Here is a 72,089-nt window from a genome sequence, read left to right as displayed (position 1 = left end):
TTTTTTTTTATTCCTGTATTGAACTTGAACACACTGTGAAGCTTTGAGAACAGTTGCTAGCTATCCATGTTGTTATCTGTGACTATCTCCACCATGTTCTTCCACTATGTGATCATCAGTTGTCCCGTCTTTGTGAGAGTCTGATTATGGGTCATTATGTTCTTTTACCTACAGAGAGTCGTTGATCCGAACAGCCTTCCAATGCCTGCAGTTGGTGGTGACGGACTTCCTTCCCACCATGCCTTGCACGTGCCTCCAGATCGTAGTGGATGTAGCTGGCAGCTTCGGTCTCCAGAACCAGGAGCTCAACATTAGCCTGACCTCCATAGGGCTCCTGGTAAGAGATTATTGACCGAAAGAGACGGTAATTTTGCCATTTAGCAGACGCTTTTAATCCAAAGCGACTTACAATTACGAATTACAGGGACATTCCCCCTGGAGTAACTGAGGGCTAAGTGCCTTACTCAAGGGCACACTAGTAGTGGTGTGGTTTCCATTCAAAGGGTTTTGGATTCCTTGTTTTGTGGGGAACACTAGGATATTTGGTTTTTAATTATATTCCCCCAGGAACCGTGTGTTTTTCTGCCGCCCTGCCACACAGCGTATCAGCAGAAAACCGCTGATGGTTTCCTGATCCGTGTGTATCCGCATGTCTCTTTCGGACGCACGGTCTGATCCGGGGTTCCCTCGGGTCCTTGAAATCCTTGAAAGTTTGTGAATTGGAGAAAAATAAATCAAGGTCTTGAAAGTAGACATGGGTCATTGAAAGTGCTTGAATTCCCCTCTCTCTCTCTCTCTCTTTAATTGTTGTCTGTGAGCGGATAGTTCCTATTATATAAATTCTCATCTAGATCTGTCTCAAACTATGCCGTGTTGGGTCCTTCAATTTGAGGGAATTGTGTCTTGAAAGTCCTTGAAATGTGCTTGAATTTGATGTTTCAGAAGGTGTGGGAACCCTGTCTGATCGTTTCCATTCAAAAGGTTTTGGTTTTAATTGGTTTTTAATTCTATTCCCCTGGGAACCGTGTGTTTTTTCACAGCGCTGCCACACAGTGAATCCGCAGAAAACCGCTGATGATTTCCCGACCCTTGAAACAGCCCGTTGAGAAAAGGACTGAAACAGAGGCATGCTAGAATGCCTTTAGAGTAATGCCTTTCCATTAATGCTTTTAGATTCAAATCTGTGGCATTTTCAGTAAAAAAAAAAAAAAAAAACTTAAACGAGCTGTTTTGAGGACCCCAGAGACCAAAATAAACTTGTGGAAAAAGAACATAATCGGTTTCCTTTAAGTTCAATGCTTACTGGTTGTTTAGCAGCCGACAGCGTCTCTTATGTTTGTTAGATGGAGGGGTACTTGGGTACTTGGTCAATGGCGTATTGAAATCAGATCCCCTGCTAACGTTGTGTAGAGGACCAGACTATTCCCATGCACAATGAGCTGTAATTCCAGGAACACTTTTGAAACTGCTGTATACTCAGGGACGACAGTCATCTTCTTTTCACAATTCCACATTCCTCATAGGGTGCAAATACCATATCAAACACTTGAAAATCAGTGTTTAGACTACATGGCCCCTTTAACACTACAACAGCTGTGCCTTTTTTACCTACTAGCAGAGCTGCCTTAGGGGTCAAATAGACCCCCTTTTTAGAATGGAAATCTGCTATTTACACACAGAGATCACTAGAGGGCGCTTCTTTTTTTAATCCTGCCTCCTACACAGAAAAACTGCAAAACAGCTTTATACTGTCTTATCCTGAAGTGATTTTGAAAATGTAAGGATACTGGGTGGTAGAATGCGGTAGAATTCTGAAATGTTATCGAGTGCAAAGATAGATTTTTTTTTTTTACTTACAGGGGTCACCGTGTACAGACCCTCACGGCTCTTCTAGTGTTAATAGAAATGTGGGGGGCGCTTAGGTGGCGTAGCGGGTTAAGCGTCGACCATGTAACCGCAGGGTCCCCGGTTTGAATCCGGCCGGGGACATATCCTGCATGTCATCCCTCCTCTCTCTCTCACCCATCCTTCCTGTCTAATTCTCCACTTTATCTATCAATAAAAATGAAAAATATGAGTGGGACTGCCCCACTCAGAAAAAATAACTTAAAAAAAGAAAAGAAATGTGGAACTGAAATAGAGAGAGACTATCAACCATCAACCTCTTTTTCCACCCCCTTTTCTTTTCTCCACAGTGGAACATCTCTGACTACTTCTTCCAGAGGGGCGAGGCCATCACCCAGGAGCTGGAGAGGGAGGAGGCGGCCCTGCAGAAGCAGGCCCAGGAGAAGGGGGAGCCCCTCAACAGGCCCTTCCACCCGGCCCCGCCTTTCGACTGCCTGTGGTTGTGCCTGTACGCCAAGCTGGGCGAGCTGTGTGTCGACCCGCGGCCCGCAGTCCGCAAGAGTGCTGGCCAGACCATGTTCTCCACCATCGCCGCCCACGGCACCCTCCTGCAGCAGCCCACCTGGCACATCGTGGTCTGGAAGGTAAGGGTGCCCACTCTGACTGGAGGGCTGGAGGGTAGTGTGTCCCACTCTGACTGGAGGGCTGGAGGGTAGTGTGTCCCACTCTGCCAGGAGGGCTGGAGGGTAGTGTGTCCCACTCTGACTGGAGGGCTGGAGGGTAGTGTGTCCCACTCTGCTAGCCTGTAGGGAGGGTAGTGTGTCCAGTCTGCCATGCTGATTGGAGGGTAGTGTGTCCCACTCTGCTAGCCTGTCTGGAGGGTAGTGTGTCCACTCCGCCAGGAGGGCTGGAGGGTAGTGTGTCCCACTCTGCCTGGGGGGTAGCCCACTCTGCCATGCTGGTTGGACGGTAGCCCACTCTGCCATGCTGGTTGGACGGTAGCCCACTCTGCCATGCTGGTTGGAGGGTAGCCCACTCTGCCATGCTGGTTGGAGGGTAGCCCACTCTGCCATGCTGGTTGGAGGGTAGCCCACTCTGCCATGCTGGTTGGAGGGTAGCCCACTCTGCCATGCTGGTTGGAGGGTAGCCCACTCTGCCATGCTGGTTGGAGGGTAGCCCACTCTGCCATGCTGGTTGGAGGTTAGCCCACTCTGCCATGCTGGTTGGAGGGTAGCCCACTCTGCCATGCTGGTTGGAGGGTAGTCCACTCTGCCATGCTGGTTGGAGGGTAGCCCACTCTGCCATGCTGGTTGGAGGGTAGTCCACATTGCCATGCTGGTTGGACGGTAGCCCCCTCTGCCATGCTGGTTGGAGGGTAGTCCACTCTGCCATGCTGACCGGTGGGTAGTGTGTCCAGTCTGCCATGCTGATTGGAGGGTAGTGTGTCCCACTCTGACTGGAGGGCTCAGTATTAGTCAAGGTTATGTTAGGTTGGCACTCAATATTTCCCAATAGGCATTCATTCGATCTTTGTTGACACGATGGTTATTGAGTGAAGGTTTCTGAACCTATGATGTCTACTGAAATAATAATGTCATATCAGTTGCTTCCTTTCTATAAAAAGACACAACGATCACATACATCATTCATGTCGTCCTCTTACCCTTCTTTTTCGTTTTGGTATGTAAGAGGTAGATAAGGTCCATTTTACTATAACTCTATTCTACTGTACTACCATCTCTCTTTTTACACCAGGTGCTGTTCCACCTCCTGGACTGTGTGAGGAAGTCCTCCACCACGGCAGACAAGGAGAAGATCGAGTCTGGGGGCGGGAACATCCTCATCCACCACTCACGGGACACGGCCGAGAAGCAGTGGGCGGAGACCTGGGTGCTGACTCTGGCCGGAGTGGCGCGCATCTTCAACACCAGGAGATACCCTCTGCAGCAGCTAGGTGGGTCTGAGAGAGAGAGACACAGAGAGAGAGAGAGAGAGAGAGAGACACAGAGTCAGAGACACAGAGAGAGACAGACACAGAGAGAGACAGACACAGAGAGAGACAGACACAGAGAGAGGCAGACACAGAGAGAGGCAGACAGAGAGAGACAGACACAGAGAGAGGCAGACACAGAGAGAGGCAGACAGAGAGAGACAGACACAGAGAGAGGCAGACACAGAGAGAGGCAGACAGAGAGAGACATACACAGAGAGAGCGAGAGAGAGAGACACAGAGAGAGACAGACACAGAGAGACACAGAGAGAGACCAAGAGAGAGAGAGAGATTTATTCCTGTAAACACCACTATGACTGTGTCTTATACTTATACCGTCTTAAACTGCTACTGTAGGTAGATATCTGATATCTCTCTCAGAGGATTCATATCCAGAAACTAACAGTTAAGACATCTCCAAAAAGCTAAAAAAATCCAAACCTGTACTTTGACGCATAAGACCTGATTCTTTTGTCCACCCTATGTGGTCCTCTCTCCCACAGGGGACTTCTTCAAGGCCTGGGAGCTGCTGCTGGACCACATCCAGTCGGCCGCCCTCAGCAAGAACAACGAGGTCTCCCTGGCCGCCCTCAAGAGCTTCCAGGAGATCCTCCAGATCGTCACGCCCGTCAAGGACCTCCTGGAGAAACCCGCCGACGCCCTGGCCATGGCCGCCATGGGCATGCCCCCCCCCGTGCTCATCGACCCCCTCAGCGCCTCCGGGCCCGGCAGACCCCTGATCCGTTCGGACTCGCTGGTGGAGCGCCTGACCCGCTACAACGGCGCCAGCGAGCCGCAGGCCCCGGCCCCGGGCGAGGAGTCGTCGGCCCTGGAGGACTCGGCTCTGTGGTGGTCGGCGTGGAACACGTGGTACCGCACGGGCACGGACAGCACGCGGCCCCCCCCTAGCGGCGGAGGGACCGAGAAACTGTCCTTCATCCCTAGCCAGCCCTTCCTGACGGCTCTGGTCCAGATCTTCCCCGCCCTGTACCAGCACATCAAGGCCGGGTTCAGCATGGAGGACCTGAAGAAGCTGGGGGTGATCCTCCACGGGGCGGTGTCGGTGCCCATCAGCAGCGACGCCTCTCCCTTCATCCTCCCCTCCTACACCGAGGCCGTCCTCACCAGCCTGCAGGAGGCCGTGCTCACCTCCCTGGACGTCCTGCAGAAGGTGGGTCTCGGGGGACAGGGGACGTTAACTAGTCACTAGTCTAGTCACTGCTCTGTGCACGACATAGAAATTGATTTCCAAGAACAGACATAATATCCTCTCCGACCACGACTATTTGCCTGGTACACTTAGGTGCCTGGTACACTTAGGTGCCTGGTACACTTAGGAGCTATTATTTCTATGGTGTTGTCCAAAATATGATTACAGGCATCTCAGATACTTGACAGAAAATGTCTATTATATCGTAATACTCAACGATACTCAACTAGGCTTTAACACTGCAGGCACTTTTCGAGTGTAGGCGCTCTCCAGTTGTTTGCCTTTTTCCCCCCTGTTTATTTTTTTGAGGCTTTCGATAGTTCCTGCTCCTCCTGGACTTATGTGCTTTTGTTTTGCTATTGAGGTCGATGAAACAACGTCTCATTGTGCTCTATTGTGCAACAGCCCCCTATTAGACGAGGCCCCCTGGTGGATGTGAGTTGCGTGAGTAAGTGTCTCCTCCTGTCTCTCCCGCTGCAGGCCATCTGTGTGGGCCCGGAGAACCTGCAGGTCATGTACCCCGCCATCTTTGAACAGCTGCTGCTCTTTGTCGAGTTCTCCTGTAAACCCCCCCAGTACGGCAAAATGGAGACCAAACACGTGGCCAACGCTAAATACAACCAGGTAAGAGTCTGTTTGTTTGTTTTCGATTTGATATTGCGTGTGTGTGTAGTGTGTGTAGTGTGTGTACACAGTCTGTCTCGACTTTCCTTCTTTGTCTCAGCGGTATTTTTCATCAATGGAATGTCAGTGAGATGTCTCCTATAGCCGCTGTCTTTCTCTCTAGAACTTTCTGAACATGATACTTTTATCCTCTCTGATGTTCAAGAAGTGCTCCTTCCTCCCTCTCCTCGTCCTCATGTGGCCCCTATACGTCCTAGTCACATGACAGATAGGCTCTTCTCTTTTCTTTTCAACCCCATCAGTAGCCCCCAACCACCCCCCCCCCCTCTCTCTCTTTCTCATCCATGCCAGCTTCTCTTCTTCTCCAGCTGGTAGAGTGTGTCATTGCTCCTTTTCTTCTGCAGGTCTGACCACGGTCATTTTTACAGAATGCAATGTCCAATGAAGTACATTTTTCGATTCACTTTTGAACTCCCCTTACACCCTTTTGAATGTAATTTCAGTCTACCGCATTCACTTATATCATTTTGTATTATATTTCTTATATTATTATTATATTTCTTATTATATTTCTCTCCAAGTATTATATTTCTCTCCAAGTACATTTTCGAAACAATGTTTTCCAAAACACACTCACCTGAAAGGCTGTCAAAATGGCTTTTTAACTACTATGAGTGTTTTTAATTCGATATTGGCTAAGGCAGCTATCAACACTATAATTAATCTATCAGATATGAAGTAATGGTTATTGTCAGACAATTAGCCAGCGGCAACGTTGATATTTAACCCTGGCACTAGCAAACACAAGTCAATCAACGTTGATATATAACCCTGGCACTAGCAAACACAAGTTAATTCGAGTCTTCTCTGGTCTTCTTCTGTCTCTTTGTATTATTCACTGGATCACCTTTAGATCCAACTGTTTGCACCGGTGAGTTCCACCACCACCACTACTTCCTCCAGTCCCCTTTAGTGTACTCAGCTGTACCTCTACAGCACATGAGGCATTTCACAGCATGGTAGGCTCTCATGTCTCATCGCCATCTCCCACTCACTCCATGTCTCCCCCCTCCCCGCCCCCGCCTGCCACTAATCAGTGGTTATGCCTCTCTGTGCACTGTACCTGTGAGTTCCCATCCTATCTTCCGTTGTGTTTTTCGGTGTCGTCCATCTTCACGTGTTTTTTTTGTTTTTTTGTTTATCTGTGCTTGATGGCGCTTTGGTCTCCTTTTTTAGTATTGATTGTGTCATTTTTTCCAGCTTTAGTTAATGAACATCTCTCGCTCTGTGGCTCTCTCTGGTCTCGCAGGCAGAATGGGTTGCCTTAAACTATGTCCCCTTCGCTGAGCGCTCCCTGGAGGTGCTGGTGGACCTGTACCACAAAACGGCCTGCCACAAAGCTGTCATCGGTGAGAAGGTCCTGCAGAACATTATAAAGGTACTGTCTCCACAGTGAGAAACATCATCATCTTACCATATGTACACGTGTTAACATAACACCAGTCCAGGACTGTCCGAAGCTCATTGGAGTCCAGAGTACCCCACCGGTACACACCATTTATTTTGTAACAATCGAAACCTCAAAAACACACCATTAAACATTTCCCTCCCGTCCCACGGTCGAGTGTTTCTCTATTGTTTCCTGTGAGTCAATGACATAACCAGTTGTTTCTCAACAAACCCAGCTGTGTAACGTATGTAATCATTGAAAAGACATTATCCTGTTGTCATTTAAAAGCAATCCCATAATCCTGAGAAGAAATACTCTGCCAAAGAGGCATTAGGGAGCTTCCCTATGGATCGGTCTAAACATGCCCCCCCACCCTTCTCTCTCTCCAGAGAAAGGTCATAGTCATAAAGTCTCAACCTTAGGGAGGCCAGCTGTGGTTGTGCTTTGGACAGAGTAGTTTGTCACAAAGACTGTTTCTGTTCCCCTGCTTTTTTGTTTTTTTTCTTCCCTAGCTTTGAGAAGAAAAAGCTTTGACCATCAGTGGTACCAGTTGTTTATTCAACATGTTGCCTTTGATGGATGTTACACCTGTAGGTATTTGGACCGTTACTTAGTCACATTGATTAAAAGACCGTCACAAGTACTTTTTCCTCAGGGCAGCCAGCCAGTCTGTCAATGTCATTGTTTTTCCAACGGGTTTTGTGGCCCGGAGAGGGCCCAGGTGGAGCTAGCCTCCATGAAATGGTGTGCTGCTGTGTTTCAAAAAGAGAAGTTGTTTCTTTCTTACTTTTGAAAACCCATCAGAAAAAAAACGAGAGAAAAAAACCTAGAGGTAAAAAGAGAGCGTGTTCGGCGGTACCTTAAAGACTCCACCGTGTTCCAATCCCCTTGCCTCCCTGTCTCCCTCTCTCTCTTTCTCTCTCTCTCTGCCTCTCTCTGTCTCTCTGCCTCTCTCTGTCTCTCTGCCTCTCTCTGTCTCTCTCTCTCTGTCTCTCTCTCTCTGCCTCTCTCTGTCTCTCTCTCTCTGTCTCTCTCTCTCTCTCTCTCTCTCTGTCTCTCTCTCTCTGCCCCTCTGTCTCTCTCTCTCTCTCTCTCTCTCTCTCTCTCTCTGCCTCTCTCTGTCTCTCTGTCTCTCTCTCTCTCTCTCTCTCTCTCTCTCTCTCTCTCTCTCTCTCTCTCTCTCTCTACGTAGACTATGAGGATGCCTCTGGGTCTGAAGTACGCCTGTCCGTCAGAAAGCACCTGGAAGCTGGCGGTGTCGTCTCTGCTGAAGGTGCTGTCCATAGGGCTGCCAGTGGCCCGCCAGCACGCCGCCTCCGGGAGGTTTGACACCATGTGGCCAGAGCTGGCCCACGCCTTCGAAGACTTCCTGTTTACCAAAAGGTACGTTGTGGATCTCAGCATTACCTCTTGTTCACCCAGGCCTTTGGCCTCTACTCTAGTTTTGTCGCTGTCGCTGTATTTTGTTTTTCTTTCTTTTTTTTTCCTGTTCAGTCTGTCTGACTTTCTGTCTGTAGAACCTGTAAAACGTCCTTGGGTTTGAGAAAGGCGCTATCTAAAACCAAGTTATTATTCATATCTCATTTCCTGTTTCGACAGCACACCTCCAGACAATGTGTCTATCCAGGAATTCCAGAAGAATGAAGCCATTGACGTCGAGGTAAAGAAGCTTGTTTGACCTCACCTTAACCAGTCTCTGGATTGTCCCTCTTGTGCCAGCCAGTCACAGATGTTTGTGTCCGTGTGGTATAGGTGGTCCAGCTGATCAGCACAGAGATCTTGCCCTTCGCCAACTTCATCCCCAAAGACTTTGTTGGTCAGATCATGACCATGCTCAATAAAGGATCAATTCACTCACAGTCCTCGTCCTTCACAGGTAAGGACGGACGATCGTGTCATAACCTCCCCCTCTTAACTTCCACGACCTTGTTGAACATAGTTTATTTGCGAGCTTTCCATCATAGAAGAAGGTCTATGACCGAAAGCTCGCAATAAACTAAAAAAATGTCCCATAGTGTTTGAGTGTGCGGATGCTATTATTTTGCACTCTAGTATCCCTGCTGCTCTAAAACCAAACGGGATTCCCTCCGTAGAGGCTGAGATCGACGTGCGGATGCGAGAGGAGTTCTCCAAGGTGTGCTTCGAGACGCTGCTGCAGTTCTCCTTCAGCAACAAGGTCTCCACGCCCCAGGAGGGCTACATCTCCCGCATGGCGCTCTCCGTGCTGCTCAAGAGGTCCCAGGACGTGCTCCGGCGCTACGTGGAGGACGAGAGGCTGAGTGGACGCTGCCCCCTGCCCAGGTAAGACCACCACCCCTATTAAAACTAGAACAGCCCTGTGACTTTTTTACCGAGCCGCCTCAGGGGTCAAGCGACCCTCAATGACCCCCTTCACAACGCTCAAGCTGCTATTTACACACAACGACCACTAGTTGGCCGCTTGTAAATTAGCCTTCTTCCTACACAGAAAAACGGCAAAATAGCGTTGTATTAGCTTATCCTGATGTGATTTTGAAAATGTAAGGATACTGGGTGGTAGAACTCACAGATCTAGGAAAAGTCATGAAAGGAGGGTCCTGAAATTTGATCGAGTGCAAAGATATAAAGATGTTCTCAACTCACTTAACTCGCTTGGGAATCGACGTCATGCCGCTGCATTGTGGGATACGGCTGCCATGTTCTTTGCTCTCCAAACCGTTTACATTATAGCGCCTCCAACTGTTTACATGTTCAATGTAACGTCATGCTTCGAGATGATGATAACGGAATGATATACCAAATAACATAAAATAACGAAACGATGTACCGAAGAATATGGCGGCAGTGGGCGGACATAGCAATTCGACATCGTGTTCCCGAGAACAATTCCTGACAAGACTGTCCAGAACCTGTGGTGTCATCATCCCTCCGCTGTGTCCTACATACCATAGTGACACCACAATCCTCTTACTGGGTTTGGCAAAGCTCGGTTTAAAGCTTTTAACTCATGTTGGCAGCAAAAGTTTTGTATACTAAGAAGAATGCAAATTAGATTTCTATTTACACACTGCCAAAGCCTAGGATGTACACAGGTAGGTAGGTACTTAGGCCTGAGCACTTGAATCAGTTGATTCACATTCCTCTGGTTTTCTCTCTTCCACTCTCCCCCCCCCCCCCCCCCTTTCTTTGTCTCCCTTTTTTCTTATGAGTTAGCTTCTCAGGTTCCTTGTAGTTGCATAATGTGGTGTGGTGTATGTCCCAGACGTAGTGTAACAGCCTTTTCACTGTCTTCCGTAGTGGACAGAGGATGCAGCTGCATAATATTGCTGTTTTCCAATCTGCGTTAATTTCTGTTGTTTCTTCATCCCTTTTTGCTAGCAAATGATTGATATAAGCCTCCTGGTGCAGGTTGATATAGGCCTCCTGGTGCAGGTTGATATAGGCCTCCTGGTGCAGGTTGATATAGGCCTCCTGGTGCAGGTTGATATAGGCCTCCTGGTGTAGGTTGATATATGCCTCCTGCTGCAGGTTGATATAGGCCTCCTGCTGCAGGTTGATATAGGCCTCCTGCTGCAGGTTGATATATGCCTCCTGCTGCAGGTTGATATAGGCCTCCTGGTGCAGGTTGATATAGGCCTCCTGGTGCAGGTTGATATAGGCCTCCTGGTGCAGGTTGATATAGGCCTCCTGGTGCAGGTTGATATAGGCCTCCTGGTGCAGGTTGATATAGGCCTCCTGGTGCAGGTTGATATAGGCCTCCTGGTGCAGGTTGATATAGGCCTCCTGGTGCAGGTTGATATAGGCCTCCTGCTGCAGGTTGATATAGGCCTCCTGCTGCAGGTTGATATAGGCCTCCTGCTGCAGGTTGATATAGGCCTCCTGGTGCAGGTTGATATAGGCCTCCTGGTGCAGGTTGATATAGGCCTCCTGGTGCAGGTTAGGTGTTGTGAGTTATTCATATGATTTGTAGAAGTAAAGAGTGACACATTCTTTTGAGAAGTCAAGATGAATTTTGGTGCTCAGCGTGTGGCTCCTCTCCTTTTTTGTTCTAAATATAAGTCAGAGTTGCACTAAATGAATATGAAAGGATAACTAATGGACCCTTTATTTCCTTTTCAGGCAACAAGTGACCGAAATCATCTTTGTCTTAAAAGCTATTAGCACTTTGATGGACTCACTCAAAAAGACCCAGCCAGAGAATGGTGAGTTTAGACAGTGTCAAAGACTATAGAAGTCTGAAAGATAAAATATAACTCCATTACTATGATACTTATCTATTAATTTTTGATTAATGTGCCATAGTACAATGGGGAATGTTACACAAATTGAATTTATTTTTAGGAGAGATATTATGTACCGTGTTAGGTCAATTACAATACATTATTATTATTTTTTTTAATTTTAACTAAAATATTGTGTTGCCCTTGAATTTGTTTATATCATCATTTATTCAGACAAAAGTAATTTATATTTGCCTCTGGCATTCTTTTAAGAAAGACAATTTCTTTAATTGCTTTCTCTAACAATTATACTGTCTCTTACCTACCATCTTTTCTTATCCTCTCCTCTCTTACTCCTCTCCTCTTCTCTATTTTACTCTCTCCTCTCCTCTCCTCTTCTCTCTTTTACTCTCTCCTCCTCTTCTCTCTTTTACTCTCTCCTCTCCTCTTCTCTCTTTTACTCTCTCCTCTCCTCTTCTCTCTTTTACTCTCTCCTCTCCTGTTCTCACTTTTACTCTCTCCTCTCCTCTTCTCACTTTTACTCTCTCCTCTCCTGTTCTCACTTTCTACTCTCCTCTCCTTTTCTCACTTTTACTCTCTCCTCTTCTGTTCTCACTTTTCTCTCGTCTCACATTCCCCTGTCTCTTCTCCCCTCCGTCCGTCCGTCCCGCGGTGTGGTGTGGTCTACAGTGGATGGGAACACGTGGGCCCAGGTGATCGCCCTCTACCCCACCCTGGTGGAGTGCATCACATGCTCCTCCCCCGAGGTCAGCTCTGCGCTGAAGGAAGCCCTGGGGCCCTTCAAAGACTTTATGCAGCCTCCTGTCTCCAGAGTCCAGAATGGAGAGTCCTGACCAGCCCTGACCCCTTTTTATAATGAAGGAATACTAATAATGAATGTGTCCTGACCAAAACACACGCTTTCATGAGTGGACGGACTCTGATTTCTCCTTGTGAGCCCATCTAACACAGTAACTCGTGGGAACTGAGTGAGAGGCGACCAGCTCTGACCACCACAATGACGATTCTGACCTACATACACATCAATGTATGCTTCTAACACAAGTTGATACCCTTCCATTCTCATTCTGACTGGCTGGACTTGTGTATTAACTGCTACAGTAAAAAAAATTGCAGTGTTTTCTTTGGGTTTTGTTTGTATTTTTTTTTCCTGAGAGGAGAGTTGATGTACAGTGTGTGGTGGTGATAGTGTTGATGATGTAATTAAGAATAATAATGAAAAAAGTTATTGGGCTTTATTGATCTTTAAAAAAAAAAAAGAGGAAAAAATATTAGATTACCTTTTGTGACATTTTCAACAGCAAGGATTTAATGCAAACTCTTACTGTAACATTCCATGTCATCTTTAGCAAGCTTGCAAGGGGATGTACTTGTCTGTATAAAATAAATGGGACAGTTCTACAAACGACTATCTAATTGCTGTGTGTGCCTCAGTGATGTCTCGACACCTACTGTCTTGATTATTGTTTTATCATTCCATATCATAAGCGTCTGAGTGTCTAGAAAAGCGCTATATACAGTATATCTCAAAAGTGAGTACACCCTTTAGATTGTTGCAAATATTCTGTTATATCCTTTCAGGGGATAACATTATCCTACTGAAACTTTGATATAACTTAAAGTAGTCAGTGTGCTGCTTGAATAACAGTATAGATGTATTGTCCTTTGAAAATTACTCAGTACACAGCTGTTAATGTCCAAACAGCTGGCAACAAAAGTGAGTACACCCCATAGTGAACATGTCCTAATTGTGCCCAATGATGTTGTTTTCCCGCCCTGGTGTCATGTGACTCGTTAGTGTTACAAGGATTCAGGTGTAAATGATAAGCAGTGCTGTTAAATTTGGTGTTTTGGTCACAATTCTCTCTGAATGCTGGACAACATGGCACCTAATGGCAAGGAACTCTCTGAGCGGCTGAAAAAAAGGATTATTGCGCTTCACAAAGATGGCCTTGGCTATAAGAAGATTGTCAACACCCTGAAAATGAGTTGCAGCACAGTGGCTAAGATCATACAGCGGTTTTCCAGGACAGGTTCCACTCGGAACAGGCCTCGCCAGGGTCCACCAAAGAAGTTGAGTCCACGAGGTTGGTTTCCAAAAATAGACGTGTGAGTGCTTCCAGCATTGCTGCAGAGGTTGCAGAAGTGGGATGTCAGCCTGTCAGTGCACAGACCATACGCCGCACACTGCATCAAATCGGTTTGTATGGCCGTCGCCCCAGACAGAAGCCTCTTCTGAAACCGATGCATAAGAAAGCCCGCAAACAGTTTGCTGAAGACAATGAATCCAAGAACATGAGTTACTGGAACCATGTCCTGTGGTCTGATGAGACCAAAATAAACCTGTTTGGGTCAGATGGTGTCCGGCGTGTGTGGCGGCACCCTGGTGGGGAGTACCAAGACAAATGTGTTTTGCCTACAGTCAAGCATGGTGGTGGCAGCATCATGGTCTGGGGCTGCATGAGTGCTGCCGGCACTGGGGAGCTGCATTTCATTGAGGGACACATGAATTCCAATATATACTGTGACATCCTGCAGCAGAGCATGATCCCCTCTCTTCGGAAACTGGGCCGTAGGGCAGTTTTCCAACATGATAATGACCCTAAACACACCTCCAAGATGACAACGGCCTTGCTGAAGAAGCTGAAGGTTAAGGTGATGGACTGGCCAAGTATGTCTCCAGACCTAAACCCAATTGAGCACATGTGGGGCATCCTCAAGAGGAAGGTGGAGGAGTGCAAGGTGTCCAACATCCGTGGGCTCTGTGATGTCGTCTGGTGAATTCCATGCCCAGGAGGGTTAAAGCAGTGCTAGATAACAATGGTGGTCACACAAAATATTGACACTTTGGGCACAATTTAGACATGTTCACTATGGGGTGTACTCACTTTTGTTGCCAGCTGTTTAGACATTAACAGCTGTGTACTGAGTAATTTTCAAAGGACAATACATCTATACTGTTATTCAAGCAGCACACTGACTACTTTAAGTTATATCAAAGTTTCAGTAGGATAATGTTATCCCCTGAAAGGATATAACAGAATATTTGCAAAAATCTAAAGGGTGTACTCACTTTTGAGATATATTGTCTAATGTATTATTATTATTATTATTATCATTATCATTTGCATATGTGCGCTACAACTGTATTGCTACTCTGATGCATAAGAAATAGTTTTGTCTGCACTGAATGTTATTCTGATTGAATGAACTAGAAATATTTTGTTCAGACAGAGCAATGCATTTGACTGTGTTTGATCCAGAACACTAACAACAACAACAACCTCTAACCAGTTACATTTGCTAGTCACTTTGTGTGTTACGTTGTTGTAACGAACCGGAGCTTTGCTACGTTCGGGTCATATGAGGGAAAGGACCGCGGGTTGTCTGGTGCACCGAAGGAAGGGGAGGAGGAGGGGGGGACCGGGGGTGGTCTGCCAGGGCAGGGGAGGAGGAGACCGGGGGACCGGGGGTGGTCTGCCAGGGCAGGGGAGGAGGAGACCGGGGGACCGGGGGTGGTCTGGGAGGAGGAGACCGGGGGACCGGGGGTGGTCTGCCAGGGCGGGGTTTCCCCTCATACTCCAACTCCGCTGCTCAGGAGAAGACCGCCTGCTCCAGACATCGGGATGAAACCTGTCCGGACGCGTGGAATGCAGGTATCATACCGGAATAATAGGAGGCTAGATGTTGTATTAGCTATCATTTCAAGCATTTTGTTGGTTTATTATACTATTAGACATCTGGTGCTATCGTATGTGACCATGTACTGGCTGAGGTAGTAGTTTGTGCTGTTGGTTGGGTTGTGACATTGCCCGCTATGGAGATGACTGCGCAAGCTACTGCCTTGCTAGTGCTGGTGATCCACTTCAAACCGAGGATTCTCCACTTAATTCGCTTTCTAAGGTAAAAACAAATGATTGTCGTTAGTGTTAAAGTCAGCTATAGTGTTTCAGATTATCTTTCGAAATGTGCCTGCGCTGCTACATTGTTTCATTTGACCATACTGTACATTTCTTCTAACAGTTACAGAGCTGGTAGCAGTGTCATGATGTTTTCAATCAAATAAAATAGAATACTGAAGGAAAAACAAGATTGTGTACAATTGTGAGAATGTGACATGAAATCTCTGACTGACCTTTACAGATTTGTGTTTAAAATTATTCTTTGCATTCTTTTTTTATATTAGACTATTAGACTTCAGTTGGATGTTGTCTTACTGCAACTACTATGCATTTTCTTGCTAAAAAATAAATAAAATGAATTTATAAAAACGAATCTCATTCCAATTCGATACGTTTCAGATGCATAACCAGGTTGATTGTACACCAGGGAGGGAAGCGTGAAGCAAAGTCATTAATTTGTATAGATATTTGATTTCACCCTGAGGCAGTAGTGTTGCCTCTCCAATCTGAAAGCATGTAGGTCATAGTACTGTTGCTATGAAGAGAGCTGTGACGTGGCTCCTACTGCCCACTGAGGTACATCTGCCCTCATATAGGCTGAGTTTATGGCACACCATGACGTCCTTTGTTGATGTTTTGCATACCTGCATACCATCAGACACTGAAGAGATTACATTGCTGCAAATGACACCTTGATGTAAGTAAACCAGGTGGGGGGGGGTTCTAATTCACAGAAGGGCAAGTTGAAAGAAAATGTGTACAGTGAGTTTTGTTCCATATGGCACCACTGCCTGGGCCTCGTCATCTTATGACTGTTAATTCACCTCACTACAGTGTTTTCTATAGAGTCTATTTCATACACCAACCACATGACCTACACAGTTTTTTTTTTTAGCCTACTGAGTTTTGACTGTGGTTCACTGATATGGGTCATGCATTGTGAGTTACCCTTTTAAACCCTGCTGCTGCTGCTGCTGCTGTTGGCCAACCGCAGCTGCTTGTGTGGAGCAGTGAATCAGTATGGCAGGGGTCTCGTGACGGGGTGGGGACTAGAATGGGTAATGTATTTCAATAGCAAATGCAGTGGCAGCCGGGTCTACGAAACTGCAGGCTGCAGTCATGAGTTCAGAGCCGCGTCAGCCCAGAGACAGACTGGAAGATTGGATAAGACCGCACATGACCTTCCAACGCTGACGTGCAATATTTATGAGTTCACCATTTATCATACGTTATGATGTGGGCAGATTTATGCTCACATCTTGGGGCACAATTTTGCACACCAGCACCTTTAGTAACAGGGCTTAAAGTGTAGTAGAGTGTGTTGGGGAAAATAGTATTCTGCATGGTGTGAACACAGACTTCCTTTACTACCTTAGGATCAGGGACAAATACATGTTCTCCCTACAGAGAGAGAGAGAGACTATACTGAAACAGTACGCTACGTCCTTTAGTCCATTCCCGAAACTATCTCTGTTTTACATGCACTCATTGAGCTACACTATGACAAGCAACACTTCACTCTTCACTACTGCCCCCGGTGTTATGGGTTAAGTGACGAACGCCAACCCATAATGAAAGGACACTTTCTCTCTCTCACGTCCCGAGTGTCCCACTGACGTTCCAGTGGGACGGGGGGAGCAGGACGGGGGGGAGCGGGACGAGGCAGCGTGGGTAGTAGGAGTTATGGAGGACAGCAGCTCTTGGCCTGCCCAGCCCCAGTCATCCATCTTGTGTCCACGTTCCCCATCCCGAGCTGGGCTGGAGATAAATCAGCTTCAGGCCGTAGAAGCCCAAAGGCAGTAAATTAGAGCCCCCTGTGGAAAAATCTGCCTGCTCAGATGATTATCACAGCTGCACTGTGGAGCCGGCCGCACCTACCTTCCAACAGGCTGGACGACCTGGTGTGTAAACTACACATTCCCCAAATGCCTTGACTGTTCATTGCCTAACAGTGAAACACTAGTATTTTTGGCTCAGAGAGAGGTAGCATTTACATACAGTGTGTGAGAGGAGGGGAGGGAGCTGGTTTCTCCAGCTGTTATGCCTCTCGTGCATCATGGTCACGTGTAAGCATTGTTCTGGAGTTCTCCAGTATCGTGGACCTAATGATATCCATTGAAATGTGAAACCTGCGATTGTTTTTTCAATAACGTTTTTTAACAACTACTCATAGTCGATGGCCGAAACGCAAAACCGATCTGCAAAATTCACTTTTTTTCTTGCAGACAGACCTATCATGTGCAGCCTTCCTTGTTGTTGTTATTTAAAGTGAAAACCGCAAATCAGAAAATGTGCAGATAGGAGGTTTTGCATTTCGGCCATCGACCTGTGAACCAGGTTCCCTCGTTTCTCTAGCAGCTAGCATGGGGACTCACAATTATCTGCCCAGTTACTACTGGTGGTCCTACTGTGGCTCAGTTGCTAGAGCGTGGCGCTAACGACACTTAGGTTGTGGGTTCGATTCTCGCTGGGACCATATATACTGCAAAATGTCGGAAAAGCGTCAGCTAAATGGCATATATTATACTGGTGTAATGCCTTAGTGTGCTCCACCCCCCTAAGCTAGCTGCTATCTTGGTTCTATCCTCTGGTGGCAGGGGGGGAGCGGAGCATGTGACGACCTTGGAAAAACAAGCCACCCACAGGAGTGACTGTGTCATCTCTGTCATCCAATCTGGACCACACGCGCGTGTGGAGAGTAGGAGTGGAGTGCCAGATCAACGCTGTCCTGACGGGATGGGAATGGGTGGCGTTAGGTTCTAGGGAGCAGATGGCTCTCAAGACTCCTGCAGAGGGCCTGGGAGTGTGAGACTCCCACCACAGCACTTTGAGATCCAATGTGAGGTGTACTCTCAACTCTAATGCCAGGTGTACACTTTGTGTGTGTGTGTGTGTGTGTGTGTGTGTGTGTGTGTGTTTTAATCGTCACTCAAGAGAAGAGTGATACGGCCAGATAAGACCTCTCATCGGTAGATCAGAATAATGTCCGTTGGCCCTTCATGAACCCTCACTCACAGCTCTTTGGTGGGACAGTGTGTCTGGTACTTACATGCTTATGTACCTCCTTACACCACATCCTAATTGCCCGCAAGCGCGCACGAACGTCAAGTTATCTCCCACTATAATCGGTTTGTGTGTCCTAATTAGCCGCGTCTGTGAAAAAAGGCTGTGCGCGCGTCTAGCCTGTCAAATGCATTAACGGACATTGTCTCTATTTCAGAGGCGCGCCGGCACCGTACAGTTCCATGGACGGTGGTGTTGTGCTGTACCATCAGACGGATCATATCAGGACAGCCTCTGCGTCTCGCAGCAATTTGGCGCACGGATCCATTTTAATCAAGTGATTAATCAAGAGTGATTTTCAATAGTGTTTGGCAACAAGATCTCAGACATTCACAGGCCTATAATGCTATGTCTGATAAAACAAAATGTAGAGAGCAATATTCTAGATTTACTAGAATACTTAAGTTGTAGTACTGAATACTGGGCGGGAAAACGAAAATGTTTAGACGTTTTCCTGCCCAATATTCAGTAGCCTACTGATTGAGAGGAAGGGTTATTGTGTTGTAAAATTGTTATGGTTGACGATTGTTATGGTTGACGCTGTACACATATTCTAAATCCTTCTCTCACACACAGATCCAGCAGGATATTAAACTTTCAGTTCAGCATGGCTGTTTTACTAATTAAGCCTAGGTTAGGTGTAGCCTACCTTTTTCTCATTGCCACACACAGTCTGATCAACAGCAAAACTTCTTAATATTGATTACAACTTGGCATGTTCACTTGGAATACAGAGTGGAATCTTTGGAATCGGTGGAATCCCTCTGAATGGAAAATTAGACGTCATCCCTAATCCCACTGCACTCTGGTAAAGCGTAAGCATGGCTCCTATTTGTAGATTCTGAAACACAGAGCGGTTATACATTCATTAGGCGGCATAATATAAACCCCTCGGTGGTGTATACACATTGAAATAAGGGTGTGTAAAGCCCAATTAGGACGAGGTTGGATTTCAGCACCGAATGCTATATCTAGCCAGCAACTCCACATGCATTTATTATACTGCGTATGCCTGAAGTAGACTAAGGAGGGGTTTGGGGGGGGTTATGTCTGACTCTGTTTCAACATGACAAACAGTCTGATGGGGCACATACTCAGTTATTTCAATCACACATTCAAAGATCAATGTGTAGCTCAGTCTAACACTGCTCTGACTGGGACTCGTCTAGTCACAGTGACTGGTGGTATTACTACATGGTGTGTGATTGGTGCTATAACTACATGGTGTGACTGGTGGTATTACTACATGGTGTGTGATTGGTGCTATAACTACATGGTGTGTGACTGGTGGTATTACTACATGGTGTGTGACTGGTGGTATTACTACATGGTGTGTGACTGGTGGTATTACTACATGGTGTGTGACTGGTGGTATTACTACATGGTGTGACTGGTGGTATTACTACATGGTGTGTGACTGGTGGTATTACTACATGGTGTGTGACTGGTGGTATTACTACATGGTGTATGACGGCAAAGTGTTCGTACCCCGGGTGTGTGACTGATGGTATTACTACATGGTGTGACTGGTGGTTTTACTACATGGTGTGTGACTGGTGGTATTACTACATGGTGTGACTGGTGGTATTACTACATGGTGTGTGACTGGTGGTATTACTACATGGTGTGTGATTGGTGCTATAACTACATGGTGTGACTGGTGGTATTACTACATGGTGTGTGATTGGTGCTATAACTACATGGTGTGTGACTGGTGGTATTACTACATGGTGTGACTGGTGGTATTACTACATGGTGTGACTGATGGTATTATGAATGAATGAATGAATGAATGAATAGTAAAGACCATTCATTCATTACTACATGGTGTGACTGATGGTATTACTACATGGTGTGATTGGTGCTATAACTACATGGTGTGACTGGTGGTATTACTACATGGGGTGTGACTGGTGGTATTACTACATGGTGTGACTGGTGGTATTACTACATGGTGTGACTGGTGGTATTACTACATGGTGTGACTGGTGGTATTACTACATGGTGTGACTGGTGGTATTACTACATGGTGTGACTGGTGGTATTACTACATGGTGTGTGACTGGTGGTATTACTACATGGTGTATGACTGGTGGTATTACTACATGGTGTGACTGGTGGTATTACTACATGGTGTGACTGGTGGTATTACTACATGGTGTGTGACTGGTGGTATTACTACATGGTGTGTGACTGGTGGTATTACTACATGGTGTGAGCACTGAAGTTCATCGACACCCCAGGTTGACACTGCTAAGCTAGGGCCCCTGTGTTGAGAGTGGTGTGGTGAGTGCTGGCATCAGAGCAGCAGACCTCCTACAGACAGGGCAAGCTTCCAGCTGTCTGGTTCCCTGCTACCCCCAGGGGGCCCTTCACAGCCCTCACAGGAGCACAGCTCTATGCAGGAATCAATCACCGCCTCTTATGGCGTTTTCCATCTGGCTATAGTCAAAGTCCCTGAGCTTTGCAGACGAGCGCACTAAAGGCTCCCTTGAGACGCTACAAGACTTCTGTATAGTATGTTTATGCACAGTAGCCATCCATCCCGTGTATGTGTCTGTATCTGAATGTCATGTGTGTACTGTAGGTCTCTAAAGAGGTAGATGATTTAATACAATAAGGCCATTGTTTAAATAACTCTCTATACCAGAAAGACACGTCTCAGATTTAGTTGAATCATACAGTATTTTTTAAATCAATTTGAAAAGCATCTCTTCAAACCTTTTTGTTTTATTCTACATTGCACTTACGATTCCAAAACATTACAAATGCCCATTGATTTCAGTGTGTGTGTGTGTGTGTGTGTGTGTGTGAGAGGAGGGGGTGGTTACAAAATATTGTACACACAATATTAAAAAACAGGAGAATTGTTCCTGAATTATCCTTTGCAACGATGTATTTACAAAATGTTACATTATGCATCCTTGAACCTCATCTGTGCCATGCTTAAGTATCCTTCATCTCCTCCCACATTGCTTTAATAGCCGGCCTGTCATAAAGCAGTTAAGATGATGATTACCTTTATGGGAGGATGATCACTTTGAAACACCTTTAACAGAAACATGCAAGTACAGTAAAAAGGTGTGGATGCTGTCTCTGCCCCAAGGCCCGAAGAGGATTAAGTCAAAGTGACTAAAAGGGACAGAAATGTTTGTTGAGATAATATAATCGAGACTGGTTTGATTAGAAACATTGTGGTCTAGGACTCGCATGTAATCAAGAGCACCCGCCAACCGCCAACACTGTCAAGGAAACAAACCAAGGGACACCTAAGTCACTTAACCTGAGTCACTTAACTGCCTCTCGACAGTCCTGACACCATTAGTGACCGAGGTTGTTAGAGCAGCGGCACCAGTGGAGGTACGCAGTGAGGAATCTGTAGAATGGCCATTAGTGTCGATACTGGCCATCAAGGATAGAGCACTGTAGGCCCACACTCCTATTGCAGCAAGAAAGTGCCTCTAGTATTACAGGGGAGTCCATCTGTACAGGTTATTACAGGGGAGTCCATCTGTATCTGTACAGGTTAATAGTTTTGTAAAGATTTGTGTAAAACAACAACAAAAATAATAGCAAGAAAAACAAAAAGATAAAGGAATACATTTTACCACCATACAGAGACCCAACAACATTCTACACAACATGCTGCATGACAATCGGTCACATAGCTTCCTGAGTTTTGTGACTTACGTTTAGTACGCTACGAGCAAAAAAAAAGAAAGAGAAAAAAAAAAGGCTAATGTCAGATTAGCCTTAAAAACAATCCCATATCTGAAGTTAGGGTAAAGACCATTCATTACATTGTCCCAATTTCAGGTCATACTCGTGTTGAAATGATAGAAGATTTAAGGGGGAATTTCCTCACCTATTTCCGAACAGAACCAGATTAAGCAATATAATTTATAGGAAAACTAGTAATGAATGTACAGGATGAATGTAAGAATGGCACATGTACCAGTAAATGCTGTTTAAACATATTTCAAATGTAAACAAGCACGCAAACAGGAAAATGCATACGTACATACGTATGTCACATAAAATATAAAAAATAAAAGGTTAAACAAGGACCTTCATTTTTGTGTCACAAACGAGGACAAATCATGAGGTAGATGGTTTGATTGTGTTATGAATTAACTATATTCTGCAAAAAGACTTAAGGTTAAGACTGGTACATTTCTTCGACTTTGATTGTGGTTGAATTAGATTAGCTAACATCCCAAATGTAACACTTCACTCTTAGGGCTATTTTGAGTTCTTTCATTCTGCACATATCAGAAACTGATTGTTAAAATCCCATTATTGATTATGTTCGTTGCATTAAACACATATACATCTTCACATCTGCAGTCAAACAATCTGAACCTTGTGTGTATTTGTGTACAATGATGTGTATTATACTGTAGTGGTGTTCAGATCCATCAAGTAAGCACATTTGAAATGGGAATGTTTACAGATAAAATCTGTATTTTAGTTACCTTACACTATGAGGAACATCCATGCTACGGCTCAAAGTGCAAAGCTACAATATGTCCAGGGTTTAGGTCAGTGATTTGTGGAGGCAATGGACAGTTGACGTTGATCAGTAAGGATACACATTTTACAGCAAAAGGAACAGAAGAGGTTTGATCACGACATATATATACACAAAAAACTGGGTATATACACTGTACAGTCATTGAACAAAACCATAGATATCCAAAATATTAAGGATTCATATGTAAGCATATTTACATGTTCACATTCAGTAATATATTAAGAATATCTCATCTAAAAATTATAAAATCAACACCTAACCCTTGAAATGACTCCCTTCCACTTTCTCTTCCATGACAAAGGGATGTTACCTTTTCAGAAAAGCTTTCGAGAAGATTAAGCTATGCAAAAACCATACTTAACACAAAGGATTGGTTATGAATCGTTCAAATATGTCTCTAATGGCCACATGATCCAGATTGATCACTGGTCTCTTTGCAGCACAGAATGAGAAAGAAGAAGAAGGAACACCGGAGAAATCCTGAGATCTTCCTATTAGAAGAGAAGCACGACGCTACCCTGTGCACGTTTGGGTCCTCAGTATTGGAAAATCATTCGTATTGAAGTACTGTAAGAGCAGAAGGGCACTGGTTTAGGCTTCGGGGGGGAGTTAGAGGTTTTAAGGATTGATGGGCTAGGGGGGGTAGACAGTCTTGTTTTGTGTCCCAAAGGATTCAGCTTAGACTAGGTCAGCCGGTTACCATACATCAGAGGGATGATGTAGACTGAGATGTCATCGCCTGATCCCAGTCTGTCGTTTGATATCCTCCAGCCTCGGTCCTTCAGCACCCCTCGCGCTCTCATCACAAGGTCCTGAGCTGCCATACTGTACCTGAGGCAACAAGGTGATACACAGCCATTAAGACACAGGAATAAAGAAACAACGGTACAATGGTGAGTTAGAGAACAGTAACATCTGGTTCTTAACACTAGAACAGCCGAGCCGTGCTATGTTACCTACTATATAAGAGCCGCCTCGGGGGTCAAATGAGTCTTTACAATGGGAAGCTGCTACTTACACACAACGACCACTAGTTGGCGCGTCTTGTAAATTACCCTGCCTCCTACACAGAAAAACTGCAAAATAGCTTTATACTAGCTTATCCTGATGTGATTATGAAAATGTAAGGATACTGGGTGGTAGAACGCACATATCTAGGAAAAGTCATGAAAGGAGGGTCCTGAAATTTGATCGAGTGTAAACGTATAAAAAACAAATCTACTCACACGGTCAAATGACCCCACCCATGGCTGTTCTAGTATTAATGACCCCACCCATGGCTGTTCTAGTATTAATGACCCCACCCATAGCTGTTCTAGTGTTAAGATCTACCATACACCAATGAACCAACCACCAAGGCCTCCTCAAGAGATTAACACCAGAGTTTTCCATGACTAGTCCCACTCCCACAAGCTTTCCATTGGCTTCATAAAGGCCCTATCCGAATGCTTAGGAATTAGCGTAATTATGATGAAATAACAGCGTTCGTCTTCTCCAAATAAGTGTGGGGTGAGCGGAAGTTCAACCCTGTCTGAGGGCAGCAGCTGTGCTGTGAGTAGAAACTTGCCTGTGCTGGTTGTCAGGGTCACAGTTGGCCAGGAAACAAGTAACTGCCCCCGCAACCTCCTGGTTGGAGAGTACATCCCACAGCCCGTCGGTCCCCAACACCAGGACATCATCTGCCCCGTGCTCACACTGTGTCAGCGGGTAAACTTTGACCTGGGAGAGGTGATGCGGAAAAGATTAGTGAGGGATGATCAAAACTTTATTTGGATACTACTAACATCCCCTTTTGTAGCCTGTCTGCTTCCACTTTGTAGAGTATACAGATGTATCGCTACGTATATCTTCTGTGTGTTCTTGGTGAACAAGCTACAGAATGTGACTCTTCTGTGAATCACCCCCCTTACGCTCACTGTGGTGATCTTCTACTTTATCTGTCTTTTGTCATGACAGGAAGCCTAAGCCCAGAGCTTAAGAGATGTACAGATGAGTGCTATTGTGGAACCTCTACCTCTGGTATGCCACGTTATTTCTACTCGGTCGGTTTAACAAAAGACATCCTATGACACAGTCACCACCTATGGCAACTAATTTCCTGTTGCTTTGGTCTCGACACAGTGTCATAGTTTGGGTCCATTGTACTCTTACTGTGCTGGCAGAGTGAATAATGGCAAAAATGTCACTCGTTTCTCGAAAGGAGGCATGTCAAATCATACAAACTGCAAGTGCTGCCACTAAACAAACACAGCGTGACCACTATGGCAATAAAAACGCTTGTGAAAGAATCACAATAACTTGCTAATGGGTTATGAACGAGAAATTTGTTGTGGATTGTGGTATGATCAAAAGTCGAGGCAAAAATGCCTTACTTATCGACCTCTGCAATAAAAAGCCTAGAAAAGATGGCGTAAGATTCCAAGAATCTACAGTGTTGCTTGAAAGTTTGTGAACCCTACTTATAAAATCTTTATTTAAACCCCAATTCGTAATAGACATTCCAAATAAAGGACACAAACAAAAACATCTGATGATATATTTTCATTGTTTATTTAACAAAAGTGGTTTATTTAACAAAAACTCAGATTTCATGTGTGCAAAAAAAATAAAAAAAATATGTGAACCTCTTCAGTCAATAGCTTGTGGCTATTACTTGGAGTAAACGCCTCATTTGGCCACTAATCAGTCTTTGACATCTGTTTTGAGGGATTCTCCTTAGAGAACACTCCAATTGAGTGAGCTTTGAGCAATGTCATGACATGACATGAACTTCAGGTCCTGCCACAGCATCTTGATTGGATTTAGATCAGAACTTTGACTTGGCCAATCCAGAACACAAATCTTCTTTCTCCTGAGCCATTCTTTGGTAGATTTGCTTGAATGCTCTGGGTCGTTGGGTCTTATTGAAAGACCCATTTTCAGCCCAGCTTTAGCTCATTGACTGATGGCTTGAAGTTCTGTTCAAGAATCTCCTGGTATACCACAGAATTCATGGTTCCCTTAATGATGTGGAGGTCGTCTAGGTCCAGAGGAGGAAAAGCAGCCCCAGATCTTGACATTTCCAACACCATGTTTGACTGTTGGGATGAGGTTCTTTTGGTGGTAGGCAGTGATGTTTTTTTTATTGTGGTTTTGATTGTGACCAAAAAGGTCAATTGTGCACTCATCTCTCCAGAGCAGACATCCAGAAACCTTCAGGCATGTCCAGATGGTCTCTGGCAACATTAAGAAGGGCAGTTTGGTTCTTTTTTGACAGCAGAGGCTTCTTCCTAGCAACCCTCCCACGAATGCCATTCAGTGTTCGATTCGATTCAGTTTTCCTGTTATTGCTGAAGCATACACAGGACTTGAAAAGCAGAAAGGGAGGTCTGCAAATCTCTAGATATTATGTTTGGGTTGGCTTTTACCTGATTTATTATTTTTCTTGTGGCTTATGGGGATATTTTGGAAGGGCGTCCACTTGATGGCTGAGTTGCTGTCATGTTAAATGCTCTCCATTTGAACCCTACCTAAGTGAACCCTACCTAAGTGAACCCTACCTAAGTGAACACTACCTAAGAGAACACTACCTAAGTGAACTCTACCTAAGTGAACACTACCTAAGCGAACCCTACCTAAGTGAACACTACCTAAGTGAACCCTACCTAGGTGAACACTACCTAAGCGAACCCTACCTAAGTGAACACTACCTAAGTGAACACTACCTAAGTGAACACTACCTAAGTGAACACTACCTAAGTGAACACTACCTAAGTGAACACTACCTAAGTGAACACTACCTAAGTGAACCCTACCTAAGTGAACACTACCTAAGTGAACACTACCTAAGTGAACCCTACCTAGGTGAACACTACCTAAGTGAACCCTACCTAAGTGAACACTACCTAAGTGAACACTACCTAAGTGAACCCTACCTAAGTGAACCCTACCTAGGTGAACACTACCTAAGTGAACACTACCTAAGTGAACACTACCTAAGTGAACACTACCTAAGTGAACACTACCTAAGTGAACCCTACCTAAGTGAACACTACCTAAGTGAACACTACCTAAGTGAACACTACCTAAGTGAACTCTACCTAAGTGAACACTACCTAAGTGAACCCTACCTAAGTGAACCCTACCTAAGTGAACACTACCTAAGTGAACACTACCTAAGCGAACACTACCTAAGTGAACACTACCTAAGTGAACCCTACCTAAGTGAACACTACCTAAGTGAACACTACCTAAGTGAACACTACCTAAGTGAACACTACCTAAGTGAACACTCCCTTAACGAACCCTACCTAAGTGAACACTACCTAAGCGAAAGGGAGCATTCAGTGGTCGCTGTTTCATACCTGACAGCAACCACTAACGCTGTTGTGCTGGGGTGAATTTTTTTACTTGGTGAATGATTTATATATTTGGAGGGGATAGAATTCCCATTTCCCTTGCTTACAACGGAATGGAAACTCCCAGATGTTCACCACCGCCATGCTACATCTGGGCAAAACAGGGATTCCCCTTTGAGTGACGGGCAAGGGAGCAAACATTTATTTTCGGGAATGGAAAGGAGCCCAAGATGCCTTAAAAGTGAACATCAGTGACACACTCCCACTTTTTTTTTTTTCTTCCAGATTTTATCCCTTTTTCACCCAATTTGGTAGCCAATTGAACCCAACCTAGCATCCAATTATCCCCTGCCTATTGCGAAGGATCCGCCGCACGACCCGTGGCCGGCAGTCCCAGAGGAGGCCGCCAGGCAGACTAGCTGACTGGCTCCTCGAGCCCAGCACCTGTTATTCCGGCACCCCGGGGGCGCTGTTGCGCGACGGATCCTTGTCCGGAAATACTCCTATACCGCCCTCGGGAGCGGCCGCCCAATATGCCGCTTCCCGTGTGTGCCCCAGCCATATCCGGATCTGCCCGGTGGGCAGCTTGCACTAGTGGCCAGTGCTTAGACCGCTACACCACCGCGGGGCACACTCCCACCTTTGACCTAACCACCGATGTTTGAACATGTGATCAACAGGAAGTGCCGTGACCTTGAGTTTGAGTTCACTCAGTGGGAAATCACTCGAGTGCAGAGTGATCTTCTATAGTAATTGACATCTTGTATTCATGCAGTACATGCAAGACAGTCTCAGAGCGACTGCAAAGGCAGACGGCTCCGCATCAGAGGTTAAAAAGAAGACTACACACCACTGAACCATGACTGAACTAACTCAAAGGCCAATGAATTAAAGATCAAGAGAATGTGGGAGCGTGGGGCAATTACCAGAGTCACGAGATATGTGTGCAGTGAGGTTAGGAGGTGAGAACACGTTTTTAAGACTAGTACAGTATATGAGTATATGACTAATGACTTCAATAAAGACCATAATGGTTGGGAGGAATTTTCCCTGGTTTCCTTGCATTCCTTCATGGCTCTGAGGTAAGCAAGGAATGACATAGCACTGGAATTCTGTTGTTATACCGACCAAAGCTAGACGCCTCTCCTGTAACATTATGTATTATGGCATTATGGCAGCACTCAAGGGAGTGACTCGGGGACTGATTCTGAAAAATAGGATCAACAATTGCAAAGACGTCTATGCAGCCAAGATGCATATTCTTTTCCTGGTTATATATAGATAATAAAAGAAAAATAGGCAGTGTTACGATACCTCAGGGCAGCAGGAGAGGAAGGGCTTGATCCAAATGTTGGAGTCATGCACTTTGAGCTCGTGGTCTCCGAGGCCTCTGGTGACCCCGATGGTAGCTAACACACGAGCCTATGAGGGGGCAAGACCATCAAAGAACTGTATTATAAACAGAAGCGCTCTCTGTGAACAGTTCTGTTTTGACAACAATCGCTGATTATTTGGGAATTTGGGTTCATCCGCCCCTGTGAAGTGCTTTGATGTCTGTATACTTCACCCAAGGGTTGGGGGGTCAATGCTAGTTTACCAATTTATTTAGCGAATCGATTGAAATTCAAGCCATGCAAATTCCCATTGAAAATAATCTTTCACAAATACGTGAACTGAATTTCAATTTCCTGCACTGAAGTTGAAATTAAATTTAGCTTGGTCCTGATATACTTCACTTCCCTCTGTGTACCTTACTCTCTTCCTCATTTAAGGCCAAACTGCCTCCACTCCCTAACCTATTATGAGCCCCATGAATATTTCCCCCAAGGACCTTTCCCTGCAACAAGATACTGGAGATATTGTCCAGCATTTAGGGCAAATAAACACAATAATAATCTCCTCTAAATAATTTGAATGTTGTGGTCTCTAATGAAACAGGAGTCATTGGTCATAGTACCATGAAGCAGGTCAAAACATCTCTGCGTCTTCTGGTTCCATTGATCCTCAACAATCTCTTCTCCAGTCTGAGACGGTGTCTCATGTGTCTCGCTGTGTGAAATTCCTTTTGATTCCTACTGTCTGCACATATCCCAGCTGCCTCTAAAAACAGCTATCGGCACACAGGGCTGGAGAGTGGGGCTAATTGAATATATCAAATAGGAGCCATGTGAGGAGAGGGGGGGGGGGAGAAGAGGAGGGAGAAGAGGGGGGAGAAGAGGAGGGAGAAGAGGGGGGAGAAGAGGAGGGAGAAGAGGAGCAGTGGAGCTAGCAGTGGGCTGAGCTGGAGGATCAGTATGCTGTGCAGATGCCGAATGGAGAAAGAGAGAGAGAGAGAGAGAGAGAGAGAGAGAGAGAGAGAGAGAGAGAGAGAGAGAGAGAGAGAGAGAGAGAGAGAGAGAGAGAGAGAGAGAGAGAGAGAGAGAGAGAGGGGGGGGGAGCGTTTTCAAAGTGGCAGCGGAGCTCCTCAGGCATAGAAGGAGAAACATCCTGGGATTAATTGTTGAGCGTTAGGCCCCGGCAGCCTGTGTACAGGGCTTTGAAGTGCTCTGGCGTTCCTCTCCAGCACAAAGCCCCCCCCCCCCCCCCCCCTCACTACTATCTTCCCATCCATCTCTCCGCCTCACTTCAAAGGAGAGACTTCGACGTGGGCACAGCCAACTGTGTAGGTCAGGCCATCCGCAGCCTGTATGTTGATGAAGGCTTAGTGTGGTCAGAGACAGCACTTTAGGGTGACGTCTGCCCCGGTCCACACACAAAGGCGCGTCTGATGAGGGGCAGAGAGGGGCTGTTGCAGGGTGAGATTAGATACACCCATTATTCTGGGGAATGCTACAATAGCCTTTTTACACTGCTAGCCTTTAAAGCGTGCCACAATATGCACCTTGTTAATCATCATCATCGTACTACAGTAAAGGTCACAAGTATATCACAGCTTTTTATCTTGACCTCTCCTACATGTAGCCAATTCCATGAGGACATAGGCAGTGGTTAATGGGTCTGAAACCAATTCAGTTTCTAGACACCCTTGGGTCTCAATATCTCAATACCCCCCTCTCCTCCTCACATGGCTCCCATTTGATATATTCAATTAGGCCCGCTCTCCAGCCCTGTGCGCCGATAGCCGTTTTCAGAGGCAGCTGGGGATATGTGCAGACAGTAGGAGGAGGAATCAAAAGGAATTTCACACAGCGAGACGTTATGAGACACATGAGACACACGAGACACCGTCTCAGACTGGAGAAGAGATTGTTGAGGAGGATCAATGCAAACCAGAAGATGCAGAGATGTTTTGACTTTGGCTTCATTTAAAAATAAAACAAATAAAAAGCTGCAATATTCCATTCCGTTCCATAGGCAGATCCTTAAGGTAGAGTTGAGCCCTAAACCGTTTCTGCAGGCTGAAAAACTGCAGTCTTCTTCACAGAGTGAGTCAGGGGGGCTGACTAATGGTGCCCTGGCGAGCTTTGATTACAGGCGAGAGCACAAGGCCGTGGGGGTGGGGGGTGGGGGTAGGTCTGCCAGCAACCAGGCCAACGCTGTCTTACCTTCTTCCCTTCGCCGTAGATTAGTGGAAACTTCAGGTCGTCGTCCTCAATGGTTTTATACGCCCTGCACAGAGGAGAGGACGCTTTAATGGGGTTTTGTTTTATGGCAGGCAGCGTACGCGTGCCCTGGAGATACAACGCCCCCCCCCCCTGCCGCCGCCCCCCCAGACTCCCTGAGGGACAAAGACGGAGAGTTGGGGGAAGAAAGAGAAGCTGAAAAAATCCACCTAGACAAGACAGACACAGAGACAGAGCCTTGGCATTTATTTTTTTGTCCTAAGTGATCTTGTGAAATGTTTGTGAATGAAATGTCAATAAATGTATAAGATGTTCAGACTGTGTGTGTGTGTGGGGGGGGGGGGGGGATGCAGGTTGGACCCATATTCCCTGTGTTTAAACTACCCCCACTAATGAATAATTCAGCATCATCTGACTAGGAGTAGATGGAGATGCAGAACAAGAGAGCAGACTTGAGAATCTAAGAATGCTACAGTACTGAGAATCTAAGAATGCTACAGTACTGAGAATCTAAAGGCCAATGCACACGGCGTGCGATTTTGTCGCACGACAACATTTGATTCTCAATTCACACCACCGACAATATCGCATCGCACGCCGTGTGCATTGGGCTTAAGAATGCTACAGTACTGAGAATCTAAGAATGCTACAGTACTGAGAATGTAAGAATGCTACAGTACTGAGAATGTAAGAATGCTACAGTACTGAGAATCTAAGAATGCTACAGTACTGAGAATCTAAGAATGCTACAGTATATGCAGCAGGTCCCAAATGCCCATTCCATTTGAATGGGGCTATCTGGTAAATGGACTGACTTATATATAGCGCCTTATTCCAAAGCGCAATAGCCACTCCTTCACACACACATTCACACACCAATGGCGGCAAGCTATCATGCAAGGCGCCGGCCCGCTCATTGGGAGCAATTTGGGGTTCAGTGTCTTGCCCAAGGACACTTCGACATGGGGCCAGCCAGGGCTCGAACCGCCGATCTGCCAACCTTGCGATCATTAGACGCCGGCTCTACCTCCTGTGCCCCAACCGCCCCATCGATAGTATACTCAATGCTCAATCCAGACTTTCTCCCTTTAGCAAGAAAGCCAGCATGATCTCACTCACACAAAGATGATTGGCTATTTTATTTTTTTCTAAATCAAAACATTCCTTGCTAAGCAACAATTACAGCACAACTGTATCTAAAAACAACAGCCCTACTGGCCGTAAATCGAAGACCAATTTTATAGGGGAGCAGGCTTCTTCTGCCTTTCTCTGCTCGAAATGCACACCTGGTCTGGTGAATGTTAAAAACACAGGCTTTGTACTGAGGCTGTTCATACCTTGTCAAATGTACTTCAGCTGTGCTAGTGTAAAGAGGATAAGAAGGGACTGGAATGGTTTTTAGATTACTGGTTCCACTCGGGGAGACCATATGTTTCCACCCTGGGCAGTAACAGTTACTGCTGCACTCAGCATTTTTTGCCGTGTGGCTATCGCTGTGAACGCTGCCTGTCTCAGAGGACGGACAGACACACAGCCCAGCACTGTGAGACTCTAGTGAGCTGAAACTCTTACAGGCAATAACACTTCAGAATAGAACATAGATTTGTAATAACTGTCCAAATTACTAAAAACAAACGAAGTACTTATGTACTTTCTTTCCATCTCCCCTCTCTCTCTCTCTCTCACCTAAAATACTTGGAGGTGGAGGGGTTGGCTGGGCAAAAGAAAAATGTGTTACACTTCGAATTATAATTATGAATTTACTTTCATGTCCTCCAATTAGGTTTGGGGCAGGGGGACTAGGGACTTGTGCAAGCAATGCTATCGCATGGAACTTAAATTCTATTTCCTAATTTCAAAGTTGATCTACCCCCCAAAACAACAAAAACAACAACAATAATAATCTTTATAGCCTCCCTATGGGGACAGATTCCCACTTAAGATGTGTGTTTTTGGGGACAAGCTTTCTGTCCAACTTGAGATCAACTGTGTGTGACAGCATGACGATGACAGACTAATGCTGTTATAATAATCCTGCTCCCACTCACACCTTTGAGACACAGCCTGGTTTTCGTTGTAAAGCAGGGTGCATTCAAAGGCCACGGTGTTAAGAACCGCAACATGAAATACTGAGAGGAGGTGGTGGGGAGGGGAGAGGAGGAGGTGGGGAGGGGAGAGGAGGAGGTGGGGAGGGGAGAGGAGGAGGTGGAGAGGAGGAGGTGGGGAGGGGAGAGGAGGAGGTGGGGAGGGGAGAGGAGGAGGTGGGAAGGAGGAGGTGGGGAGGGGAGAGGAGGAGGTGGGGAGGGGCGAGGAGGAGGTGGGGAGGGGAGAGGAGGAGGTGGGGAGGGGAGAGGAGGAGGTGGGGAGGGGAGAGGAGGAGGTGGGAAGGGGAGAGGAGGAGGTGGGAGAGGGAGGGGAGGGGAGGGGAGGGGAGAGGAGGAGGTGGGGAGGGGAGAGGAGGAGGTGGGGAGGGGAGAGGAGGAGGTGGGGAGGGGAGAGGAGGAGGTGGGAAGGAGGAGGTGGGGAGGGGAGAGGAGGAGGTGGGGAGGGGAGAGGAGGAGGTGGGAAGGGGAGAGGAGGAGGTGGGGAGGGGAGGGGAGGAGGTGGGGAGGGGAGGGGAGGGGAGAGGAGGAGGTGGGGAGGGGAGGGGAGGGGAGAGGAGGAGGTGGGGAGGGGAGGGGAGGGGAGAGGAGGAGGTGGGGAGGGGAGGGGAGGAGGTGGGGAGGGGAGGGGAGGAGGTGGGGAGAGGAGGAGGTGGGGAGGGGAGAGGAGGAGGTGGGGAGGGGAGAGGAGGAGGTGGGAAGGAGGAGGTGGGGAGGGGAGAGGAGGAGGTGGGGAGGGGAGAGGAGGAGGTGGGAAGGAGGAGGTGGGGAGGGGAGAGGAGGAGGTGGGGAGGGGCGAGGAGGAGGTGGGGAGGGGAGAGGAGGAGGTGGGGAGGGGAGAGGAGGAGGTGGGAAGGGGAGAGGAGGAGGTGGGGAGGGGAGGGGAGGGGAGAGGAGGAGGTGGGGAGGGGAGAGGAGGAGGTGGGGAGGGGAGAGGAGGAGGTGGGAAGGAGGAGGTGGGGAGGGGAGAGGAGGAGGTGGGGAGGGGAGAGGAGGAGGTGGGGAGGGGCGAGGAGGAGGTGGGGAGGGGAGAGGAAGAGGTGGGAAGGGGAGAGGAGGAGGTGGGGAGGGGAGGGGAGGGGAGGGGAGGGGGAGGGGAGGGGAGGGGAGAGGATGAGGTGGGAAGGGGAGAGGAGGAGGTGGGAAGGAGGTGGGGAGGGGAGAGGAGGAGGAGGTGGGAAGGAGGTGGGGAGGGGAGAGGAGGAGGTGGGGAGGGGAGAGGAGGAGGTGGGAAGGGGAGAGGAGGAGGTGGGAAGGAGGAGGTGGGAAGGAGGTGGGAAGGAGGTGGGGAGGGGAGAGGAGGAGGTGGGGAGGGGAGGGGAGGAGGTGGGGAGGGGAGGGGAGGGGAGAGGAGGAGGTGGGAAGGAGGTGGGGAGGGGAGAGGAGGAGGTGGGGAGGAGGTGGGGAGGGGAGAGGAGGAGGTGGGGAGGGGAGGGGAGGGGAGAGGATGAGGTGGGAGGGGAGAGGAGGAGGTGGGAAGGGGAGAGGAGGAGGTGGGAAGGAGGAGGTGGGAAGGAGGTGGGAAGGAGGTGGGGAGGGGAGAGGAGGAGGTGGGGAGAGGAGGAGGTGGGGAGGGGAGGGGAGAGGAGGAGGTGGGGAGGGGAGAGGAGGAGGTGGGAAGGAGGTGGGGAGGGGAGAGGAGGAGGTGGGGAGAGGAGGAGGTGGGGAGGGGAGAGGAGGAGGTGGGGAGAGGAGGAGGTGGGGGAGGAGGAGGTGGGGAGGGGAGAGGAGGAGGTGGGGAGGGGAGAGGAGGAGGTGGGGAGGGGAGAGGAGGAGGGGAGGGGAGAGGAGGAGGTGGGGAGGGGAGGGGAGGGGAGAGGAGGAGGTGGGAAGGAGGTGGGAAGGAGGTGGGGAGGGGAGAGGAGGAGGTGAGGAGAGGAGGAGGTGGGGAGGGGAGGAGGTGGGAAGGTGGGAGTAGCGACTTGTCTGTATCAGCCGCTCTGTGGGCGATGAGAGATGGCCGGGAGTGAAGTGATCTCATCTCTTTAGAGCGGGGAGGGCTAGTGCTAGGTGCAGAGGAGGGACAGAGACACATTAGCTATACGTGCTCAGCATCCCGATGCCACACGCACACGCACACGCACACACACACACGCACGCACGCACGCACAAATAAACTCTGGGGTGACATTGAGGGGGTCGGTGGCGGTGGTGGTTGACTGATTCAGGAATAATAAAATCGGAAATAACAGGACTGTAGAAGGCAAATGGCTAAAATAAACGTTTGCCCAACCTTGACTATTAATCGGTTGTGTGTTCAGAATTAAGGTCGAGACAGCGAAAGTGGACGAGGGACCGTGACCTCTCCAAACACTGTCTACATCATACCGCCTCTGTGAGGGGAAGGTGAAGGAAGAAGAGGAACGGGGGGGGGGGGGGGGAAGAGGGGAGGGAAGGAGAGAGACAGAAAGGGAGGGAGGGAGGGAGTCAATCTGTCTGACAGTGATGAAGGTGCTCAGACTCACCCCTCTCTCTCCTCCTTTGTCTCCGGGACCTGAGGAGGACAGAAGCCCAGTGGGCGGCTGTAGAGAGACAGCTTGAGTGTCCTGATCTGCCATCTATCCTTGCCCATACACACTCCAGCCACCATACACTCGCCTCCCTCCCTCCCTCCCTCCCTCCCTCCCTCCCTCCCTCCCTCCCTCCGCCCTTCCCTTCTCTTCTCTGCTGCTCACTGGCTGCCGGGGCGTTTGAACATGTAGAACATGCACACAGGCTAAACATCCATCAACTGAACACAGCCCTAAAACCACAGACGCCCACCTGCCATCCTTAACAACTCCCCCCCCCCCTCCCCCTCCCCATACGCAGTGCCAACTTCAGCTCACGGCCAACTGGGCAAGGGAGGGAGCCATGGGGGAGGAGGAGGGAGGAGGGTTGGGGGAAGGAGGGAGGAAGAACGGTCGAGAGAGCGAGCGGAGATATGGAAAGAGAGGTAGGGGTGCAAGCCCTGTATTCTTGCATTAGAGCATGACCTTGATCACACATCACCCCCCCCCCCCTGAAGGAACTGGGAGGGTGCTCGCTTGCATGCACGGACGCACGCACACGCTCTCGACCAAATGAACCAACCCCGGGTTAGCAGGAGGGATACCTTATCAAAAATACATCACACGTGTCTCAGTCAGCGAGACGGCGTCGGCGAGGCAGTTCTGAGGTTCTGGACTCAATAAGGGAGCGGCGCTCGCTGACCTACATCTGCACTTCTTAACAGCACACGGCATCGCGTGGAGAACGTGCCAGCACTCATCCATCTCTCCTCAATCACCTCTCTCCAGGCTGAACTCGGGTTTCTCTCAGAACTGACTGGAGAGGCGACGTGGAGCCGCCTGCGATAGGGCTACAGTACAGCTCTGCCCAGCCAGAGACCACCGAGGAGGAGCAGTCCCTCCCTGCCATTCACAGACATACAGAGTGTCTGGGTTTATCAGAACCAGGTCCTGGTCTCCAGTATCAAACGTGTCATATTTTTTTACACCGCGATCTCTCGCGCCGTATCAGGCGAGATATGGGTTGAATACAGTTGCAGTAATAATACTTTTATCTACAGTGGGGGGAAATAAGTATTGAACACATCAGCATTTTGTCCAGTAAATGTATTTCCAATGAGCCTATTCAAGTAAAATGTTGGTATTAACCAAGACTTTGGTATTAACTCAAACAATCCAGACAACAAATCGAAACATTAAAGTCCATATGTAAATAAAGTGATGTGTAATAAAGTGTAATGAAACAAGAAAAAAGTATTCTTGTCATTTTTCTTTTTCTTACTATCCTCCTCTTGCTGTATGTTTTAACGCTGTATGTAAAGCACTTTGAATTGCCCCTGTTGTAGGAAATGTGCTATACAAATAAACTTGCCTTGCCTTAGGTAAATGTTGGGGAGTTCAGCAAGATAGAGCTGATAAAGGCTGTTATATTTCAATAGTGAAGCGCAGCTAGTTGTGAAATTATTAAATGTGACGATACTATGTGAAATCAAGCTCTTTTATGACTTACCCGATGCTCATAAATGAGTAAAAGTCAATGAGACTCAAAGGGAGGATAGATACCCACCAGCCAGACATTGTGAAGTCTCGGTACAGCATTCGTTTGCCAACCTCCTTCCTCTGTACCCTTCTGGGGAACTCCAGATGTGTAAACTCATTCCCTAACAAGTGGGGCTGCATGTAGGCCTTTGAGAGAGAAGAGAGAGAGAGAGAGAGAGAGAGAGAGAGAGAGAGAGAGAGAGAGAGAGAGAGAGAGAGAGAGAGAGAGAGAGAGAGAGAAGAGAGAGAGAGAAAAAAAAAGAGGGAGAGAAGAAGAGATTGACAAGCCCATGGGATAGGAAAAACAATTGCCTAGTCTATTAAGCCAGCGAAAGAGATGGGGCAAAGAGAGCTAAGCATAGTAACTGTCTCAACAGGAGAGGAGGTCATGTACTATCTGACAGCTGTACTCAATAGTACGGAAGAAACTTCAGTGAGAGGAGATTAAAGTTTCCCCCCTCCTACCAGAAACTGCAGGCGCTGCCTCTCCGACTCGGGCGTGAACTCTGTTGACATGGGGATGACCTCTCCACCCCGGATAATGATAGCTCTGGGAGGACAAGGAACAACAAAACAATGGATGCTTATTTTGACTGTTACTCGACTCTTTATTTGATGGTAGGCTATGTGCAGTCAGAGAGGGCAAGCAGAGAACTGAATCATGTGTGCAGGCCTGTGTGCATGTGGCATATGGCACGTGTGTCTCACCTGCTATCCCCGGCGTTTCCCACGTAGAGCTTCCCAAGTAAGAAGCACACGGCTAGAGCAGTGCAGCCCCCTGAGATGTTGTAAACAAGCTTGTCTCTCTCGAGCTGTGCATCCTGAATACATAGAAACACACACACACACACACACACACACACACACACACACACACACACACATCATAAAAACACAAACCTGTGCATATGCATCTACAGGGGGCGGCTGTGGCTCAGCCGGTAGAGCTGGCATCTAATGATCGCAAGGTTAGCAGCTTGGTGGTTCGAACCCCGGCTGGCCCCCGTGTCGAAGTGTCCTTGATCGAGGCACTGAAGCCCTAATTGCTCCAGGGTCGCCTTCTATGGCTCTGACCCCCTTGCCTAGAGCATGAAATACATTTTGTTGTGCAATGACAAAGGAAACTTCTTCTCCTAAAAAGGCTTCCTCTAAAACCTTAAAAACCTCTAAAACCTTTGCAGCATAACAAAGCAGTGAGGGTGTGGAGTCAAATGAGTAAAATACCATATATATGATTAATTATGATAACAGCACCATAAGTCAAAGAGCAATACAATGCGATGACAACCAAAAGATGAGGTAAAGTATGAGGGGCCTACTCGTTATTACACTGGTTAATTAGATAGATTAAATTTGTGCTAATAAAACCCAAGACATGATTAAAAGATGTATGCTATTAATTCATTAATTAGATGAATAATTATTCTGTCATTGAATTAATCAAAAAGCTAACAAAGTTGAGTAAAAAAAAAAACGTTTTTCTTTTTCTAAAAAAACATTGTACTCTGACTATTCCACTATTTATTTATTTGTTACATTCTTTTTTTTAAACATTAACCATTTAGCAGACGCTTTTATACAAAGCGACTTACAATTAGAGATTACAGGGACAGTCTCCCTGGAGTAACTTAGGGCTAAGTGCTTTACTCAATGGCCCACTAGTGGTGGTGTTCCCAGGAGGGATTTGAACTATTTAAGCTTTTCCATCTTTGAAACGGACGACACTACCATTGAGAAGTCTAGGGCTTTGAGACACACACCAGATTACAACGTTGTAAAGACATTAATCAGCATGTTAGGAGTGATCAAATATTGTTGGATTATACATTTACTGCCTCTAACGTTATCTCCTTTGGAACACACACTCATGCTAAAGCACTCTCTCAGTCTGATCAACTGCTGATTATCAAACATCTGATTAAACCTGTGTCTGTGTCTGTCTGTGTGTGTGTGTGTGTGTGTGTGTGTGTGTGTGTGTGTGTGTGTGTGTGTGTGTGTGTGTGTGTGTGCGTCTGACTCTCTATACTAGGTTACCCTCCAGTAACAAGGTCCTAGTGCCAGGCCCAGCCACCTCCTCCCTATCCCCACCCCTGCTGTCGCCTTGGAGGGGGGGGGGGGGGGGGGGGGGGGATGTTGTGAACAAATGTGTCCTTCTCCCCAGGATGAACTGAAATCCTAGCAATGCATACACATTTATCCTGCCATCAAACTCCTGTGGCTGTAGGGAAGCCTTTAATAATGGAAATGTCTGCATAAACAGCTACATCTTCCATATGACCTCAGGAAGGCAGCGGAAAAGCTGTCAACCAATGACGTCAAAACCAACCAACCAACCAACCAACCGACCTTAAGGCAAGACAACAGTTTGTGTCAAAGGTTGTGAGTCTCTTCCTTATTTAATCATCTTAAAAGCTGTATTTTTAAATAAATGTATGTAAAGCACTTGGAATTGGCCCTGTTGTATGAAATGTGCTATACAAATAAACGTTGCCTTGCCTTGCCAATATCTAGCAAGTTCTAGAGGGATGCATACTGTGTATGAACGTCTCATCCCCTCTTATCCCCGGCCTGTTTAAACAGTGTTGCTGATAAGCCTCGATATGAGCCACGTTTCTTTTTGATGTTTACACATCCCTGTGTGTTTATCAGGCTCTGGCAGCCTCTCGAGAAACAGCCCGTTTCCATAGGAATGCAGTTATTCATGTCAGGGGAGAATTAGTGGCGGATCCCCGGATAAGATAAAGCCAATGGTGAACTCTTGGATAGAGTGACTGGAATATGTACCACCCCAAATCATTTTGACAGACTCAATTTAAGAATGAGGTTAATTTAAAGTAGGATTAACAAAGAGATGAAGAGAAGATGGACGGCAAAGTGGATCAGGTCCAGACTAGAGCCAGAGAAAGAGGGGGAAGAATGGAGGATTGGAGAAAGGGAATGAGAAGGGGGAAAAAAGAGAAGGGTGAGGAGAGGGAGAGATATACATTATTGCCCCGTGCCTCTGTAATAGTGACAAATTGTAGAGAAATATTTTTGAGAAAGAGAGAGAGAGAGAGAGAGAGAGAGAGAGAGAGTGCGTGTGTGAGAGAGAGAGTATGTAAGAGAGAGAGAGAGAGAAAGAGAGAGAGAGAGAGAGAGAGAGAGCTTTATCGTGTTATGAAATCATGGATGGGAATGAGCAGAATATATTGTGAAATAGCCATTAAGATCTAAATCTTTCCAAACAGACCGTTGGATCTTAGCCAAGTACTGTAGCATGACCCTCGCCTCTCAAAGGCAACGGTGTGATCACACACATTGTTGATTTACCGTGGGAAGCCATTTCTCCAAATAATCCTAAAACTCCTCGAGTATCACTACAGTAACCAACGATTACAATCATTCACAAGCATTAAGCTTCAACACAGCCTGAAATGTGCCCATGCGCAAGACGAATGGTAGATCCATCAGTGAGAATAGCTTGTAGTGGCGAAAGTCACACACACGTACAGACGGAATGGGTGACTGCACACTGCCATCTAGTGATCATGAACCAGAAACACAGGAGACCACGGCGGTGAACGTTCATACTGCAACCTATTTTAGCAGGGACTGCGATTTTCAGTATACGAGGTTGGAACGTTTTGCAGTATGTGAAATATACCATGTATTTAGAAAAAATGCCCAGATGTCATACAAGATTAACCTTTCAATGTAGTATGAATATAGTAATATAGTATTACTATGAACAACATAGCAGCGACAGATGACAATTTCTGAATGACACGAAAAAAGGTCACTTACTGCATATACTTTTACTAGGTATGGCCTTACTATTATATAGTAAGGCAAGTATGTAGTACATACTTTTAGTAATCAGTAGCAGGTAGTATCTACGTTCATGGCCAAGGGCTTGTCTGTTAGCTATGGTGCAGATTCACCTCAGATACGTCACGCAGGTTTCATATCAGAGATGGGTAGTTTGCAGCATTGTGCTGCCTGTAAGGAGCATAGGCTGTGTGAAAACAGGTTAGAAACAAACACTCAGGGATAGAGATCAGATCTAATAATCCACTAGGCTCTCTGAATGACTATGAGAGCGAGAGTATTTGAGTATTTCAGCCAGTGACTTGCCAGTGGATACCAGGAACAACTCAGTGGCCTTGCGGTGAGAGTGTCCGCCCTGAGATTGGGAGGTCGTGAGTTCAATCCCCGGCCGAGTCGATACCAAAGACTATAAAAATGGTACCTGATGCCTCCCTGGCACTCAGCTTTAAGGGTTGGCACCCAGCGTCATGTCCAGGGGGTGTACTTCTTGTACATCAAGCCGCCTCACGCTACGGAAACAGGAGATAGGCTCCTGCCCCCTAAGGGCCGTTAGGCTCGACAACCATCGGTTCTCAAGGCTACTCACTTCTTTACCAGGACAAGACCTGGTATCAGATGACCTGTAGATGAGCAATACAACAGCAGAGGCTTGTAACTGACAAAGTCCTCTATTCAAGATCCATTAGGCCTTTGACCAATAAAGAGCAATGACCCCCCCACCTCCCTGGCCAGAGCCAAGGCTGCACTGTTTTGATTGGATCTGAGTCTGACCACTTGGCCTCTGTATGAGCTAAGTCCACACATCCATTTATAGCAGAACCAGATGGTGAGCTTTTTTTTTTTTTGCCCTGCGGACAGAAGGGAAAGAAAGTACATCAATCCTGGTGGTGCTGCAGACTGACTGGCACCATATGCTACTGATGTGAAGGGAAGAGTCACAGATAATGGATTAGAGGCAGAGGGAGGAGGAGGCACATATGCCGACGCTACACGTCTTATCTCCCGTGCCCAGCTGTTCAGACGCCCACTCCTCTCTCAGAGCTGAGGAGGTGAACACGCAGGCTTGCTCATGATCCTCAATCACAACTAGATTGTTTCTGCGGTACACTCAACCGTTTTCCAGTCACGGCACCCTTTAAAAGTATGCAAAATCTCGAGTCTCTAGTTTTTTTTTTTACGTACACTCTGAATCCCTCTGACAGCCAGCGCGCACATGCACACTCAGACACATACGCAGGTGCATTTCTTTTGCTGCTTGTCGGCCTAACATTTTGTTGATAATTGCTTTGCGTGCTGGCGATATGACCGTCTGGGCTATCGTGTGTGGCTTCTTAGCCTTAGCTACTACCTCGGCGACTGGATAGCTAGCCTCCAGTGCTTTCTCTGACACTTTTGCACACTTCATTGTCACTTGCTCTTGTCGGTTGTGTTGACGTTTCAAACAAATAAAATACTCTGCACCCTGGCTGGATAGTGACGGATGATTGGTTGTCAGGTGTCTTTTAGGTTTGCTTGGAATCATCACTAGGTTTGACAATTTCATACCACATACCAGGCACATAAGGAGAGGGCATGATGGATCATACCACATAGTAGGCACATAGAGAGAGGGCATGATGGATCCCCTGTAAAGATGAAACCATGTGACAAGTAGCTGTCATCGTCTTTTTTTGTCTTCCTGCTGGCCTCTATTACCCTCGCTGCTGAGCCACTGGATGATGAAGTTGATGCCTCAGATCCAGAGTTATCTGATTCTGGAGCCTTTCTTTCCAAAAACCGTTCTATGCTAGTTCCATGTGCTTCACGCAACATTCTCGTAATGTATCGGTAGCGAGGTAATCCCAAAAAAAACAGTAGGCTATTTCCGTCATACGCTGACCCCGGTGTTGACGTTGTGACATGGGGGAAGGGGCATGTGAGACAATTACTGATGATGTATGAGGTGGCGAATGATCTGCATTTTCATGATTGAAGTTGCGTAAATATAGTTTTGGGGAATTTGAATCTGTTTTATTATGTCAGCAACATCAGAATATTTTTGGGGACGGCACCCCTGACGAAGCCAGATGGCACCCCGGTGGAGAACGGCTGCTGTACACAACTGGATATACTTCATTTAAATGGTAAATGGACTGACTTACATAGAGCCTTATTCCAAAGCGCTTTACAATGGCCTCTCATTCACCCATTCACACACATTCACACACCAATGGTGGCAAGCTACCATGCCAGGCGCCGGCCCGCTCATTGGGAACAATTTGGGGTTCAGTGTCTTGCCCAAGGACACTTCGACATGTGGCCAGCCGGGGTTTGAACCACACACCCACCCCAATTTTGGGAATAAACACAATTTGAATGGCCAGTGTAGATCAATAAAAATATTGTTATTGTCAAATTACAACTAATCAATCAATCTATTCAACACATAATTACTTGATAATGAATGGTTAGTATGTACAGTGTGGTGCCTTAGTATGCCCCTTATCGCTGCTGTAATCAATGGATAATAAAACAGTATAATAATAATAATAATAATAATAATAATAATAATAATAATAACAACAACAACACATTTTATTTGTACTTTTCCTGCAAACGTTGCAGCTCAAGACATAATGTGTTATGGTGTCTCTTCTAGAGTCTTTTATCTCTTACCATATCTTTGAAGGCGTTCTCGATGGCTCCTATCACCAGGCTCTCGTGCTGGACCTTCTTCTCTATGAAGAAGCGGGTAGGTGGGGGGCTAGGGGAGCCAGGGGCCCCCGCCGCCCCGCGCAGTGAGGCGGCCCTGCTGAGGGCACGGTGGGAGGTGGGGGTGAGATGGTGGTTGGTAGGCTCCTCTCCCTGGCAGGTAGGGGGCAGTGCCGGGTTACGCAGGATGTCCAGAATGTCCTGGAGATGCTTTACGATGTGGTGCTGGAGGAGGCGGGACGCCACCACTGCTGCCCCCGAGCCTGCGTGTCCATCAAACAAACCCCAGTAGTGGAAGGACAGCGCCTCGGAATCCTGGATACACACACACACACACACACACACACACACACACACACACACACACTTTTGAGTACCATATTTGGATATACAATGAAATACTGTGTAAAAAGGACTCCAAGAAGATTGGAAGGGAAAGCACTGTGTTTCTTTTTCAAGTGTGCTCTGATTACAGAAAATATATTTTTAAATCATTTTTTTTCACCACCATCCATAAAGTCACAGATGCAGTAACAAGGTTTTCCAGCACACAGCTTTGCTAACTGCTATAGTGCTGTATGTTGGTCTACTGTACATCAAGCAGTATGTACTCATCACTGGGCAGGTTGCTAAGGATTCAAAGCTTCTCCCAAACAGCCATAGCCAAAAAGTCATACTTTTCAGAGTGATAATACAAACTCATTGAGGTCAGGCTGCACACAGAACAATATGAAGGTCAGTGTTCCATTGAATAGGTTTGTTGTGCCTAAAGAAACCTCTTAATTTTAATGCTTATTATTACAGGTACCTGGTAAACTAAAAATGGCTGAACTGATTGTCACACTATTCAGGGGATGTGTAGACATACGAAATGGCATAAAAATTGTTAACGCCGATCGCCCAACATATCTCTATATACTCTAAATAGCCTATTATACACTATACAGCCTATTTTTCTGTAATCAGGGCACACTTGAAAAAGGGAAAAGTGAAAAGAAATTCTGAATAATTTTCTTACAATCACAGGTACAAAAACACCCCACTGTCTCCCCATTTCAGACATTCTGCCGATAAAAGCTGAAAATCTAAGCTTCAGTTTGCTGACTGTTTTACTATTTGCCTTCGATAAGTGACCTGACTTCTGATGGCCAAGCACTGTCAGCTAGTGTGCAATTCATATTTGATAATCATACATATACCAAAAGATGGGACAGACACACAAAGCTGCTGTTTGGGAGAAAAGTCCACAAGTCAATACAACATGACCTTGTGGAGCAGTAAGCCAATCAGTGGCCTAGAACAGAAGCACTGTAGGCTTTCATGCCCATGGCCTCCGGGCCGCCGTTCTAGTATAGCTGTACAGCAGTACAGAGTACTGAACCGTCAATGTCCCATGTGACAGAATGAGGGAACAGTGGGGGGGACTCACTGCGCTCTCTCCGAGTCCCAGGCCCTCTCCGTTGGGCAGGGAGGACCTCCTCCTGGAGGTGGGGGTTCGGTTGGGGGTGGAGGTGACCCCCCCCGGCCTACTGTTGACCACCAACACCTCACAGCATGCCTGGTCCTCATTCAGAGTGCTCTTCCCCGCATTGATTACCCTGAGAAGAAGGAGAGAGAGAGCACCACGTCCTGAGGATCCATTGAGAGACAGGCACACTGGTGGAGGGGGGCATGGCAGGTTTTAATGACACAGAATCAGTATGTTGTGTGTAGCTTTGTGTGTTAAATGCAACCATTCGTGTGTCCATTCATTTGTATAACCTGTACGAGATCTGTGGAAAAGAATATCCTCCTGTAAGACAATAATTAAGCAATATCACACGAGAGGGAGTGTGTGAATATCAGCACGGCTGTGATTCGGTCGTAGGTACGAGGTCGTAGGTATAGTTTGAGACAGATCTAGATGAGAATGTATATATGGTAAATGGTAAATGGACTGCACTTATATAGCGCCTTTATCCAAAGCGCTTTTACAATGACCTCTCATTCACCCATTCACACACCCATTCACACACCAATGGCTGCAAGCTACCATGCAAGGCGCCGGCCCGCTCACTGGGAGCAATTTGGGGTTCAGTGTCTTGCCCAAGGACACTTCGACATGTGGCCAGCCGGGGCTCGAACCGCTGATCTGCCAACCTTGCGATCATTAGAGGGTGGCTCTACCTCCTGCGCCACAGCCGCCCCATATATAATAGGAACTATCCGCTCACAGACAACAATTAAAAAGAGAGGCTTTTGAATGTAGAGGCTTGAACACTAGATGGTCTCTTGCCTTCTCTACCACAGCACAGCAAAACAATATATTGTGAAATATGTGTAACGTTTTTTTTCTTTTTGAGAAAAAGGGAATTCAAGCACTTTCAATATGACCATGTGTATTTAAAAAAAAAAAATCTCTAATTCACAAACTTTCAAGGGTTTCAAGGACCCGTGGGATAGGGTTGGGCATAATTGTAACTCAGTGTTAGGCAAGTCCTGCACAGATGGGAGTGACCGACCGCTAGATTGGCCCACACTGTGAATCACACTAATCAGCCTGACTGGACATGGGTCATGCATCTGGTTATTGTACAGGATTTTGCGACCTCATAATTCAATGCAAACTCATCCATTCCTCGCGGAAGGGCTTACAATTTTAACTTGATTACAATTTTGACCAATGGTTCTGCATTTTGTCTGGAGTTCAGTGGGTTTATTTGGTGTTTTTGGATTAAAATACAGAAAGCCGAGCATCCTTTTTAGGACACAAATATATTAATGGTTAGTAGACATACACTATGTGGACAAAAGTATTGGGACACCCGAACATCACACCCATTATGTGCTTGTTGAACTTCTCATTCCAAAACCATGGGCATTAATATGGAGTTGGTCCCACCTTTGCTGCTATAACCGCTTCAACTTTCTACTAGAATTTAGAATATGGTTGTGGGGATTTGCTTCCATTCAGCCACAAGAGCATTAATGAGGTCGGGCACTGATGTTGGGCGAGAAGGACTGGCTCACAGTCGGCGTTCCAATTCATCCCAAAGGTGTTTGATGGGGTTGAGGTCAGAGGTCTGTGTGCAGGCCAGTCAAGTTCTCCCAGACCAAACTTGGCAAACCATGTCATTATGGACCTCACTTTGTGTATGGGGGCATTGTCATGCTGAAACTGGAAAGGGCCTTCCCCAAACTGTTGCCACACTTGGAAGCATACAATTCTCTAGAATCGCATTGTATGCTGTAGCATTAACATTTCGCTTCACTGGAACTAAGGGGCCTAGCCCAAACGATAATTGTGTCCACATACTTTTGTCCATATAGTGTATGTAAGTTTCTGATACCAAAAAATAATATCGTTGAGTGGTCTCTTGAGTAATAGCGGATTTTTTTTTTTTTTTTAAATGCATCTTTTTTTCTTTTCTTTTTTTTTACAATTGCCCCCGGTCTCCCTTACACTCTAGACTTCCATTGTGAAATTCTAAGAAAATGTCAAGTAGTTAGTAGAACAAACAGCTTTCTTCAGGTTTTGTGATAATAAACAGTGACATTTTGGTCATTCGTGATTCATTCCATGTGGAGCTACCTACATCATCCTAAAGCAGGAGTCCTCTCTCTCCAGCTAAGAAAGCACAGTGGGGTTTGGAGAGCAGGATATTGACAGGAAATTGGCAGGAAGAGAAGCTGAAGTTCACAGTCAGATCTTATATAATTGGGCCCTTCCTTACACTATATGTGATCTCATCGGAGTGTCCCATACTGAAGGTTTGTTAAAGATGTACATCTAACAGAGGCATCAGACCAGCAGTAAAGATATACCCCTAACAGAGGCATCAGACCAGCAGTAAAGATATACCCCTAACAGAGGCTTCAGACCAGCAGTAAAGATATACCCCTAACAGAGGCTTCAGACCAGTAGTAAAGATATACCTCTAACAGAGACATCAGACCAGCAGTAAAGATATACCCCTAACAGAGGCATCAGACCAGCAGTAAAAATACCCCTAACAGAGGCATCAGACCAGTAGTAAAGATACCCCTAACAGAGGCATCAGACCAGCAGTAAAGATATACCCCTAACAGAGGCATCAGACCAGTAGTAAAGATACCCCTAACAGGCATCAGACCAGTAGTAAAGATATACCCCTAACAGAGGCTTCAGACCAGCAGTAAAGATACCCCTAACAGAGGCTTCAGACCAGTAGTAAAGATATACCCCTAACAGAGGCTTCAGACCAGTAGTAAAGATACCCCTAACAGAGACTTCAGACCAGTAGTTAAGGGACACTGGTTATTCTGTGGTTTTGATGGTTCAGTTGGTTGGAGCACAGTGCTTGTAACAGTGTGGATTTGACCGTATACTGATAATACCATATGTATGTGTTGGTATTGTATGTGCGAAATTACTATTTTATTACAGCTGTTTTACACTGGGCTGGGACTAGTAGCAAAAACATTTTTTTCCGCAATTCATCATTAATTTTCATGTCATCCTTTATGAAGTCTCAAAGTCTTGCTGAACTGAAAGCCAAATTGACATCTTTGATACTGCACTACTGGCTGCATGCAGGGGCTGGTATGTTGTGAAGAGATAGAGAGTAGTGAAGTGACACTAAATGACCTCGGTCACTGCGAGTTGAGATGAATGACCCCTTTGTGTTTTGAGTGCAGAAGGAAACCGAAGGAGACCCAGCCGCAGACCACTAGTTGTAGCCTTGACAACGCAAGTGGTTCATCTCTGGTCTGAGGACACAGCAGTCAGGACCTGAGGGTGATGAATAGTGTCTAAGACTTTGATTGTCATCTTTAGTTATCTTGATCCACTTCACAAACAATAACATGTATTTGTACATGCCTCTTGGCCAGATCATCATTGTAAATGACCATTTGTTCTCAATTGATTTTATCTGGTAAAATAAAGGTAACATATATATATATAAACAATAAATACAACACCAAACCATAGTCACCCTCAAAAGTAAGCCACAGGAAAAAGCTCCACAGAGGGGAGAGAAAAATCTAGGGAACAGTGGCAAGGAAAAACTCCCCGGGAGTCACTCACCCTTCTGTGGCTGATCAGGTGCTGAACAGTAAACTAATGTGGAAGGTGGTGTGGTGCAAGAGTTCAGTGCTCCATTGATCTGGGCCCCTGAATATCTGGGCCTTCCTCTGACCTCAACAGGCCAATCAGCATTTGACCCCACATATCGAGCCCTCTTACTAGGTCTTGCGTAAGTCAAGGAATGAAGCTCAATGCCAGTAGCAGTTCCGTAGCAGTTAAACGCTACAATAAATGTGTATGCCAAGGGGGTAATTATTGGGTGATTATTATTGTCATTATCTGCAATCACCCAGCGCAGAGAAGACCAAATTGAAGTCTCTCATTCTGAACAGGACATCAGAGTGGTATGGTGTTCTTCCTAGTGATCTTATCTCATAGACAAACCTGACCATTTATCAGATCAGACATCTCTATGTAATCCAGTTCCCTTTTTAATACCTCCTAATTCCTTTGTCAGGGTTTCGTATTTTTATTTATAGAAAGCTCGACATATTCCATCTCTCTGGCCCAATGAAAGTGAGTCACGTCTGCCGCTAAACGCACGTTAAGGGGTTAGGAGGAAATACACAATAAATGATGACATTGCTCCAATTCCTGCCGACTATTAGTGTACATAGTTCCTCATGGGGATCTGCTACGAATGGTCATAACTGGGCCTCGTTTTAGAAACAAAGAGAAACCACCCAGGACCATGTGTTAGGCCTACATCATGTGATAGCTCATCAGACGTGTCATTATCTCGATGTGAAGATGACTGTGACATTCCTCTAGTAGACATGCATGTTTACTGTCCTCCAGCCATCAATCAATCAATGGCAGTGAAGGCTAAACACACAGACACATATCGACTGACATTATTGATTCTTCTTCCGTTGAGTTCATGAGGGCTATATAAGTGCAGGACAGGAAGAGAGGGAATATATCATGAGTGGTGGTGAGGCTTCATGTAGAGAAGGGGAGCTTGCGAAAGAGGGGAGAGAGGAAGAGAACTATAGCGAGAGAGAGAAAGACCACAGTATTCTCTGGCCCCCAAACGTTAATGCTCACAGAATCTGACAGCACACACCAAGTGAGTGTGCAAACAGGCAGGGTCAGGGGCAGGATGCATTACACGGGAAATATCAGTTCTAGGGCCGGTTTCACAGACAAGGCTTAAGCCTAGTCCTGGACTAAATCACACTTTCAATGTAAAATCTCCATTGAAGATGCTTTTTAGTCTAGGATTAGTCCTAAGCCTTGTCTGTGAAACCAGCAGTGAGTCCAATCTGTCTCGTCGAAAACAACCAAGCCCCAACTCTAATGCAGCATTTTTCAGTCATATCGCAGAGGGTGGTGATTCCTTGGCATCTGATACAGTTTATTATTCTCCTAAGTGGATTCTGTACAGATCCCATCATCTCAATATGGGCCTGCCTGCACTCAGGCAGGCAGACAGGGGAGAGGTTTCACAACAACACAGCCTGCTGGGTCTACCAGCTGCTGACTAATCCACAGCCAGTGCCTGCTGCCACAGAAAGCTTTTCCCAGCACTTGCCACCCCAAAGCTGGGCCTGTGATGTGTGATGCATCCAGAGTGGGCGCCGGTGAACACGGATTCCAAACATAGCCTCTTCCTTTTTCATTTTTGTGAATAAAATCTCTCCATAGAGGCTAAGTCTGGGGGAGGAATTACACCGCTATCATTACTATTATCCACTGGAATGACGCAACTGGGATGTGTTATGGTGTAATTTAAAAGAACACCCACACGCCCATATAGTATGTAAAAGTAGTACATAATTGCATTGCATGCACACCAGATGTCCTAACCATGCCACTTGTAAGCTTCACCACCATGTAGCCTTATGTTGATATACTTTGATGTTCTGTTGGTCAGTCGTGTGACAACCTCCCATGACAGATGAGAAGCATTCTATATTGGGTTCATCGTCAGGCCCGCTGAAGTTGAACTTGTAAGTAACATTAGATGCAGATGGACAGTTCCTGCACTCAGTGTGCTGGCAAAAATGTATTAGACAACAGACAACAGTGAAATAAAAGTTCAGCCTATCAGAGCTGAGAAATGACTAAGAAATTGAAAACTGAGGGGGAGTGATTTAACATCTAAGCTTGAGGAAAATAGTCAATCTATCCCATAAAACAGGGGACAGACAGGCTTTTAACAGCCTGAAATTTAAAAAAAAAAGTACCTTAAGATATAACTCAGATTGAGGTGAGGTGAAGTGAATATCAAAACCCACTCAAGTCTGAGAGTGTCAATGGAAATGAGCATGTAGCCAGCTCTCAATCTCATCCATGATGATGATGATGACTCATACAAATATCTCTTCCCATCCGGTGGATTGTGGTACAATCTTCTTACCTGTCTATTCATGCATGTATGTATGTATGCACAGACTTCAATGGATCACATATTTGTCTTATCTCATGTGGGTAGGGAATGAAATTGAATGAATGAATGGTCTTTATTGTCATTGATATAGTACAGGTACCAAACAACGAAATTTGGGAGGGGGGGCTCCCCTGGTGCTAGGAAAGAAGAAAAAAACCCTAAAAAAAACAAGAAGGTAAAGGAGCTGGTTTACATAAATAAAGGCTATGTACACTATCCACTATACTATACTGTACAAATAAAACACTGTGCTGTACTCTATGCTATGCTATACCTATTCTAACAGTTCCTATTCTCTGCAACCTTATGTACCCTAGGGTTGTCATATTACACATAGTTTTATTGCACAAACAACTGCACTGACAGGCATATTGGTAAGTATAAGTCAATCTGCAGCAGTGCTTTTAACGATAATGGTGGTTTTGCAGCATGTGCAAGGAAAATCCATCCCAGGAGTGTAGTTAGACAACAACATCATTTGTCCTTTGACCTGCCCTATTGGAAACATAGATGAACCGGTTTTAATCCATTTGCATTTTAGACATCAAGGGACAACCTTTGTATAGGCTACTGTGAGACACCTGCTGCTACCCGGGTCGGTCCAGGTTCCCTTAGCACGATCATGTAGTAGTACGCACAATGGAATGATGCTGCTGATGGCGCTCTGGTCCAGGAAAGCGCACTGGGGGGGGGCTGATGTGAAATATGTGATAAAAATGCACAGATACTCACTCCGCATAACCAGTGGCCCATTGCAGTTTTTTGGTCTCTTTCAGTATGATTATCGGTCGCGCAATATGATCCGCTGAACATTCTATTTCATCTAGTGACAGTCCAAGGAACTCCGGTCTGGTATACGGGTATTTCAGCGGCAGATCGGAGCCACCGCTGTGATGTTCATCATTCGCACCCCCGGTCATCATTCCTCCCATAAAATTGGCCACCGCTGATTTCACCCGGGTGAGCATGTTCTTGTCGCAGCGGATCGGTGTGTCCGAGGGTTGCGATGCGCTGGTCCCCACCGAATGTCGCCCTTTCTCGGCGACGCGCTTTTGCAGTATGCACCTTTCTTATTCATTCAGTTCAGAACGAACGCGGAAATCAACTCACGATGCGCAAAGTCATGTGACAAAGCGGGTGCTTTCGACGCGACTCGCGCAGCCCGCTGAGCGCAGCTTATTATAAGGTCAAAGGTGCAGGACTGTCAGTAAGGATCCAACGATGCAGCCCACCTTGAGCAAAGGTACAGTTAAGTAGTAGCCTACATTCAACCTTGAATGTGCATGCCCTCTGAAATGCTCAACAGGGTGAGCGTAGACTGCAGACAGACCTTCTCTCTTTGGAATAGTCCACATGTTCTGAGTCTGAGAGAGAATATTCTGTTCATTCTATGGCAGACTCCCAATCACTGTGATGCTGCTGCTGGTCATATATTAAATAAGATTAAGATATTATTATATTAAGAAGATATTCAATAAGCAGAGCTCTAGACCATTAGCCCAAACATATCAGATATGCAAACATTTTCCTTTTTCATTCTTTCTTTAGATCATGGTTTTAGTTCAGGGGAATGTTTCTGACACAGTAGATTGATAAAGGACATGGAGCTGGACATGGTCATGGTGGCGACTTTTTAAATGAAAGTGAATTGGTTTGACTTGTGAAGTCAAGTTGATGGTTGTCTTATGTGGCAATTATTGTGGCGAGCAGCATCTGCCTCATAGATTATGTATTATTATCAAAATGAGTATGCCATCAACAAATGATTTATTATACCCTGGTTTCAAAAGAATGCCTGAATGAATTGATCCTTTAGAGCTGCCAGATATTTGATCAGACATACATTGAGGAAAATATTATACGTCTATATTGTATAATCATAGCAATGCAAACTGGATAATGAATGTATGATAATGAATGCCTATTTTGTTAAGGAGTTAGTTGAACCCAAATCAATCAGTCTCAAGCCATCTCATATCGGATCTAGGAGATATTCTTCAGTTTGCATCACAACCAATTTTACATTCGTATTTATTTTCTGCCTTGTCCAGCTGTGACTAGGAATGGGCTTGAGTACGACAGGCATACTATGGTCATGAGCAGAGCTTGGTAAGGTTATGGTAAGATGAAATCCTTTCCCTCTAATCAACTTGGTTTGTTTTTAGCCATCGTGTGTAACAGGCGAGGCATAATAGAACTGCATAAGGGTTCACACATCCTGGTATTATTGGTTTGCGTCATCCCAGAAAGGCGACGTGGGGTTTGGCAGCCAGAGGTATCATTGGAGAGCAGCTGGTGTGGTGTTGTGAGATGTCTCTCGCCTGGCGGTGATGCCACCACCTCAATACAGCTTTATTTGGATCAAGCAGAAGGGTCTCTCTCTCTCTCTCTCTCTCTCTCTCTCTCTCTCTGTCTCTCTCTCTCTCTTTCTCTCTCTCTTTCCCTCTCTCTTTTTCTCTTTCTCTCTCTGTCTCTCTCTCTCTCTATCTCTCTCCCCGAGGTCATCATTCGTCATCAGTCAACAACAGAGAAATAATATTTATTTTAACCCTAAAAAATAATTGCTTGACATCATCTACATTGAGTACCATCCTTTATTCAGCCAGTTTGAGCTCATGAGCTCTGGGAGGCGCTATAGGGTTCCCCTGGCAACTAGAAATATATTCAAGAAGTCCTTCATTCCAAGTGCCATTAGCATCCGTAATTCTGCAAAGTGACCAACAAGACGGAAGCCACAGACATGACTGTTTTCATGTGTTTCTAATGTGCATCTCTGTCTATGCCTGTTTGTTTTATGTCGTGCTGGTTGCCTTCTGGCTTCTTGTGTTGATTTTTCTGTTATATTCAATTCAATTCAATTCAATTCAATTCAATTCAATTCAATTCAATTCAATTCAATTCAATTCAATTCAATTCAATTGTGTCTGGGTGTTTCTTGCGCCACAAGAACTTATTATCAATTTGTTGAGAGTTTAATCTTACCCTAAGTAACTTAACTGACCCTTTTGTGTGTGTAATTGGTCATTATCGTGCAGATCTTCCAGTGACATCAATGTATGATTTGTGTGAATGTATGTCCGCTGGGGGGAGGTTGTAATCAGCCTGCAGATGACTGGCTCACACAGATGGACACCCACTCACATCCAAAGGCCTTCACCACACTAACGGATTATCCACAGGCTCAGAAGGTGGTGAGTGTGTGTGTGTGTGTGTGTGTGTGTGTGTGTGTGTGCCCCCCCGGCCCCCCTCGTCGACGCCCTTGGTCCCCTGAGTTCTAACCTCTCCACCTCAGTTAGGAACCTTGGAGTAATTTTTGATAGTGCTTTTAAATTTGAAAAGCAAGTCAGCTCCGTTGTAAAAAATAGTTTTTATCATCTTAGACTCCTGGCCAAGACAAAGGCCTACCTCTCCCAGAAGTACCTGGAGAGTGTGATACATGCCTTTGTCACTACTCGCCTGGACTACTGTAACGCACTCTACGTGGGGATCGACCAGTCCCTGCTCCACTGCCTACAACTCGTCCAAAACGCGGGCGCGCGCCTCCTTACGAGAACTAAAAAGTGGGAACACATTAGTCCAATTCTGTGCTCACTCCACTGGCTGCCTGTGCGTTACCGCATTGATTTTAAATTATCCCTGACCGTTTTTAAAGCACTAAATGGACTGGCCCCCCTTTACCTTTCTGAGCTCTTGCACCGCCACACCCACTCCAGATCCCTCAGATCAGCAGACCAGCTGCTGCTGGTGGTGCCCAGAACTAGGCTGAAAACCAGGGGGAACAGAGCCTTTTCGGCTGCTGCACCTAAACTCTGGAACAGCCTCCCCCTCCACGTACGGGCCGCTCAGACCCTGGAGATTTTTAAATCTCTCCTTAAAACACACCTGTTTTCCCTAGCCTTCCCTCCCACCTAGCTATTGGTCCCTGGCTTTTATTATTTGTGGTTTTTGTTGTAGGTCCCTGGCTCTTATTGTCTTATTGTTTTATTGTTTTGGTCCTTTTTGTCTTCTCTTTTGATTTTGCCATGTTTTGTGTTGCATTGTGTTGTGTGCATTGTGCTTGCTTGTTTCCTGCATTTGATCTATTTTTACTGTGAAGCACTTTGGCTCAGCATTGCTGTACGTAAAGTGCTATACAAATAAAGTTGACTTGACTTGACTTATACGATAGAGGGGAGGGTCATATAATTTGCAATGTATAAAATCTGACCTTTATTTCAATGCTTCAGAATTCGCTATGCTCCTTTTGCTCTCTATGTATGCCCCAAAGCCCAGTTCATGGGATGGCTTGAACTCATTGGTGTGTCTTCTCAGGGGGAGCAAGTGGATGAGTTCGCAACATTGTTGCATAAATTATTTCTCTGATTTGCGTTCTCACAGCCCTTCATGTAAACAAAGTAACATACGCAATCGAAGCAACAGACGTGGTAATAGAAAATTGCCCGTTCGTCCCTCTTATCCAGATCAACACGCCTGCACTGTTGTTTTACTATGGACTGCCTCGGGCAGCGTTCTCACCAAAAGCGAAGCGAAGCAAAGTGATGGATGCGTCGTTTCTAACCGGAGCGAAACCACCCTTTTCAAGCGAAGCATCCGACGGGTATTTGCTCCGGGAGTTACTTCCAATGCGAGTTCTCACCGCTCCAAATGACGCAGAGCAAAACGCTGTGCAATAAGTAGGACCGCTGCGCAGTGTAGTATCTTCATTTCGACAATCGGCTCTTCGGGGCTCTTTATGTCTGCGTACACGCGCCCAAATCGAGTATTTCCAAACCGGTGTGATGACACAAGCCTGATTCTTGTTCGAGGAATCACTTGAGGCTTGAATCCCAATGACGAGTTGCCTGAACGAGGCTTTTATTTTATTTTTATTTATTTTTAAATTAGTTTTTTCAGATTTTATCCCTTTTTCACCCAATTTGGTATCCAATTGAACCCAACCTAGCATCCAATTATCCCCTGCCTATTGCGTAGGATCCGCCGCACGACCCCGTGGCCGGCAGCCCCAGAGGAGATCGCCAGGCAGACTAGCTGACTGGCTCCTCGAGCCCAGCACCGTTATTCCGGCACCCGGGGGCGCTGTTGCGCGACGGATCCTTGTCCGGAAATAGTCCTATACCGCCCTCTGGAGCGGCCGCTCAATATGCCGCTCCCTGTGTGCCTCGGCCATATCCGGATCTGGCGAGACCGGGATTCGATCCCAGTCCCCGGTGGGCAGCTTGCACTAGTGGCTAGTGCTTAGACCGCTACGCCACCGCGGGGCTAACGAGGCTTTTATTTTAATCGCTGATAATACTAATCCAACGTACGTGGAATAGCCTCCAGGTAGGCTTACATACACACAGACAGACAGACAGACACACAGACAGACAGACAGACAGACAGACAGACAGACAGACATGCATATGTTACCCGCACCAGGCGATGATGCGTGATAGCAGTATAAAAGTGTCCGTGCTCTTCAATCCCCTGGAAAACACAGGATATTAGCACAGGAATGAAGACACAGGACTAGCTTCTCTCTTCCCAAATTTGCTCTCAATTTATTTACAATATCCAATAAAACAGTCATTTTCCAAATATATCCCTAATGCTAGTGTGAAATATCCTTGTCTTTCAAGACTCAATTAAATGTCCATTCGTTGCAGCATTTATGCTGGTGTGTATACTATTACCTTGCATAATACACTCATAATATAATTGAATGACATTGTAATAAAATAATAAATCCACATTCTCCTCCAATCTATAAACACACACTTTTCAATAAACATATAATAGACCTACTTATTCTGGTACCAAGTCATACAGTAGCCTACTATTCTGTGTCTCACTCAAAAACATTCTCAATTGGCTATTCCAAATTATCATCACGACACACTGGGATATACAGGGTATATACAGGAATCTTGAGGTTAATTTCAATACCTTTCTAAGACTTTTTAAAGACCTTGTCAATATTTTTCCAGACCTCACCGCCACTTCGAGCTGTAACCGTTTACATCAGTGACACCTTTAACTTAACAGTTTGAGTTCGCAATAGACTAGACCACTATCATACAACAGAATTTCCGGTCCATCTTTGTTTTTTAATAAAACTAATACATTCATGAACTTTTACTAAAGGTTTTTAGGACTCAAACTCTTTGGACAGAGTCTAATTCAGAAAAATACCTACAAAATTCAAGACCTCATAAAATCGTGATAAGACTTTTTAATACTTAAGTGTCTTGATTTTCCCAAAATTGATTTATCAACTTTTACTACTTTTCAAGACACCGCGGATACCCTGGATATAGTAATATAATACAATTTAAACTGTAGTCTTACTTTAAGACTAAAACATTCACAAAATGTAATATTAGCCTATATTGGCATCAAATATAAACAACAAACTTTCGAAATATTAATCAAAATGAGAAATGACTGTCAAGTGTATTCAGGAAAATCACTTCATCTTACGGTTTTGACCGCGTTATAACGTGCCGTTTGGATGCCTGGCTAGCAGCTAGCTAGCAATGGAAATACAGAAAGGCAAAGGGCACAATTCTCACGTTACTCAAAAGTCGGATTCTAAACACTCAAGTCTACTCAAAACATATCTCTGATGTATTCTACATTAATATAATAACAGTTAAAAGTTAATTTGTGTGCTTTTCACGTTGTAACAAACCTGGAAAACACAGGATATTAGCACAGGAATAGCTTCTCTCTTCCCAAGTTTGCTCTGAAGGCAGCGCGGGAGCGGCCTCTAGATGAAACTGGGCAGACTACCACCTGACCTACTAAACACAACGCCATTGGCTCCCCTCTTCAGTCCTGATCTAAATTTAACCCCTTACAGTTGGCTGTAGAAATATTTATTAGTTGGCAACTTTGCATTGAAATAAATGTTATAATTAATAGTTATAGTCAGGGGCGGATTTAGGATCGTAGGAGATCCGGGGCTTAGCCCAGAGGGAGATTCTAATGCGCGCGCGGAGCGCGCCGGAAAATTTTGCCTTCAACCTTCAACTTACCACCACCTTAAACAATGTCTCCGTCTCTTGTCTGTTCTCTATAGTGTGGTTTCTCATGGTGGGACAGTGAGAAAACCAGGCTTTGGGGAACATGACTCCAGCCATCACCGTCAGTTCCCATGTATCTGTTTTCCAGCTTTGCCATTCTTGTAAATAAAGAAGAGAACTTAGGGCTGCCAAGTTTCACCAAAAGTTTGGAGTGAGATTTTTTAGCGGTGGAGCGACCCAAAACTGTGCACGTTTTGGCAGCGGCGGCCCCTCTCTCCCACCCAATTATTTGTACTAGTTTCCTGCAATTTTACATGTTGTTCATAATAAACCAGCACAATAAATTAAAATAATTTACATTTTATAAAAGACGACAAAAATTCAGACAATATCATATTTATGAATGTTAATAAACAAATACAGTAGCCTACAGACTCTAAAAGAAAATTGGGCTCCATCAACAGGACTCATGGTCAGCAGCAGAAAGACCCTTGGTCATCATCTTATATACAGTGCATTGCTCATACCGGTAGATGGCTATCATGTTATACAGTACACATTTTTTTTAGGGACCCCCAATTGTTGTATTTGTATTGTAAATTGTAATTATTATTATTATTATTATTATTAATGGATTTAAGGTTTTTACTTTTGCCTGCTTGCGGCTCTGTCAGTATTGATTGATTGATTGATTGATTGACTGAGAATGTTCATTATGTGAAGCGCATTGAGTTGCATCTTGTAATGAATGAATGAATGGACTTTATTGTCATTGCTACAGTACAGGTACCAAACAACGAAATTTAGGAGGGGTGGCTCCCCTGGTGTTAGGAAAGGGAAAAAAATAACTTTTAGAAAAAGAAAAAAATCACAAGAATGTATGTAATGTAACATTCATCAGACAATTATAGTAATGAGTTAGGATGGGGGAGCAAATGGGATAAGTTTTGTAGCCTAGAATCTACTTTAAAATGGAAGTCAAACAAACATGCTTTACAAATGTTTTCCAAAAGTTATATTCGCTATTCAGGGGACCACATCTCCCAGCTTTGCAGGCTGAAGGTTTCTTTTAGGTACATATATATATACACATATATATATGATGAATGAATGGTCTTTATTGTCATTGCTACAGTACAGGTACCAAACAACGAAATTTAGGAGGGGTGGCTCCCCTGGTGTTAGGAAAGAAAAAAAAAAAAAAACTTTTAGAAAAAAGGTAAGGTAAGGAGCTGGTTTACATAAATAAAGGCTATGTACACAATCCACTGTAAGAAATGCGCTATACAAATAACATTTGATTTGAATTTTTTATTTTTTTATTTTTTTTCTCCTCTCTTTTCTGAGTCTTTTTCTTTCTTTTTTCAAACACGGTGTAAATGTGCTAACCCAAACCCTAAACACTTAAAGTAGGGAACTTTGGATTTCTTCTTCTCCTCTCTTTTCTGAGTCTTTTTCCATTTTTTTCAAGCACGGATTAAACCCAAACCCAAGCCTAACCCAAACCCTAACCCCAAACCTAACCCTAACCACTTAAAGTAGGGAACTAGGGATTTCTTCTTCTCCTCTTCCTTTTCTGACTTTTCCCTCATGACCTCCAACTGCAGCTTCAGCTCCGTGCTCTGGACCTCCTCCTGCTGCAGCTTGGTCTGGGAGAGGGAGAGCTGCTGACGACAGGTGACCAGGTCGATGGTGACCATCTTCTGCGCCTCCACCTCCGCCCTGCTCCTCTCCTCAGCCTCAGCGGTGCGCTGCTCCATCTGCACCTGATGGGAGTTTAAAGCTCTCTCCTTCTCCTCCAGCTTCTTGGCGTCAGCTAGGGCCTGCAGATGGGTGGCTGTGAGGGAGGCCTTCTCCTTCCCCCACTGGTCTTTGTCCTCCTGGAGCTTGGTGCGGGCCTCCTCCAGGACCCTGATCTTGTCCTTTGCCTCCTTCACCTTCTCCAGGTCGGAGTTGTTGTTGCGGAGGAGGCTCTTCTTCTCCTTCTCCATATTGTGGAGCTTTTTTTGGAGGGCGCTCTCCCTAAGTTGGCTCTCCATCACCTCCTCCCTGCAAAGCCCCAGAGCCTCCTCAGCTGCTGCCTTGGCCAACAGGGCCTCACTCTCCAGGACTCTGTTGTTGTACCACCACCACCACCACGACCTGTCCTCTGTATATATATTATATAAAAAAATATATCAAATTATTTATCAAAATAACCCGTTTATATATCTGATCTGACGTTTTTTTCCCCACTTCTGTGGGAAACTTCGCTAGCAACACGAGTAGAGCTTACTGTCGTTACCTCAGCGGAGATAAAGTAAGGTATCTTAGCAACGTAATGTTGCTTGCGAAGTTTCCCACAGAATTGGGGGAAAAAACGTCAGATCAGATATATAAACGGGTTATTTTGATAAACCGGATACATTTTGTGAATATATATGGTTACTTTCTCGCCTGAAAACATATTAAAACTTCATAAAATGACATATTAACACTTGTAGAGCCAAATTACAGCTTTTAGCCAATGGCGGCCAAAATTGAGGATTTAAAAACGGAGGGTTTTGCTTTGCTCGCTGATTGGCTAAGGTCTTCTTAGTAACAGCTAAGTTATAACTTACACCACTAGGGGTATGTATACATATTTAGTAGTTACTAAGCTCTACGTCATAACTAGTGTGCTTGGTGCAACCCATTCAAGTTTAGTAGTGACTAAATCTTGATTTAGTAAATACGCTATAACTAGGGTTATTTTGTACTTAGTAAGAGGTGGTGCAACCCTAGCCAGGCTTTGAGCATTGCACTTTCACAGCTCATTACCCCTGCCACTGACCTGGAAAAGGTGATTCAATGATGGAAATTCTCCCGATTGACAAACATTTCACCATGTCTGTAATTACCTTATAAATATCTCCTCTACATTCACAGAATACTTAAGATACATCAACATCCTTGAAAAAACACTGTTTTAACCAGAGTGTGTGAGGCAGTCAAGCATTTCCAGAGCACCATTTCTCTGCATTAATAAAATGATGAGGTGAGCCTCCTCTGTGTTCACTTAGAAAAAGAGCAGGGAGAGAGACTTCGACAGTACACCTGGAGTTACTTACCAAGCTGCACATAGTTGTAGGGCACATAGCCCGTGATGTTGGCGGCATTGCGCACCTTCCACCAGGCCATGTGGGAGTCGTCCAGGAGAACGAGACGCTCGTCTTTCCGGATGTCAAGTTCATCGTCCTTCTGTGCTGTGTAATCCCACTGGGCTATAACAATCACCTCCTCTGTCATTTTTCATGGAGTCCCCCTTGGTGGTTCCTTCAGTTAAATCTGATAAAGGAAAATAAAATGCTAATGTTCTACTCTTCAATATCTAGTTTCGTAGACAGCTCGAACCTAAATGTTTTTTCGCAGGCCTTGTGGCGTCATTCTAGTGACGTCACAGTCGCCACCTGGTCCTGAACGTTCGAACGATTAGCAAGAGCGTTCTAAACGATTAGGCCTGCCAGGTTTGGGCATGACAGCTCCGCTTTTCTCGCCATTAGGGGTTGTAGGATGGTAGGGCAATACCGCTACCTGATTGGTTGGCGAAGCACTCGTGAAGAGCCCCCTCATTGGCTGGCGAGTCTACCGTCTATAAACAGAAGAGTCACGTGGGTCTGAGGGAGATGTATGTAAAAAGACGGTGAAAAGTTAAATAAAATCAATACACTTTTTAAAAAGCGTGAGAAAAGCGCAGCTGCCGCCGCCTTTTTCAATTGATTTTATTTAACTTTTCACCGTCTTTTTACATACATCTCCCTCAGACCCACGTGACTCTTCTGTTTATAGACGGTAGACTCACCAGCCAATGAGGGGGCTCTTCACGAGTGCTTCGCCAACCAATCAATCAATTTTTCCTTTTCCCATAGGGTTGTATGTAAAAAGTCGCTTCCCCCCCCCCCCCCCCAAAAAAAAAAGACGTCAAGTGTGAACACCCCCTTAATCACCATTAAAAAAATACATTTTTGGAAGATTTTGTCTTACATGTGTCAACATACATGTCCCATATGTATTATAGTAAATGTTTGTGTTGCTGCGCTCTGTGTAGAGCGGGTTATAGGTGATACAACCATCCAACCTATATTGTAGGCTAGTCTGCAAAGTTTTGTTACGTTTCTGTGCGTACTATGAAATCTAATCCTGCCGGCGCCACCACACACAATGGTAACTAGCTAACTTCGGCTAACTCAAGTAGCGAACACAGGCGCTTACCTTGCTTGTGTCCCGTGTTGCTACTTCTGATGCAGCAGGTCAACTGGCCTGAGAAACTGCCGCGGGGGTTTTTATAGACGACATTTGATTGTGACGTCAAATGTCCTCTCTTTATGACGTCATCCTGCATGTTTTCTGAACATTCTGATCTCAGGAGCTCATGAGTTTTTTTTTACATTCCTTTTTTTTTTTTTAAACAATGATAATAATACAAATAATAATATTAAAAAGCCCCATATCTATTCATCTCTCATTCTGATCATTAAAGCATTAAAGCCCTCGAAAATAATCATCAAAATATCATCATGATCAAAATGCAGGGTTCCCACGGGTCCTTGAAAGTTTGTGAATTTGAGAAAAAATAAATATATGTTTTTTGTTTTAGAGAGGGAGAGAGAGAGGGGAATACAATCTAAACTTGTTAACGTAATGTTAGTAAATATGCTCCGTTGCGCTGTCTGCATGTCTCTCCCGCTATCTGAGTCGCACCACGCACGCGCCTCAAGGACATCCCGGTGCAGGTTAAGCGGCAGCAAGCAGCTGTAGCTCTGCCTGGCAAATGTACATGTCAGGATGTGTGGCTCACTAAAGACATTTACAAGCAATGGATTTTCGGGTGCGCCGTCACCGTAATGTAGGCGTGTCCAGTGAAGTATTAAAGAGCCATGAGAGTAGATGAGAAGAGGCAAGGCAAGGCAAGGCAAGTTTATTTGTATAGCACATTTCATACAACAGGGGCAATTCAAAGTGCTTTACATGCATTATTAAAAAATACAGCAAGAGGAGCATAGGAAAATAAAAATTACAATGAATAAAAGCAAATATAAGAAGTAAATAGATAAAACATTTAAAAAGACAATAGTTAATGGAAAAAAGACATTGATAGAAGTGTTTGTGTTTAATCATAACTGGTGCAAAACATGAAGGGTTTTAGCTTAGATTTAAATATTTTAAGGGTTTGGTATAGTTATAATAACCATATTATTGGTTATTATTTTCGAGGGTACTACACATACATACATACATACATACATACACACACACACACACACACACACACACACACACACACACACACACACACACACACACACGCACACACACACACACACACACACACACACACACACACACACACACACACACACACACACACACACATACAAACATACATACATACATACATACATACATACATACATACAGACATACATACATACATACATACATACATACATACATACATACATACAAACATACATACTTATGTGTCAAGAAAACATTCATGATTAGTCATGAAAAGTGACTCCCACATTGAAGGTGGTTGCTGCCTCCTGCAGGCTGTCAGAAGTAACTGCGGTCTGAACCGTGCCTCGCTCTAAAATCTGCGTTTTGATTGATTGATTGATTGAAAACTTTATTAGAAGATTTGTAGAAGTAGGTACATGAAAGTACATATTACATACAAGGTCAACTAACAGGATAAAAACCCAAGAAAGCCACTGGCTTATTTCAATTGGGGTCCTTGTTCCTTGCGTCACGGGACATAATAGTCCATTTTCTAAATATTAGTCCATTTTCATATTATAACATGACCAGGACATGTTATGGAAATTGTTTATTTCTTCTGCAGCTATTGTAGCATCTTTTAGGCAATAGAAAACATAAAGATGATTAGATATGTCATGAAACTTAATTATAATAGTTTTCTATTAGTTTCAAACACCACAAAACAAATGTTGGTAATTTTACCAAAATTAGACTGACTGAAAACTCTGTCAAAATGCTTTAGCCTGCCCTAAACATTATTTTAATGGAAAATATGATTGGCTCATCTGGCTGGATAACTGAACTGTACAGTTTTCCTGAACATTTCCAAACCAAATAAATGCCTCACATTCAATCACCCAACTCCATGCTAGATTCAAAGTCATGTTACTAAGAAATTCGCTATCAGTGGCTCAGACAGACATTTCAGTAGATTGTTGCAGTTGAAGAATCCTAAATCTGTTGGGTTTCTTGTTGTATTTTGGAAGAGTTTGTTTATTACTTTAGAGGGTATCCTATAGTAGCTTAAAGAAACCACTAAAAATGGTAAAGTTATTGTTTACATACATTTGATGTATAAGGTAATGAATGATATTACAACATGGCTGTTTAATTGTTAGGCCTATATATCGGTTTGACCACTAGATGTCACTAGTTAATTAAGATGCTTGCAAGGTGGAACAACTTTACTCACACACCAAATACTTGTTTTCTGTATGTTGAATCACTTCACCCTTTGAGATTTTCTTCTTTTTAAAAAAATCTTTGTTTAACTGGTGTGTGTGTGTGTGTGTGTGTGTGTGTGTGTGTGTGTGTGTGTTTCAAGTTTCACGTTTTAAGTTGATTGTTACGTCCCATTACACAGGAGCCTTCATTGCAGCACAAGACAATAAGGCAATAAACATAATTCAAGATAAAAAAGTGACATTAGTACAGGACATAAGTGACAAATAAGACAGGATACAATTAGCAGTATCCAGACAATTTGCAGAAGATAAGGCAATAGGCATAATTCAAGATAAAAAGTGACAATAGTAGAAGAACATAAGTGGGGCAGCAGTGGCTCAGGAGGTAGAGTGTCTAATGATCACAAGTTCGGGGGTTCGAACCCCGACTGGCCACATGTCGAGGTGTCCTTCAGCAAGGCACTGAACCCCTAATTGCTCCAGGATCGCCGTCTATGGCCACCCCTTGCCTAGAGCATAAAATACCAAGTTCCAACAATTGACTGACAAGTCGATTGCATGGCAGTAAAACATTTTTTTTTTTTATTAAGTGACAAATAAGACAGGGTACAATTAGCAGTACAACTAGTAATAAAAAAGATAGTTCAAGTAGTAAAGTGGCTGTGAGCTTACGGTTAAGGTAGTCCATATGCAAGGGGTGTGCTTGGGCATGATAGTCAATTGTCTACAGTGGGCTTGTTCATGAGCCTGATCACCTGGGGGAAGTAGCTGTTGGTTAGTCTCTGAGTTTTGGCCCTGAGGCTCCGGAAGAGGCTTCATCTTCTGGACGGCATCGGTTTTGCTGACACACCATTTGTATATATCCTGTATGGAGGGAAGCTCACATCCAGTGATGCGCTCGGCTGTCCGCACCACCCTCTGTAGCGCTCTGCGGTTGAGGGCAGTCCAGTTGCTATGCCAGGCAGTGATGCACTCAGTCAGGATGCTCTCGGTTGTGCCTCTGTAGAAAGCCCACAGGGTCTTCGTCCCCATGCCAAACTTCCTCAGCCGCCTGAGGTGAAAGAGGTGCTGTGTGCTGTGTGTGTGTGTGTGTGTGTGTGTGTGTGTGTGTGTGTGTGTGTGTGTGCGTGTGTGTGTGTGTGTGTGTGTGTGTGTGTGTGTGTTGATGGAGAGAATGATATGAGCGCAAACAGGCCAGATTCCATTCCCATCTGTGGAGTTTCAGGGGTAAGCTTGGGATTTTCGGAGACTCTCCATGGGGCTCCAGCATGGCCAATTGTTGTTTTCATTACCTTTAGGCTCTCTTTCTCTTTCTCACTTCAAACTTTTCACACAAGGTTAAATATTGCAATGGTGTACTGCAGGGAAAAAAACGATTGATTCCTGGATGACATTAAGAAAGCTGGAGAGATAAGTGGTATCATCACAGTGTTGAATGAAGTACAAAGGGGTACAAAAGAGAGTGTAATCCCTGACTGTATTGGACAAAGTGGCAAAGTAGGCGTAAGTAAAGAGATGAGGTGGACAGCACAGAAAATAGTATTGATTTAAATGGTAAATGGACTGACTTGTATAGCGCCTTATTCCAAAGCGCTTTACAATGGCCTCTCATTCACCCATTCACACACACATTCACACACCAGTGGCGGCAAGCTACCATGCAAGGCGCCGGCCTGCTCATTGGGAGCATTGGGACCAACAAAAATCGTCTCGACCTGCCGATCTGCCAACCTTGCCAACACTACCAGGAAGTGCTCAGCCAATCCCAAAGGAGAAAAGCCGTAATCCAACAAGGGTAGCCGCGTAACTATACACCAACAGCCAGTGTATATCCCCGCTTGCCCCAATATACAAATCTCAACATTCAATAGCGAATAAAGCTGTCTCCACCCAAGCACCTCTCAAGCCCAAAAGAGAATACAAAATCAAAACCAAAAACTGTAGGGACTCAGGATAACCTACAAAAATCTTAAGGTGTGTGTCCCCAAAACGCTTAACAAACGCCAATCAAATGTACAAGCCACACACAGTGGACAGAGATTCACAGAACAAAATGTCCTCCTTGTCAATGAAACACACAGGAGACATATCAATCAAGTAGAGTAGACTAAGCTACAGGTGTGCCCGTTGCCAATTAAGGCAACCTCATGGGAACCACACAAACAATGAACCACTCAAGACAAAACCGGACTATGTAAGCTTAAAGAAAACAAATGCTTACCAAAAGTTGATGGACGAGCCCCCATGACAAACTTCAGAGCCAACAGGCTCACAGCCGCTGAGGACGACCCCCTGCTGGCGGAAGAGCTGAACTCCTTCTACGCCCGGTTCGACGAGGGGCGAACGGAGGTAACCACAACACAAACACCACTCTCTCCAGCTCTCAGCAGCCTCACCCTCACAGAGCATGAAGTGAGACGCGTGCTGAAGGCGGTGGACCCCAGAAAAGCCTCAGGGCCGGATGGCGTCCTGGGACGGGTGCTGAGGGACTGTGTTTTCACCAACATCTTCAACCAGTCCCTGTCCCAGGCCACCATCCCACCCTGCCTGAAAACCTCAACAATCATCCCAGTCCCGAAGAAAAACACGGTGAGCTGCCTAAACGACTACCGCAGGGTGGCACTCACACCAATCATCATGAAGTGCTTCGAGAAACTGGTCCGGGCCCACATAGTCACACGCCTCCCGCCCAACCTGGATCCATACCAGTTCGCCTACAGAGCCCACAGGTCCACAGAGGACGCCATCGCGACGACCCTCCACTCCACTCTATCCCACCTGGAGAGGGGGAACAAGTACGCGAGACTGCTCTTTGTGGACTTCAGCTCTGCCTTCAACACTATCCTTCCAGACAGGCTAGTGACCAAACTACTAGACCTGGGACTATCACACTCCATCTGTGCATGGATCAAGGACTTCCTGTCTGACCGCCCCCAGAGGGTGCGGGTGGGCTCCCACACCTCCACAGCCCTCAGACTCAGCACTGGGTCCCCCCAGGGCTGCGTGCTAAGCCCCATCCTCTACAACCTCTACACCTACGACTTCACCCCCGTCCACCCCAGCAACTCCATCATAAAGTTTGCAGACGACACCACCGTGGTGGGCTGCATCTCGGGGGGGGGGGGAGGCGGCGTACAGGGATGAGGTGGAGCAGCTGGGCAAGCTGTGCAAGGTTAACAACCTGCTGCTGAACCAGTCAAAGACCCAGGAAATCATCGTGGACTTCAGGAGGAAAAAATCTGAGGTCCAGCCCTTGCTCGTCGATGGAGGGGAGTGCACATACAGGATGACCTGTCCTGGAAGACCAACACAGCAGCCATCATCAAGAAGGCACAACAGCGGCTCTACTTCCTGAGAGTCCTCAGGAAATACTACCTCAGACAGGAGCTGCTTGTGACCTTCTACCGCTGCACAGTGGAGAGCATCCTCACCTACTGCATCTGCGTGTGGTTCTCCAGCTGCACAGCCGCAGAGAGGAAAGCGCTACAGAGAGTCGTGAGATCGGCCCAGAAGATCATCGGCGCCCCCCCTCCCCTCTCTGGAAGAGCTGTACAACACACGCTGCCTCAGGAAGGCCTCCAAGATCTCCAGAGACCCATCCCACCCTGGGAACGAACACTTTGTTCGGCTGCCCTCAGGCAGGCGGTTCAGGACCATGTCCGCAAGGACAAATAGACTGAAGCTCAGCTTCTACCCTAGGGCCATTCAGGCCCTGAACACAGCAAAGACCTAGGTTCTAGGCCCTGGACAATCTAGACAATTTGATGGCAGCTACTAGATTGTAATCAAGTGCAATACTGAAATACAACTGTGAACATTTCAAACCTGCGAACTGCGACACTTTAAATGAATGTGCAATAATACTATGTGCAATATGACAACCCTCGTGTACATAAGGTTCAGAGATAGGAAATGTTAGGATATTTATAGCATAGCATAGAGTACAGCACAGTGTTTTATTTGTATAGTATAGTAGTATAGTATAGTGGATAGTGTATAGCCTTTATTTATGCAAACCAGCTCTTTTCCCTTCTTGTTTTTTGTATTTTTTTCCTAGCACCAGGGGAGCCCCCCCTCCTAAATGTTGTTGTATGGTACCTGTACTGTATTAATGACAATAAAGACCATTCATTCATTCATTCATTCATTCATTTGTTACGACCTGGCTCTGGGCCATAACAAAAATGGAGACACACACCATATGAACAGGATATAATTAAGAATTTAATAGAAATAACTTAGGTAACTTAAGACAATAATCCAATGAGGTATGATAATCAGTATGTCAATAGTGTAAGTGAGTAGATACAGTGGAAAGTATGGTGAGGAGGGTGTTGTATGAAAGCAACATAACAAAAGGAACAAATGGTGCTGGTGGAGAAAGAGAGAGAGAGCTGGAAGACTGGAGCCTCTTTTAAGCAATCACCAGGAGGCAGCGCCAGCTGCCCCTAATCTGCCTGATTGGGCTCCAGCCCCGCCCACCAGGTAGCCTACCTGGACAAAACAAAGGTTAGTAGGCCAGAGGGCCGTCACAATAGGCTAGGTGCACGATCTCCCTACTTCCTGAAAGGCACCTGGCATGAACATATCCTGTCTCACTCTATTGGTTTAATTGATTAATCAGCTGTGCGGTAAACTGTTGGAACACACAGTGCACAGCTGATTAATCAATATAAAAATAAATAAAAATGAATTCCACTGTATTCCCTGCATCTTCTCCCAGACTCTGAACTGCAGGTTGCCCAGGTGCTTTGCCACGTCTATCAGCGCTCCTGAAACCTTCTCTGGATCCGGCAGTGTGTCAGGGCTCTGTCCATGGAGGCCTTGTTCAGCAGGAATGACCTCCATCTCTTCTGATGTGATGTCATCAGCTTTTAGCTCCTCCTCCATGGCTCTGATTGTGTCTGAAAGTAATGATATCTCTCCGCTCAGCCCCTCAATCTTCCCCTTCATCACCTGACTCTTCTGCTCCTCTTCCTCCCTCAGTGCAACGATCCTGACTCTCTCATCATCTCGTAGAAACTGGTGAAGCTTCTCAAACTGCTCCTTCATCTGCCTCTCTGTGCGCTGGGCCTGGCTCCCAATATGTTTAGCTGTTTCATCACAAGTCAGTTTAACCTCTTGAAAGGTCTTCAGCTTGTTCTTTAAGGGTTCCAGTGCAGTCTGGAGTTCACTCTTATGATCCAGTACAGCTTCATCTACTGGGCAACAGGCATGTTTTCTATGCTGTTTTGAACTCGGACATATCACACAGATGGGCTGTTTATCCTCCAGACAGAAGAGCTTGAGTTTCTCACTGTGCAGACTGCAGAGCACCTCAGACCCTGCTGCAGCTCTCTGACTTCTCTCCTGTAAGTCCTCACACAGGTTCTTTAACACCAGGTTACAAGAAGGATCCATGGATGATTTTCTCCTGCACATTGGACATTCCTGAGTGTCTTTCTGTTTCCAGAATTCCTGCAGACAGCATTTACAGAAGCTGTGGCTACAACGGAGGACGACAGGATCCTTGAAGATGTCACAGCACACAGGACAGGAGAGATTCTCCTCAGAGAGAGAGGGTTTAGACGCCATTTTCTCACCACCTCCGTCTCCCCTGTAATGGCTTCTGAGGTGAAAGTTCACTTCTGAAAACTCACCGCGTTGAAGTCAATAGGAAGTCAAATCCAGATTGTGACGGTTTTGCTTCTTCCTTTGTGGTTGTTTTGAATGTTGATGGTAAATAAGTGTAAAGTCCTTCAGAGAGTCATACATATGTAATGTTGTGGATCATGCTAGTGAACGGCAGCACCAGAGAGCTGAATGTTAGCCTTCTGTGTGGTTCACTTCTGCTCTCCACTTATTACCTCAACAGGTTAGAGGGTGGAGCTTAAGATAGGGTATGAGTCACTGTGTTCATACCAGATAAGGTATGATGAGGCACTGTATGTAAATGACTATGTGAGGAGGGGTCACTATGGGAAGGTGTAAAGGTGGTGGGTTTTGAGTAGGTCTGGAGTTGCTTTGCAAACTAACTCTTTGTTCTCAATAAAGGGTCTGTCTTGTGGTCAATCATCAGCTCTGGTTTCTGTGATTATTTACATTGGTATTATTGATTAATTAATGGGTTAAGTTAGTGAATCATCTGAAGTCATCTATGCTCAGGCCTGGGGCCATTGGCAGTCGTCATGCTGGAAGATTTTAATTATTTTATTAAGACACTGGAGAAACTGTACAGGGGGGTAGAGGAGGTTAAGTAGATGTCTCAGGAGGGACAGTTGAGCTGTAGCCTGAAGAGATGGAGGTCTTTAGGAGGCACAGTTAAGGTGTAGCCTGAAGAGATGGAGGTCTTTAGGAGGGACAGTTAAGGTCTAGCCTGAATAGATGAAGGTCTTTAGGAGGGACAGTTAAGGGGTAGCCTGAAGAGATGGAGGTCTTCAGGAGGGACAGTTAAGGTGTAGCCTGAAGAGATGGAGGTCTTCAGGAGGGACAGTTAAGGTGTAGCCTGAAGAGATGGAGGTCTTCAGGAGGGACAGTTAAAGTGTAGCCTGAAGAGATGGAGGTCTTTAGGAGGGACAGTTAAGGTGTAGCCTGAAGAGATGGAGGTCTTCAGGAGGGACAGTTAAGGTGTAGCCTGAAGAGATGGAGGTCTTCAGGAGGGACAGTTAAGGTGTAGCCTGAACAGATGGAGGTCTTCAGGAGGGACAGTTAAGGTGTAGCCTGAAGAGATGGAGGTCTTTAGGAGGGACAGTTAAGGTGTAGCCTGAAGAGATGGAGGTCTTCAGTCTACGGCGGAAGATGGGGAGTGATTCTGCAGTTCTGACAGCCGTGGGAAGCTCATTCCACCAGCGGGGAGCCAGTGACGTGAAGAGACGTGATCGGGCAGCGTGACTGCCGTATTGGCGTAGAGGTGGTGGGGCCAGTCGTCCAGCAGAGGTGGAGGAGCTGAGGGAACGGGCTGAAGTTTGGGGGGTGACCATTGCCTGCAGGTAGGGAGGGGCTGTCCCTTTAGCTGCCTGGTAGGCAAGCACCAGGGTCTTGAATCTGATGTGAGCTGCTACTGGGAGCCAGTGAACAGTGCGAAGGAAGGGGGTAACATGAGACAATTTGGGGAGGTTGAACACAGAAACTGTACCCAGACCAGTTGTTAATACAGTGTGTTGTGTTTAGAGTCAGAGAAGCTGAACCCAGACCAGTTGTTAATACAGTGTTATGTTTAGAGTCAGAGAAGCTGAACCCAGACCACACCCACCCCTACCAGACCACACCCACCCCTACCCCAGACGTACTGCAGGTTTGATTGAACCAGGTGGTCTGTAGGACTAAGAGTGTCAGCTGTAGAACAAAGATGTTGTTTATTGATATGAACGTTATTGCAGATACAACACATACTATGCAAGCTGAACACAAGAAGATGTCACCATGGATCTCTGTTGTCACGTCTGAGCCAATAAAAACAAAGGCTGGTACAGACAGACAGAGGGGAGGGGAGGAGAGGAGAGGAAAGGAGAGGAGGAGGGTTAGGGTTAGACAGTCTCCCTGGAGTAACTGAGGGTTAGACAGTCTCCCTGGAGTAACTGAGGGTTAGACAGTCTCCCTGGAGTAACTGAGGGTTAGACAGTATCCCTGGAGTAACTGAGGGTTAGACAGTATCCCTGGAGTAACTGAGGGTTAGACAGTCTCCCTGGAGTAACTGAGGGTTAGACAGTCTCCCTGGAGTAACTGAGGGTTAGACAGTCTCCCTGGAGTAACTGAGGGTTAGACAGTCTCCCTGGAGTAACTGAGGGTTAGACAGTCTCCCTGGAGTAACTGAGGGTTAGACAGTCTCTCTGGAGTA

The 72,089-nt window shown here is 45.7% G+C and overlaps 2 protein-coding genes across 2 annotated transcripts in view; one reads left to right on the top strand and one right to left on the bottom strand.

The window, feature by feature from the left end:
- Positions 1-12,714, top strand: part of mon2 (MON2 homolog, regulator of endosome-to-Golgi trafficking) — a 49,145-nt gene extending 36,431 nt beyond the window's left edge. Inside the window, 12 exon segments of the mRNA XM_080539382.1 lie at positions 175-337; positions 2,196-2,489; positions 3,601-3,799; positions 4,339-5,006; positions 5,526-5,669; positions 6,979-7,107; positions 8,312-8,502; positions 8,719-8,779; positions 8,872-8,995; positions 9,213-9,420; positions 11,218-11,300; positions 12,009-12,714. Of these exon segments, the coding sequence (XP_080395508.1) occupies positions 175-337; positions 2,196-2,489; positions 3,601-3,799; positions 4,339-5,006; positions 5,526-5,669; positions 6,979-7,107; positions 8,312-8,502; positions 8,719-8,779; positions 8,872-8,995; positions 9,213-9,420; positions 11,218-11,300; positions 12,009-12,172 (2,428 nt within the window). The 3' untranslated portion in view covers positions 12,173-12,714.
- A 10,807-nt stretch (positions 12,715-23,521) lies between these two features.
- Positions 23,522-51,773, bottom strand: LOC308165239 (protein phosphatase 1H-like; the record flags this gene model as incomplete). The annotated part of the gene is made up of 10 exons (XM_080539383.1): positions 23,522-23,669; positions 24,406-24,557; positions 28,490-28,597; positions 30,721-30,784; positions 36,897-37,015; positions 37,334-37,418; positions 37,577-37,689; positions 43,331-43,681; positions 44,796-44,964; positions 51,538-51,773. The coding sequence occupies 10 exons, from the start codon at positions 51,771-51,773 to the stop codon at positions 23,522-23,524; spliced, it is 1,545 nt and encodes a 514-aa protein (XP_080395509.1).
- Between the last annotated feature and the right edge of the window lie 20,316 nt (positions 51,774-72,089).

Source organism: Nansenia antarctica (assembly GCF_963989245.1).
Source record: "Nansenia antarctica genome assembly, chromosome: 9".
In the NCBI taxonomy this organism is placed as follows: domain Eukaryota; kingdom Metazoa; phylum Chordata; class Actinopteri; order Argentiniformes; family Microstomatidae; genus Nansenia; species Nansenia antarctica.
Note: the sequence above shows the minus strand (reverse complement) of the source record. Positions and strands in the feature narration are given on the sequence as shown.